Source organism: Leptosomus discolor, chromosome 2, assembly GCF_034619465.1.
Source record: "Leptosomus discolor isolate bLepDis1 chromosome 2, bLepDis1.hap2, whole genome shotgun sequence".
Classification (NCBI taxonomy): domain Eukaryota; kingdom Metazoa; phylum Chordata; class Aves; order Leptosomiformes; family Leptosomidae; genus Leptosomus; species Leptosomus discolor.
Window position 1 is genome coordinate 64,679,070 of NC_141392.1, and position 71,313 is coordinate 64,750,382.

The following is a 71,313-nucleotide window of genomic DNA, read 5'->3' on the forward strand; positions in this document are numbered from 1 at the left end:
CAGGCTGTTCAGGATGTCTCACTTCCCACAGGGCATTTCTCCTTAAAAATACCACTCTTTTCTGCCAGACCTTGCCGACAGCCTCTCATCAATTCTCTGTGAAGCTGAACCTGCCATTCAACTGAAGACTGGACTGAATTCTCTTTTTCTGTTGGCTTCTCAGCAGGCAATGGGGTCACTGCCTCGTGGTCAGCCCTCCCCAGGCAGCAGGTCTGGGCAGGAGGAGTGAACCCCAGAGCATCCTCCAGGGCCACACATCAGGGAGCATGGCTTTGCTCCCCAGCGAGCTGCCACGGGCATCTCTGACTTCTCCAGGACCATTACATATAAAGACATTTGGGAGATAGGAACAAGGGTGCAGCTATGGAGTTAGCTGAGTTTCCAGAGAGCAGGTGCTTGATCAGAGCTGTGGGTTATATGAGGTGTGGGCTGTTAGAGGAGGTCGGTTACACACCACATTGTAACAGAGGCATCTTGTCACAACTGAGTTTAATCTTTGAAAAGATTTCCTCTCCTTCTCAAGCCTAAAGAGCCACTCATTTTTTTTCCCAAAACATCTGAATAATTTATTTAAAAGTTGACATTACTTTTTGCACATACCCCATGAGGAAACAACACCTCTCTGGATGTGGCAAGAATTGTTAACAGCCCTGATAGCATCCCATACCACCTGACAGGTGGACATTTTACATGGAAAATATGTTACACATGAGAGCAGAGTTAGGCTGACTCATTTAACTCCACGCCAAAGGCACTGCCAAAACCAAACTCCCCTCTGGAACCAGAGTCCCCGTGGCATCCCTGACGCTCCAGCTTCTGAAGCTGACAGTGAGGCAGCTGTCAGACAAAGCAGCTAAGAGTGTCTTTTGTCAAATTTTCTTGTTAAGCAAACACTGATAAAGGGTGAGCATGCCTGCTCTACTTAAGGAAAAAACGTTTAGGAATTCTCCTTCCTGAAAATATTGCAATAGCTACCAACTTTCCACCTCTGCCTTCCCTCCCACACTATCTGCAGTCATTAGTGTATTAAAAATGACCAAGACAAAGCAGCAAGTAATGGAAAAGAGCACAAACAAGAAGCCTGCAGCACTGCCAAATTATACAACAGCGATTCCCACTGGGGATAGCTTTGGACAACTTGCCTCACTGAGGCCAGCAGGTCTGCTGAAAGTGCTCAGAGGCTCCCACACCAGGACCAGGACCAGGACGGGGCAGGCAGCTCCTGTAGGCAGCTCGCCGGCACCCACTATAGCTTTCCCTGCTGCTGGCCACTGCTTCCACCAAAGCTAGTAGGAATGGAGTGACTCCTGGCAGCTCTCAAAATCAAGCCTTTGACTCAATATAACTGAGATAGTTTCAGTTTTCCCACAAATAATTGTCATGGGAGACAGACTGTCTTGCCTTTCATTTGCTTGTAAAATAGCAAGTGCATTTATGCCGTGAAAAATCCTGAGTCCTACCATCACAGACTGCAAAGGGCTGCCATGGCTTCTTTTCCTCTCTGTTATTCCTCACCACAACGTGCTCACAATTTACAAGAATGAAGTGATGCTGCATGTGTGTGCTCGGTGCCCTAACTTTAGCTGACACGGCAAATACTTCAAATCCTCCCCTTCAGTGTGCCTTCTCTGCTAAAAACCTGTGTGTATGAACACCAGAGAGAGGAGAAAACAGAAAGCAGGAGACAGAGAGACCCTTTAAGCTAATGGGTAAGGAATGTGCATCGAGCTGATGTCTCCAACTATTTGTTAAAAGGCAAAAGCAATACTTCCGACAGACGGCCCTCCCCTCGCCTGCAATAGGCTCCCAAGAATAGCAACAGCCTGTGTCACTGCAAAGGGCAAAGCCTTCTGAAATAGCAACAAAGTTGTTCACAAACCACTTTGTGGTTTGCATTTGGTTTCAGCCAGCTTCAGCAACTTGTTGCCATGAGAAAAATAACCTTCGCTTTGCTCTCCGTCCGGGGAAGGACTGCTGCCCCGTGAAGTGCTCCTGTCCCAAGGTAAAAAGGGGTTGCAATGGTACTTGGGCAGAGCACGGAGGACCTCGGCCAGCAGAGCCAGACAACAAGAGCAGGGGAGGATGAGGAGAGCAGCCGGGGCAGCCGCCGCAGCAGCCGCCGCCACCTCCGCAAGCTCCCGGCTGCAGCAGGTAAAGTGGCAGGAGCTGAATGCCAGCTGTTGGCCAGCAGCAGCCTGCCCGCGGAGCTAATGCCTGGGGCAAACAGCCCTGCAAAGCCAAGGGACTCTCGGGGCACGATGTCTTGATTTCTAGAAGTGTGAGAGGGGAAAACGTCAGTAAGGAAGGGAAATGCTGGCTTGAATTTTGAATGAGGGTTTATGTGATACTTTTCCCCAAAGGCCTCAGTTCTACTCTTGTGTGTGCGCTGTCTGTGGTGTAAATCCTTTTCCTTTATAAAGATCAGTCACCCAAAAAAATCAGAGAACCCACTGTCGTCTAAGACAACAACGGTGCTCCGGTCCTTGCATGCTTGGGAGCAATTCAGCCCTTTCCACTGAAGCGGCGGGAGGCCAGGCAAGCATTGCACCTGCTTGTGCAGATGGAAAGTACAGGGTGGGGGGGACGGGGACTCCCTCCTGTTTTTTCTCTCATCCCATTTCAGGAAGAAACAGGGTTTCTTCGCTGACGCCATGAAAAATCACCTGTAGAACGTCTTCTGCAAAAGCTTTTTGAGTGCTGAAGCTGAATTTCATAGTTCTTCACCTTTGCTGTCCTAGCCATCCAGTTTTCTAAGTTACAGCATGGTTTTGCATCTTGAGTATTCTCTTTCACTGATGATAAGATGAAGGGGAAAATGATGCATAATCATGACATTTCTCACCCACAGGACAGCTGTACCCAAACAGGAAAGCACAGTTGTAAGGCAGAAATGATTGTGTCCCAAGCGGGTTTTTTTCACTTAAAAATGAATGAACTGACTAACCCCATGAATGTTCAGATACTGCAGGCACAAATGCTTTGTAGAGTGTAACAGTGATCAGTCCAGCAACATCTGCTGATACCTGGAAGCGGAGGTTAATCAAGAACAGAAAGTCAGTCGGTGTGCAGACAACGTTAGGGTATGGGGAGAACAATGCAGATCGTTACAGGATAGCCTTATCAAAGGGAAGCAAAGCAGTTACAATAAACAGACAGCACAGTTACTGCAGTACAAGGGCTATGGTTAGAAGAGTACATGCAAATTACACACTTGGCCTTACCCTCAGAAATTAAAGCAGTAACCTGAGGAATTTATAATTACCTAGCCAGGATTAAAAGAACTTGTTTATTCCTACCGGAAAATAACAAAGTAAAACCCAAATCCTATTTGAAGTAATGAAGGACCAGGCTGCCTTTGACATAATGAAAATACATGGCAGAGCACTAAGAGAGATGGAGAGATGGCCAGGCTGGGTTCTTCCAGTATCTGCGTCCCCTGTCTCTCCAACAGTGCCAGGACATTTTGTTCATGAAATTCTAATATTACTCACACAATACATTCATTGGACTTATGCGGCACAAAGTGTGCAATGCTTCCCAACATTGCAGGAATTTAGATGAGTGAAAATGTGTGATACATTCGCTTTCTTCTGCCCTCTTTTTTAGCTCCATTTACAAAATTTTATTTTTTTATTTTGCCTTTCACACTTGGGTCAGAGGAGTCACATTTGTCAAATGGTCATGATCCCACATGGCCCTGACACTATTTTTGGGCAAATTTAGTATTTTCTTAGTTTTTCCATCTCTGCTTGCAACATAACTTTGTCCCAAAGCCACCCTTTGTTTCATCTTTTAGGGTTTTGTTGGATAACTGTTTTAGACCCCATGCCAGACTTCTAGACAGAGAGTTAGATCAGATGTACCCTAGCTATATAGGGTACCTATAGGTATCTCCCTAATAGGAGAAATGAACCTATTGAGCAGCTATTGGATCTAAAGAAATCTCAGGTGTTAGACAACTGGATGAGACAGTGACTGACAGTGCAGCAAATATCATGATGTCATGAAAATGGGATAATCACCTTTTACGAGAAGCAAACCCATGATTAATTATGCAGCAATTCCCAACACATGCATTAAATATTTATCCAACAAACCGATGTGATCCACACGCTATACACTTTAGCAAAATTCTCCTTTAAAGACAATTTGGGGAATTTTAAACACTATTTCCCTGTAAAGGCAAACTTTTTGTATGTCAGACAGCACTTGGATGGAGAAGAAAGAAGTTGTTAAAGACAGCTTAAAATTTTCAGATACAGAAGCATAGTTTTATCACAGATTAAAGTAAATACCTTGTTCTATTGAAAATGGGAGATTCCATGCTGTGAATTCATATCTACATAATGCACTTGTGATTTTCTAACCTGTGCTTTTTAACCAAGGGTTGACAGAGCTTGATTTCTCCTTCTGAATGTCTAAATAGATCAAAGAATCCACAAGGATTTAAAGAACATATATTTGACCTTCCAGGAAAATATTTTCCTTCCCTCCCAAATTGAGACTTTTCTCACCTCAGATTAAATCAAAGTCAACAGAAGACATCACCATGTTAGAAGAGACTGTCAAGTCCCCTCCTATCAAAACAGATGTATTTGCACAGGTCACATGAAGAAGTAATCTCCCCCCCGCCTACATCTCAGTAGTTTTCTGTACACACACTGCACATTCTCTTGGGAGAAAGGAAAGAAAAACTACATCACAGAAATCTCAGTGTCTGGACTAATGTGGAGCATGGTACTGGCCAGGTGAGCTGGAAAGGGCTCCCACATACCTTTCCCACAGCTCTCCTGCACATGAAGCAGGGGAAGAGTGGTGTCTCCCAACTCAGCCTGCTTGCAGATTTTCCCTGGCACAGATCATTTATCCATAATGCCCATAAAATACATGCACAGACCAAATATTTTGCCTTTGGAAGGACTGTATTTTCTGAAACATGGGCTTAAAAATAAGGGGCACACTCTTACTACTTGGCCCCATTCAGTCTCATCAGTGGTATACTGTGCTATAGTGCAACCGTGCTTGGTCTCTTTTTCAGCAGCCAAGCATAAATATTTCCAGCAAATGTTCTTAAACCTAAGTTTGTTTGCCAAGGAGTGCTGCTTTTGACCTGAGCAACAGTTGTGAGAAACCATTTTGTTTACATGGGGAAACTAGAGAATAGACTTTCCAATCACTTGTCACATACCAGCCACACACTCGTTAGCCATGGTGTTTGAGCAGGCAGAAGGAGAAATTTCTCTGGAAGCCATCATTAAAATATTTTGTTCCCCTGGGCTGTACACTGCCACGTATTTTGCAGGCATCTCATGAAAATAAAGGGAATATACATTTTAAGAAGCTTTTTTTTTAGAAAAAGGAATGCCTAAGAACTGCCAGCAACATCATTAAAAGTGACACTTAAAAGGACTGTGAGTACAACTACTGCAACATGCTTTATCTGGAAATGTTAAAGTAAAACATATGCTGAAGTCGGAGGAATTTTGTCTGGAGGAAGACGATGAAGGAAAACTGAGCAGAGATTTCAGGGTTTAACTCAGCAGGCAGTTCTGAGCAGGCAAGTCTTAGGTGCACCAGTTACAACAAAACCTCATAGCGATATAAGGATGTTTCTCAGCAGAATAGTGCCTGTGAGGGACAAGAGACACCGAGTTAACTGCTGAATTTGTTGCTACTAATGCAGAAAGACAATGTGTCTCCCTCTGCATCACATCCAAATCTGCTTTTCATTCGGGGGCTGCTTTATTTACAGCCCTCCACTATTTCTATATGACTGTGGGCATGTGTCACTGGACACATGAACAAGGATACCAGCTGACCCAGTAATAACAAACCAAAGAAACATTAAGATGTTGGTCAAGCTGCTGTACTTAGAGAAGCAACAAATACACGGGTTTGAGTGCTTCCTTAGCAATCGTCCAGGCATCCAAGCTCCACACCCAGCTTGTACAGCCTCTCGGATTAAAAATGAAAAATCACCTTGGTTGCTCTGATCTGAGGACCACAGGCTGAGGAAAGCACAGTCTGGATTGTAAAGAACAGCGCTGATGGTGGAATCTGTCAAGATATTTCACTTGGCACTGTCATTTTGAATTAGAAACTGGAACATATAAAACTGACAGTTGCACATTTAAAGAACTAAAAGCCGTGCAGGACTCAGACCTTAAAGAATCAATAGGAGACACTGCCCATTCTGCTGTGTTTCTGCTGGAGAGCCTAAACTCAGTTTTTGTCCCTCTGTTCCTTAACATTTTTTCCCAATTGCCTTCAAGAGTTTGTGGGTGATAAAGGTGACGGGTGATTAACAAATGAGATATGTCAGTGGCTGAATGCAATTCAGATGGCTTGGCCTGCTGACTGCAAGTGAATGCGCTGTCTGAGGTTCCTCTCTGCTAACTTTAGACATCTGCATCTGAGCAAGCCGCACAGATTCCTTTTATAGGCAATGGAGAGAAATAGGCATCTGACCTATTTCAGACATCTAGAAGTGCCTATTTTTTGCAAGTGATTACGGAAGAAATCTAGAGATGCTGTAGATCTCTCACAGTTATGTAAGTTGAACCCATCCTATGTGTTTTAATACAGACAAATGTAAAGTGATTTGCATTCCTAGCTAGGATGCAAGAAGGCGGGCCATATTTAAAGGAAAGGCAATGCCTTGGACAGAACCCAGTCAGAAAACAAATTGGTTGTCCTGGAGGATAACCAGCAGAAGATGAGCTCCTGTCCACAGCCGTGACAATCCTTAGACGAGTAGAGGGGAAATGTCCACCAGGAGCAGGACCATTACGTCAGGTTCCTATCTGGCACTGTGCAACAACTGCAGGAGCACTGGGTCCAGCTCACAATTTATTGAAGAAGTTGATAATCTCGATAGAGTTCAGCGAACAGGGCTTTGAATACTTAAGGTACTGGTAAACTTGTAAAGCCTCACAGGCTAAGCAGCTTATCAAGGAGAGGTCTGTGGGATGACTCGATGACAGGCTATAATTTTGTGCTTAGTGAACACAGCTAAGTGCAGGCAAATGGAGAATAAGATCTGATGGCTGGGAGCTGAAGTTGCAGAAATGAAGTCTAGAAACAATTTGCAGATAATTTGAAGTGAAAGCAATTGACCATTGGGACAACTGATGACGTAAAGTCATTGGCTTTCAACCACTAGCAATTTTTAAATCAAAGCTGAATATTGTAAATGGCTTAGTTCAAATAAAACGTTATTTAAACATGTCTGAAGGGTAACGTTGTGCTGTTCATGAGTGTCAGACTGAATGACCGCAACGGTCTCCTTTGGCTTCATAATATATAAATTAAAGCAAAATCACAGGTTAAATCTACATGGCTCAACAACATAAAAACCAGAGATATGCAAGAAAGCACAAATATCAGCACCGAGTATTAGTTTGGGCACAGCACTGTGATCAAATTAGAAGTGTAGCTTCTGATATCCAAGCTCATTCATTCAGCCCAACACTGGGTTGTTAACAGCACTGATTTCCAGAGAGGATTCATTGAAAGGGTATATTTTCCAGATTTAGTAATATACAGCAAGCAGACAAGTCAAAAATATAAAAGGAAGGGAGAAAATAGCTTTTGCAATGATAAAACATATATTGCATGCATGCATTGGGGGGTGCAGCCATGTAGCACAAAGCAGCTTAACTGGAGTCAGTAGTACTTCTACTGAAGTGCTGTTCTGTGTTGAAGGAAGTACAGTAGGACCTTGCCCTAACCCATGCATTAACCTCTGTTTAAAATAAGTGCAATGATCTCAGATACTGCAGACATAAAGGAAGAAAAAGCTTAAGACATAATACAGACATGGACAACAACAATATTAAAGAAGATTGTTCCAACACTGAAGCATTTTGCAAATTTGTTTCTGACATTTTCTTCAAGGTGTCCCACCTCCATCACAATAAATCTACCATCAGCTCCCACCTTCTGAAAGACTTCTCACAGTACTCCCATTTCTCATATGTCCTTATGGCCTATCATAACAAAACCATGTGCTTTTTGCCTGTCTCTTGTCTCTCTCTGCCAGCCACCCGAGCCCAGAGGCAGAGTGGGCTGAGGCATGCTGAGTGCACTCAATAGCTCAGGGCTGCTGATGCTTGGCTGATGCTTGGCTAAAGGGAAGTGAACTGAGAGCCAGGTAGGAGAGCTAATAGGCAAAACTTATCTTAATAGACTTAATGGGCTTACACATCTCCCCTGACCCTGGAGGCACAGCTTATATTCAACAGTTACACTCTGCCACTCTCCAAAATAACCCGGCCTCCTGTGGAGTGGCTGCAGGGCGTGATGGTGGGCTCACGCATGAGCCAAACTGCCTCTGGGAATTGTTAGGAAAGCGCTATGTGGCTTGGGGCACAACCATTCCAGGGACCATTCCAGCAATTTAGTAGGATATGGGGCTATGTGCCAGGGTACGGGCCTGGGCTCTGGCACTGTTTATTTTAGTAGTACAGACGTACTGCTAGGGCTGCCCTCCTCCTCTCTTTTCACAACTTGCTCTAGAAACGTAATATCCTCTGTCAAATGGGATTGATCCTTGCCAACGTGCTCAAAAGTTATTGGCAAGGAACTCCAGGCAGTCAGCGTGATCAAAGAGCCTTAATGCCTTAGAAAAATAAGCTAAAAATAAACAAAGTCTATGTATCATTTTCAATTAGACCATAAACCACTTTCCAGCCAAGCTGGAAAGTACTTGTTCCGGAAGAATTAACTGACATACGGACTCTGTTATGGTGCAAAATCTACCTCTCCTCAGACACATCCTATCTGTCCAACTAACTGGAAAATCAGAAGTCAATTTACTCTTTTCCTAGTTGCATGGCAGCCAACATCATGATGAGAGGAAAATCATGCTGGGAGAAAGAACAAGACCAACAATAACAAACTGATATATTCCTCAAGGTTTAGGGTGCAAAAGGCTTCACAGTTAGTAGAATACGATCAGTCGAACTTATCTTGTAACAATAAACAATGAATCTCAGTTGTATAAAATGAGTTTGTTTTAAAGTGGACATTCAAAGGCATATAATCTCCATTTGGTTTATGTTTTCACCATCTGTTTTTTATTCCTGACATTGTGGCTGTCATAAACTATGCAAAATATTTGATCTTGATATTCCAAAGAATCTGAGATTAGTGATGAGCAAAACCCAGAAAGTTCACGAACTTGTACCTCACAGACTGGTTTCCATAGAATATCCCAGCTATCTGGATCATCCTGGTGCTCAGTGGGTAAGTTTCCATTCAGTGAAATAAAAACACCGGTACAAGGAGTCCTCATGGCACCCTCAGTTGAAGCAAAGGAATTAGTAAGTGACAACAGAAAAATTAACTTGTTACTTATTCAAGTCAAGGTTGAAGCAATTTGGCTGGGAAATTGCTGCTTTCTTTGTCCATGGTACACGAGTTGTGCGGACAAGACTTCCTCAATTCAGTACAGGAAAAACAATGAGAAGATCACAAGAAAGCAAAAATTGCTTTCTTACCAAAAGGTTGTATTGTCAGTGTAGCCTTTTGTAATGGTATTCTGAAGGAGAAGGTTTAATTATTTAGGGCCCGACCAAAATCTTATTGACTTCTGATCAGGAAGATAAGGAACCTAAAAGCATTAAAACTAAAGAGGGTTTTATATAAATTCAAAAAATATTTTTTTTCTTTTCAAAACCAGTCTTTTATGTCACCACAGCTGCTGGGTTTGTATGCACCTAACTGCTTTGCCTAAAAGTTACAAAAAGAATTTTTGGATATATCAAATTTGGTATATAAAATAGTTATTATTAGTTGTCAGAATGTTGCTGAAGTCACACTTTCAAGGTTTTTTTGTTTTTCTCTTATTTCAGGCTGTGGAACTTTTACTTTTCTATCTTCTGCCATTGCTGCTGTAAGTGGACTTCTGATGGGTTATGAGTTGGGCCTTATCTCGGGAGCTCTTCTTCAGATGAGCAGCATATTAGCACTCTCTTGCAAAGAGCAGGAAATCGTTGTAAGTTCCCTGCTTTTTGGGGCCTTATTTGCATCCCTTACTGGTGGATTCCTGATAGACCGATTTGGAAGGAGACTTGCTATTATTACTGCATCTTCTTTACTTGTGTTGGGCAGTCTGATTTTACTGCCCTATGAATCATATGGGATACTTATTGTGGGACGGATTGCCATAGGTATTTCCATATCATTGTCATCAATTGCAACGTGTGTGTATATTGCTGAGATAGCCCCACAGCACAGAAGAGGCCTCCTCGTATCATTAAACGAACTTATGATTGTAATAGGCATTCTCTTCGCCTATATTTCAAATTATGCATTTGCCAGCATATCTCATGGCTGGAAGTACATGTTTGGCCTTGTGATTCCATTAGGTGCTTTGCAGGCTATTGCCATGTATTTCCTTCCTCCAAGTCCTCGCTTTCTTGTCATGAAAAATAATGATGAAGCTGCAAGAAAAGTACTGGAGAGGTTGCGGGAAACATCAGATGCTACTAAAGAACTTACTCTGATCAAGTCTTCCCTGAAAGATGAACATCAGTATAGTTTCTTGGACCTGTTTCGTTCAAAAAACAACATGAGGGCCCGAATGCTGGTAGGACTCACTCTAGTCTTTTTTGTGCAAATAACTGGGCAACCCAACATTTTATTTTATGCATCAACTGTTCTGAAGTCAGTTGGGTTCCAGAGCAATGAAGCTGCCAGCTTGGCTTCTACTGGAGTTGGAGTGGTTAAAGTGGTCAGCACAGTCCCAGCCACAGTTTTTGTGGATCAAGTTGGAAGTAAAACTTTCCTGTGTATTGGCTCTTCTGTTATGGCAGTATCGTTGGTCACTATGGGATTAGTGAACCGTAACATACATGTGAATGTCACCAACGTCTGTAAAAGCCAATCTCCAGAGGATTTCTTTCTCCAGAGATCGGGAAACCTCACTGGTGTCACCAATGGGAGTCTCAAGGACCTCTTTGCTAGCATGGCTTCACCAGAAAGATTGTCATTTGATGCACAGAGAAGCCCAGATGTTACCAGGACAGGAGAACTGAACAGGACTGCCTTCGAAGGGTCTCACATGGAAAGTGGGGAGGTTCCCATTGTCCTGAAATGGCTTTCACTGGCCAGTCTGCTTGTTTATGTTGCTGCATTTTCCATAGGTCTTGGACCAAGTAAGTATTTCATTTTTCTAACTCTTTGTAATGATTTATTTACAAGTGGGTTAATTGCTGGGATGACATGCCCAGCTTGGCATCAGGCAGTTCCCAAGCTGAGCAAAACAGTGTTTTCTGCTAATACATGCTGGTATTGTCACAGACTGTCCTGGTGGGCCTGAGGTGTACATTTTAGGAAGAGGTCCTGCCCGTTAATTGCTCCTCTTCAGTGAAGTTAAGAACTGCTGTGAGCATTGTACAGCAAAATTATGGGACCCCTGGCTATCTTTTGTCTTCCTAGTCTATTGTGTCCTTACATTGGGAAGGTTAAGATGTAGGCATTTACTGCTGTTAACTCACCCAAGATAATCATAAGCTCTAGACCTCTGTATAGTATGACACCATCAAATCCATGAAATGCCAGCATGCCTGAGTCCCACTGAGGATCTTGCCCCCTGACTAATAGTCTTCAGATACAGGTAAGACATTCAAAGTGTCATAGCCCATGAGCAAACTGTAGTATCATCGCCACTACCTGTGCTGAAGAACACAGAGGCGCGTCACTGTACAACCAAGGTACTGTTGCAGCTGCCATCGTACTTGCATGGTTCCCACTCTCTCACGAGGAGAACATGTCTGCCATTCCCAGGGACTAGCAATTAAATCTCTCCATTTTGTTTTATTTTGTTTTGTTTCAATAGCACTTGCATATTATTGTACTTTGAAGGGGTTGATTTTTTAAGCCACACTGCAAAACCCATATCCACAGAGTCCATTATTTATTAACAGACTTCATGTGCTTTCGTGTCCTGGCTCAAACTTGCCTTGCAAACACACTGTACTCCTGCTGCACTATTATGATAAAAAGCTTGCCACAAGGATACAACGCAACAATTGCACTAACAGCAATTCCCCTGCAGTATTTGTTTATTTTAAACATTACTCACTGGGAGAGCAGCATGAGATAAGCATTCTTTGCCAGGCCAGCGAGCTTGACTGTTATTGCAGCATTATTCCCTCCCTTGCAGGCCATCTTGGAGCTGGATTCTTTTTTTGATGACATAGATTCAAAACCAGGGGTGCAGCCCTGAAAAGAAAATGTTACTTGACCTTTTACTCGGGTGTTTCAAACACACATTAAATGACCCTCAAGGCAGGGGCACACGTTCAGGCTTGGCCTCCTGTTGAATGCTGCTTTCCTGCTGACCTGGCTGTAAATGGGTTCCTGGTCATTTGAGTTGTCCTAACGTGAAGTTAATGATAACAACGTCTGCTTCCTTGAGGGCTACTAGAGCTGAGGTGTATTCGCCACGCTAATTCGTTAAGTCTATGAGACCCGTGCTTGTTTTCTGTCCTCTTTCTTAACTAAGACCACAAATGCTCTCAAACAGCAAATGGGAAAGAACAGGCACCATCTTAGCTCCAGCTTGTTAAAATCATGTGTGATAAAGCCACGGTGAGGCAATTTAAACTAACAAAGAGATGCGTTTGTGTAGCAAGTGAAGGCCAGGTCTAGGAGAGATACAGCTATTTCAAATTGAAGATAGGTACTTTCAAGACATTTCCATGCCTTTAAAAGTACACTGTTCAGTTAAAATTGGCAACATATAGAAAATGCAAGGGTCAGAGAATCAAGAGATTCTTGGAATCTGCAAAGGATCTATTGTGGTTAAACAGTCTGGATTGGAATGCGAGGTTATGATTTGTGTCTCATATGCAGCCTTCAACATCTGCTGCTTGGAGTCCAAACCTTAAATATATTTTAAAAGCTTAGCTTTCTTCTCCTCCGTGTGTTTTTCTTAGAGTAAAAAAAAAAACCCAAGCCCCTCTGCTTATATAAAGTAAACAGTTTTAACATGTTTATGTTATTGATCTCTAAATCTGGTCTGTGGTCTGGACAAGACCATTAGTTATCTACTCTGCAATGGGAGGGAGGCATTGAGGCTGCACTTGCTGGCTGCTGTAGCCAGGCGATGCCTGGGCGCCTGAGGACAGAAGCACTGTAACCCCCGCACCGCTATATTTTCAATGCAAAATCTCATACTCGTCACGATGTCTGCTCATCCTGCTGGCTAAGGTGAAGGTGGTGCTGGGGATGTGTCTATTTGCAATCCGAAGAACAAATCAGCCTCTTTTGGACAAAGAGCAGAGAGGATCTTGCTCTTTTCCCTCCACCCAAGTCCATTTCTCGAACAAATTCACTCACTTTATTTTGAGTCCACACTGCATTACGTTCTGTGGGGATAGAGGAGAGTCTATGTAGTGCCGTTAGGAAAATGCACACTCTTCATAGGGCAGATCACGGAATGGGACCTCTATAATCTTTTTTTTTAATTACTTTGTCCTTTTTTTTCCCTTCTGTTTTTGGGATTCTTTTCAAAGAGCTAGTTACATTCAAAATTTACATAGCAGACACTTACAAATGTTGTGTTTTTCCATGATTTCTTTTTGTCTCCAAATTACATGAAGTAGATGGACTTTTTAATGAACTAAACATATGCTAAATATATTTACTACCATTTATCAAAGCACCCAGGCAGCACAGCATTGATCACTCAAAAACAGGCAGTAAGAGATAAAAGCCATTTTTGCATTATAAAAGACTTCACAGACTAGCAAGCATCTGCTTAGTCACTTTTTTGATGCTGGGGTGCTCTGCGTTTATATCACCAACCCTTAGGCAAGATAAAAGGAGTATTTCTGCTGCTCTGTTTTGAATTAATTATGTTTGATGAACTGCATTTCAACTGCTTGTTCACACTCAATTTCACACAATTATGAGGACGTTTTGTAGGTACAACAAATCAGTGTTGCATCGCATCGTAGAACAGCACATGCCATCTCTCCAGGGGTGTTTGCACAGGTGTTTCATGGCAGTTATAAGCTAAGGGGACTTACTTGACACCCATCTTTGTCTTGAGCTACTTTTGTCTGCATATCAGAAATATGAAATGAGGATCAACTGTTCTCACCAGGGAAATATACCTGCAGAGCCCAAAAGAAAACTCTCTGGCTGCCACATGAAGGGTGAGGAGTGTGAGAGGCTCTTCATTGTTTTCAGCACGTTTGCAAGGGGAGGCATTCGACCCTGCGGTATTTGAAAGGGCGGGGTGGGGGGGACAGGAGAAATCTGAGTCTTACAGAAATGCTGCTATGCCTTGCACAGGGAGCAGTGAGTGCAGGCTAATGAGATGAATGCAGTGTGGAGGCAGATCATCAATTTGTCACCTAAGCTAAAAGCTCAATGTGACCCCGGAAATTAATTTAACACAAAGGACACACGGAGAAATTCTAGTCAAGGCCACGACCACGCATGACCACTTACTAAATGACACAGAGTTAACTGAAATAGTTGCAGAGCATTTCATTTGCCAGATGCTCTGTTCAAACCACATGAGGAGAAAAAAATAGTGGTCCTTTCTTATAAAGAGGTGTCACCTCCTTCACTCATCACTCTTGTGTCATACAACGTGCTAAGACGCAGGAACCAGAAAAGCCAGATTCCTGGAGTATCAGACTTGTTTTCCAAAATAAAGCTGTAAATGTGGGACCCTTGGGGTTGGATGTGCAAGAGAGTTCTCTTGGTTACCAACTGTAGGGAAGCTCCAGCCTTTTTTGAAAGAGTGGGTGCCCAGAGCCCTGCTTGCTTTCCTCATGGACCTAGTGAACAAAATTTAGATTCAGGTGTCAGTGGCACCTGTTACCAAAGATCTTCTCTGCCCTGATCATCTCTTTTTGCACCATTTAAGCTCAAAGACTAAATAGAGACAACTTCCCTCCATATTTTCCTATGTATCCCCTGAGTGAGGAGGTTTCACTGGGTGATCTCACCAATACGTAGTCAAAAGAAAGGCAGTAGCAGCATACACATTAATACAGGGATACAGTGTGGTCTGTAGGCAATTCTCTTTATTGGACTGTGCTGTTGGGGTGCTTTGAAAAATCAGAGGGGCTCCAACAAGTCCTAGGCTGAGAAGCAAGTAATGTAAACTCAGTCTGGACCCAACAGAGTATTTGTTTTCCCAGTCTGAATTTGTTCTAGCAAATAAAAAGCAAGTGAGCAAGACAAGACTTGGGCAGTACCTCTTTACGCATACTGTGGGAGTGGAGTTCGAGGAGATCCATGCACATCACAGGGATTTTTTGCTGTGGAGCGAGGAGCACTTTTATTGAGAGAAGGACCTCGAATGCACGCATTTGGACTGCATGCATGGCATTGGTGCCTCGCACAAAAGAGCTCCTGTCAGTCCTTTAAAGACGATTCTGTATAACTGCAAGGGTGTTTAGGCAGTTGGCCAACAAACTTAGCAACAATCTGCTGGTGCAAATCACATTTGCTCTGCCAACGTCACGGCAGTTCACGATGAGTGTGCGGATGTAAATCAACAAAAGCACATACAAGTGGGAATGAGGGGCAGTTTCATGATGTGAATCATCCTCAAAACCATTTAGATGCCTAAAGTCCAAAGGTATTTGTGTCTCTGCCAACCTGGGACTGAATATCTTCTATTACTGCACGTCCTAGAACAGCTGCCAGTTTTGTGCAGCTCTCCAAAGCAAAGGGCCAAACTCTCAGAGGTCTTCTCTTGGAGGACATCACAGGCATTTCTCAGAGCTGCAAGGATGACCCAGCCCCAAGCGTTAAGAACCCACTTGGCACACACACAGCTGTGGCCACAACACCCCCAAGGCAGATCAGTGTCTGCAGCTGGAGAAATGTCTTCTGCGTTTCAGGGCTTGGCACAAAAAGCACCACATATACCCATCCACATAGATATAAAATCTAAAAAATATTTTTAACATATTTTTGGCTGACAAGTAAGTGCATAACAGTGTCTTGAAAGAGGGATTTAGAACTTACTTCAAACCCTGCTTTTCCACATAGCTGTTACCATCCCATCGAAGCACAGCTCCCATGAGTGGGTGCTTGTAGGACTGTCAGTACTTTGGTATTGATTAAACTCTGTTAAATAGTGGAAATAAATACCCATGGGAAGCTTTCTCAGACTGGGATGTTATGCCCTCTGTTGCCATCTGCTAGCCTCAGCCATCAGGTGAATATTTCTGATTGGAAAACTGGAAAAAAATTGCATGAATGCCATTTACAGCAGTGTTTCATCTTAACTTCTAAAGTAGGTACAGTACCCACAAACCAAGGGACCAGCTAGCTGTGAGAGCACCTCGCCAGTGCCCAGGGCTGTGAAGTCCAGACCTGCAGCGGACGCAAACCACGTCTGAGGATGGTGTACCAGGGGACAGCAAGCATAGGACCCACAAAATGAGGGGCAGTTTTGGGGACAGTTGTCCCCCCCAGGGTGTCTCCCTGATGCACTCTCAGCTGCTGACTCACAGTCACCTCAGACTGCAGCTCCTGCTGCATTTGGGAACGCCTAACATTTCCCTGCTCTCCGTGTGTGGGTGCAGAGGCACATACAACTGCCTGGCTGACATTAGCAGCCAGATTAAAAGTTGTTGGGGCAGGCACAGGAGACGGACGGACAAATCCCCGCTTGTGTCCACACGGGTTAACAAACCAGCAGCTTGTGGCCACTACAGTCACTTTCTTCATCACAAAACCTGGTGTCACAGCCAAGGTTCAGAAGGGAAATGTCTTCCCTTCTGAGCTACCTGTTCCTAAAGACTTTTTCATCTTTGCTTTCCATTCAGCTTTAACCTGGATGCTTGGGCCCCACGTTTGAGCACCCATATGATCCTAGTGCAGGGAAGGGTGGCAGGCCACCAAGCCACCCTTTGGGTTACTAGTTTCACGCTGATGAAATGGTGAGGGACCTGGCAATGCAGCTTCATGTCCCCCAGCCTGGGTCCCCTCAAGAAGGGTAGTGACTGCGCTCTCCAGCAAGCCCTGCTGTGATGCACCATCTTGTTGCTGTGGGAGCCCTCTGTGGGGGTTGTTGGTCCTGTGAGGATCAAAACCCATGCAGGGAAGTCAGTGAAGGCAAGCCCCTAGTGAGCGCAAATCTTGGGAACAAATTTTTTCTGATGACAGTCTGGTTTGGGATGAGAGATGTCCATTTCTACTTTAAACCTGATCCATTTTGAGTATATCACTGTTAAATTTGTATCAGCTTGAACAGATGCCTTAAAACTGAGCTAATTTATACCTAAAATGGAACAGATGTTTCAACATGTTTGGAAATTTAACTGATGTGGGAGCCAGATTCCTCAGATAATCCACAAAGGGAAATATTCTCCTCACCTAAGGGTGACTTTCAGACCCCTGCTCTCTGACCTCTCCTTTGGCACAGCCCTCCTTTCCTCACTGGCTATTGAGGGAGTTTAGGGTGATTAGGAAGCTAAATTAGACTGCGTGACAGCATTCCACATATAACATGCTTTAATTTTTGGTCAGCCCTGAAGTGGTCAGGCAGTTGGACTATATGGTCATTGTAGGTCCCTTCCACCTGAACTATTCTATTCCTATTCTATTCTATTCTATTCTATTCTATTCTATTCTATTCTATTCTATTCTATTCTATTCTATTCTATCCTATCCTATCCTATCCTATCCTATCCTATCCTATTCCTATGTGAAAACACACTTGTGTTGTCTATATCTTATTGTGAGTTGTTGAAGTTATTGAAATGCAGTTTTAAAACCCTGTGAGGGACAGTGGGGAAGACTGAAGAAGGATCAGGTAAGAAGGATCAAATAGGATGGAAAAAAGCTCAAGGGTTCACAAGAAAAGCGAAATCCATGGAGGTGAGGAAAGAAACAAGTCCCTCTTTCAATCCATCACTGTCTTTCTTATGCAATCTTACATGGCCCGTGGCAGTCTTTCTTATGTATTTTATTGGGTTAAGCAAGCCAAAACCCAGAGCTGGAACATTCCCTTAAAGCCCAGAGAATTACACTGGAGACAAATTTAGTCCCCTTGACTTTGCTTCTGTGATTTTTAGATTAACTAGCTACCTGAGTCAAAGCATGATTCATTAGCACGTTAAATGCAGAACATTTTCTGTGTCTTTCACTTCAGTCACTAAATGCATTTGTAACAAATCCCAGAGCAGCTGGTTTCACATATGACACTGAACAGCCCAGGGACTCAATCACAGAGGTCGTATCTCTTGCCACCCTTATCATCCAGTTTGCATAGGACTGCTTTTTTTCTGCCCCAAAATGTTCCTGGACTTAAACTTGGCCACCAAATGCTCTATCAGAAACCAGAAAATCTTGTGGGAAAGAGAACTATCAATATGGAAATTCTGACCCTCCATGGATTTAGTTGGTTGTTTCTGTGTTTTGAAATGTAGCTGTATGGCCTTGCACTAGCTTGGAAAACACTGGTTAAAGATAGGTGTGTCTAGAATTCACATCAGTATCTTTGACATTAGAGCAATATTTCAGGCTTTTACAAAACATGTAGTTATAGTATTAATTTATAGTGCACATGGATTTCATGTTAACAGGCATTCATAATCAACATTGCCTTGCACGACATTTGTTTGCAACGTTTTATTTTTGAGCTTCTACATTTTGCAAAGCAGCTGAGGCCTGGCCTTAAATTTCACAGAAATGAGAAGTATCAATTTTACATTGTTTTGTGGTTTACTCTAGAAAAGGAGATAGTGGTGCAAATTAAATAAAGTGATCAAAAATAAGCAAGTGCTTAATGCTTTGTTGGATCTGAACCAGGATAATAAACCTTGGAAATGTGCGTGTTTCACTGAGGATCAGTACATAAAGTCCTATTTTAGTTAATTAAAAAAATTATCTTGGCTTCTTTATTTCATGTCAGGTTTCCTAGCACTGTTCATTTGTACTGAATCATCTTTTTATGCATGCATCCATGTGGTTTGAATATGACACTCCTAGTATTTATCTAGTTCATTATTCCTGTGCTATTCGAATGGTACCTCACGTAGCCTTTATTTCACACTGTGTCTGTACTACCAAGCTGCAGGAGAAAGAGAAGCCATGCCAAAATGAAAAATAAAGCAAGGATTGAGAATTGCCTGCTTCTCCCTATTTCCTTGCCCCAGACAAGGCTTATCTGAAGCCCCTTGTTAACACGTCAGCTAACCCAGGAATCGGTTTGCCTTTTCACAGGCTGATTAGCAGTAGCGAAGTGCAAGCCAATTTAAGGTATTTTTGGATAGTTGGTTACTGAAATATATGAATTCAAATTGCAGGAGCTGTTCTCTAAAATACCAGCCAAACAGGTTAATCTAATCTAACTTGATAGAACCTACAAGTTTGGGAGGCTTTTTTAGGTGTGAAAAAAGTCATAATAGGGAAAAAAATGCTTTTGCAGTAATGAGACATGGCAATGTCAGTGGGAGCTTCTTCTTAACGAATTTAGGACTCCATTTTGCAAAGAGCAGAATAGCTTTGTTCAGCCCCAAGACTGAACTTAAACTATATACCAAGGCGCACACCTGAAATCTGGGTTCTGTATTTTCACTGACATCTGTGTTCCTGCTCATAACTTTACTTTTTAAGTATGTGGATGAGGAAAGTCTTGGCAGATCAGGCCAAGGGCTTTGCTTTCTGAAAGACAGAGCCCTTGGTACTGTGAAAGAGGGAGTGACAACACCATATCCCAGACAATATTCCTGTGTCTCTGCAATGACGGTGGTTCGATCTGCTGTTTCTGTGCACAAAATTTGGCCTACCTAGAAAAGGTAGAGGACTACATGTGTTTTGGCGGACTATGCTCCACTTAAACAGCGATTTGAGTCAATATTCTGATCTTGGTGCTCTGGATTATATATCTCTACTAATAGTTGTATGCTAGTAAACCTATTGTCACAAATGCACTGCTTGAGAGGAATAGCTCCTGTGTTTAAAATTTGGCTTAGTTTTAACGTTTGACTCAGGTTAATAGCCATCAGCCAAAATGAAGCATTTTAGCTCCAGACCCACTTTATAAAAAATTCTAGAGAATTTCTGTGATACTAACTAGTAATTGGGCCTAACAATCCTCTTTTGTCCCATGGGGACATTACCTTCTGTAAAGTGGTGCACTGTCAAGTGAGTCCAGCATCTTGTACAACCTTCATATGATAATCAAGGCCTAACATTAGCCAAATACACCCTTCTTACTTTGTAGGTCAAGTGTTGCATTTAAGCACTCTTAAGCATTAAGAGTGAGCTTTGATAACCATATCAAAGACAATGAAAGATTTTACATTTGTTTCCTTGACCATGTTCTGGCAGAGAAGATCATTGTGACACTGAAATTTGTGAAAAAAGTTTATAGGGCATATGCCAAGCTTCATAAAATCTAATTTCCTTTGGGAGAGAGGGCTGGGAGGAATTTTTTAGAAGCAAGATGATCTTGGGCCAGCTTTGTGCAAACACTAGAACTGTCAGTAGGACTTCAAGTGCAAAGACAGCATTTTATTTCACTCTAAACCAAAACACATATTATAAAGCATGAGAAAATAATTATGCCAGAAACATAAAAAAGTGCAATCACGTAACTTATCACAGCTAAGGAAGGTGCAGACTAGCAGCCAAAGTACAGAGAGCATGGCCTGATGGTAAGTCAGTGCATGAAGTCAGGAGACTTTCTAGCCATAGCATCTGAGTTTCTGTGTCACACTAAGCTCTGGGAGGGAAGTCAGAAAGATTTTTCTCAAAGAGAAAGGGGACACAGGAAGGCACCCAGCTTCTGTTGCCTTTGAAAGTCAACCCAAAATGCAGCAAACTTTTATGAAAGAAGGAGAACTAAAAGACACTTTTTGGTAGACAGACCCAAACCCTTCACAACTTCTCTCTGGCTGCCTCCCTCCAGCAGCAACCAAAGCAAAGCATGAGCAGCAGTGACCAGTGAGGGCTTTTTTAAAAAGGATCACTGCAGGCCCCTCACTAAATAAGTTACTGTTGTACAAGGTTGCTTATCCTTTCCACTGGGAGTTTTCTAAAGCATATACACAAATCTCTATTTTGCAAAAGCAAAGGCTTAAGTTGCCCCCAATTGCTGTGTCCCAACACCTATTTTCTGCTGTGCAGCTAGTCAAGGACCAACATTAGCCCTTGCATACTGGAAAAACAGGTTCACTTACCCCACCCATCTGGGTAATTTCTCCTCTCCATAATTTTTAGAAGTGAAATATGTGATAATCTGAACTAATTCATGCACAACTTGCTCATGAATTAGAGCCTCTGGCTTCTGCAGTCATTCCTCTGCAAATGCCTCAGAGGATTATCCTGGATTCAATATTTTGAACAAATAAACACCTACAAACAGGAATACACATTTCAGGTTTTAATTAAAAGGCTTTTTTTTTTTTTTTTTTTTGGATGGCAGTATGTGATTTATTATAATAAGCACATTCTTCCTTGAAAGTTTGTTTTATTTTTTTCTTTTTCTCTCTCTTTTTTGCTTTTTGCTTGCCCTACAAGTTGTTCTGTCTTGATGAGACAGTTTGTGTCTACATAATAAAGGATGAGAGAGGGAGATGGTGGCTGTGAAATCCAGCTGCAAACAGAACTGTCATCTCATACATCAGTTCAAATCAACTTCTATTAGGGGACCTGAAAAGAGGTACAGGCTATTACATACCTGCCTACAGCAAAGCTATGATGCATCCTACTGATATATTTGCTTCTGAGTACTGTTATCGGCCAAGATAGGCCACAAATCACATTAACTAAGACAATTCTACCATCCCTAGATCCCTATACATCTATCTTGCCCAGTAATCCTTCAGATGGCAATCACTGTCTATAAGAAAGTTCTTCTTGTTTGTGACTACTCTTTCAAGCTGAAAATGGACTGTAATTGAAGATTACTGAAAATAAATTTAAGAATATATTGAACATCTTGCATGAAACAGGAAACTCCATATCAGACATTACATTTTTTTCAAGTTCATGAAGAAGAAAATTCCAATAGTAAAAAGAAAAAAAATGTTAAAATGCAAGCTCACAGTGGTGAGAAGGTTAAGGGAGGAAGAATGGCTGAGGAAAATCAGAGGTGAAGTACATCTCACTGTCCTCCTTCTCAAGTGGCCCAGAAAAAAGGGGAAGGAGGTAACGCGTTGGTCTCACAGTCTCTTCCCCCAAAACCCTCCTGCTGCTCTAACATAAACTGGAGGAGACACGTGTGAAAGGTGATTTCTGTCATCCACTGCATGGTTCCTTAAAAAAATACATGAGTGTTCAGCCTGTCTATTAGATAGTGATACAAATAGTACAAATACTGGACAACAATTTTTATGTACTCTGATACAGCCTCGGAGATGAAAGGATTAAATCCCACTTGTCCTAACACACGTTACTTCAAGGAGTCAGCCTAAAGGATTAACCATTAGAAACAGAAATGTAGTGTGCCAGAAGAAAAGAAAGATAATTTAAGATTTGGCACACCACCTCAGCTCCTTTTGGATCATCAGCAGTATCAGGTATCTTGCAACCAGTAGTCATAAAGCTGCTTAGACAAAAGTGCCTCGGAAGCCACAGAATGAGGTACATATTGCATACATACACGTTCACCCGCACAGATCAGGATGCAGCCAGAGGCATGACATTAGCTGAAGCTTCTCCTCACTCCCTTGTCTCTCAGCAATAGAGCAATTCCACTCCTTTTAATGTGCACACACAGGGTTTGACTTGACCCTTGGCAGGTTGGCACTCTGCTGGCTGCTTACATGCTCTCCAAAGCTATATAGATGCTCATTCGTTCCATATTTGCTAGTTATTAATTTTGAGCAGCCACTTCAGTCTCATATTATGGGGCAGAGCCAGAGAGACAAATGGCTCTCATTAAGCAGAGTCATTGATTTTTACCGCCAGCGATGATCATCTGCTTTGGCCTCTTGCACAAAACCATGGGCACTTTTTGTGCATCATATCTCTTTTATCTGCTTTGGAAAATGACAATCTCCCTGTCTCCATCTCTTCTTTCTAGTCTAAGCATCCCTTGTTTTTACCAGCCCCCCATATCTCCTTCATCGGAGCTGCTGCGAAAGCCTTTGCAGAGGTTGCATTGTGTGGGTGCTGGGAGCAGTGCCGGAACAGTACTGGTGTGTTACAGCAGCAGGTTCACCTCTGCCCCAAATCTCAGCTCTGCCCCAGTGCTCTGTACCCTCATGGGTACACACCTCATCACCACGCACACCGCGAAGGCTTGTGCCACCCCCTGCAACGTGCCCTTTGAAATTAAGGCAAACAAATGCTGGCCTTTTGTGAGAAGTAGTGGGCCATCTGGCTATTTGTGTTAATACCCAGCAGAGCCAGAAATCAGGTAAATGAAAAACCTGTGGGGTTTCATAAGCCTGGAAAAAAATCTGGTCTTGGCAGAGCCAGTCATTAGCCATGTCCTTTGGCTTCCTTTCATGGCAGCTTTTTGCAGTGGCTTGCTTGCATCTTTCCCCAATGCTGATCATTTGTTACTCATTCTTAGATGGCCTGCCTGCATTACTGGTGGGATAACCCCTTCTTTCTTTTCCCTTGGACCTCGTGTTGCTAACAACCCAGTCCTCCCTTTCAAAGTCTTACATACTTCTGCTCACTTCCCTCATAAGCTGTAAGTCCACTTAATCCCTTTCCAGAGTTTATACCTCAGAAACTTGAATTATTTCAAGTATTGCAACAGTCACTTTCTAAATCTCACCATAAAGAACTTGATCTCACACAACTCAGGTATAGGAAAGGAAAAAATGCTAAGCAGCAACTGAATACCAAGGGAACTTAATATTTCATTAATGAGAGCTGCTGAGTAGCTTCCAATTCCCTTCTGCCTCCTGGCAGGAATAAGGTCAAAACAAGGACATTTTTCATTCACGTACCTCACTTGAATGTTGAGTACCCTCAAGCTCAGAGTATTTCTCAGATATCTCAGATTTTTTTGCTTCTCTGATGCAAGTCTGTGAATTTTTTGAAATTATTTTTTTATTTACTGCATAGCTGTAAAGTAAGGAAGTAAGGAAGAAATCATGCGACGGTTTGAGACGCCCCTTTACTTACGGCCCAAATATAAAGCTCATTAAGTTGGCCGTGTTGGCTCAAACAAAAGGGCCACTCAATCAATCTGTTACCCCATCTCAAACAATAGCTAGTAGCAGATGCAGAGGGAAAATAAGTTAGAAAAGGCCCATGCAGCATGCACAGCATGTCCTTCTGCCTATCTGTAGTTTAGGGAACTTCAAGAAAAATGCTGGGGATTTATTTTACTATTGTGAACAATAGTTCTTGATTGACCTTTTTCCACACACACAGAGAAATAATGTTTTGACATCCAGCATTAATCATTTTAACCTACTAATATTTTTCACGTCTGAAGCATCTTGTGAAAGTGAGTTCCACACTTGAAATATGCATTGTCTGAAAAAGCACATCCTCCCACCTCACCTAACTGCTGCCCTTGGTAACTTCACCTGGATTCTCTTGGTTTGTGTCTTTAACGAAAACCTCTCCTCTCTTTGTCTCCACTTCAACTGTTTCCCTGCGTTATGTAAGCTGAAGAGTCCTCATCTGTTTAATTGCTCTTTGCAGAGCCCATTACACACCTTTCTCCATGGCTCATCTAGTTCTGAGTTGACCAAATCTGCATGCATCGTGACAAATACAGAGGCACAAGAGGCATGCTCAGTAGCACATTCAGCGTTCCATTCCTAATAATTGCCAAGCCTCTGTTTGCATCTACAGCCTCTGCCTTGTGAGAGTTGATACTGTCCCTGAATCGCTCACAGAGCTCCAGCACTTCGGGCCTGAGCAGTGCTGGCATGCTGGTGTGGGTACTGTGGCTAGTTCTCTCCCTACCTGTTACTTGGCATGTGCTGATAAGGAATTTTATGGGTCATTGTGGAATAATTGCTACAGGTGACTTCAAAATTAGACTTATATTAAAGGTACAGCATTGTTCACACATTAAGGAAAGGTACAGAACAGAGTGCAGTGGTACACAAGGAATCCGTTCCACAGAAGTTCCCCAGGTGACCTTGGGTGTTGGCAACATCAGTGGAGCTTGATGTGCTGACTCTAACAGAAACTGCACAGAGGGTGGAGCAGAGTGAAGACACCATGGTCAGGCTCTGTGGTACCACTGCTGGGATGGGAACCTGATGGTACCATGGAACTGATAAGCTGCATAGTTGCTACCCTGGGCCAACACTGCGTTATTTTTTGACAAAATACTGTCCTTTGGGTGAACTTTGCTCATTATAATACCATTATAATACCAAAACACACTTCCATCCCAAGAGCTACCCGCCTTCAAGGTGTGACCACCCCTCGCTGAGCTTGCGCTCTGAATTTTTCTAGTCTACACCTTTAAAAGTGAAGCGAGAGAATTTTACACCAATCATAACAAAGGTGTGTATGACTAGAGTCACTCAAGCTCCACCTGAAATGTAAAAAATAGCCTAAAAATTGCTTAAGAGAGAAGGATGTTAGGGAAGATACCATTGATGACAAGTCACAGACCATCTTAGACTTCTGGGATCAGTGAATGGGCCGAGCCTCTCTTCCCCCCCATAGGGATGCCTTTGGGTAAGACTTGAACACTCGGTCAAACCGAGGGCTCCTCAGGAAACTCAGAAATCTCTGTAGAGTTGCTTTTACAGCTCAGAGTGCTGTATAGCCAGGCTGTGTTATTCTTATTTGAAATTTGCACAAGCTTTGCAGACAGTGAATTTATCACCAGCAATCCAAAGAACTTGTGTATCTGTCGCTGCTCCACTAAACCGCACTATCATTAATCTGGCCCTGGGAGCTCTTGTGAACACGACCACACTCCTACATGCAGCCATGACAGTTTCATCAAGTGCCACTAGACTGACAGTGCAGGGACTCCGCAATCATGATAGTTCAATTATCAAGCTAGCCGTGTGAGCTGTCAAGCTAGACTGATATTGGATGCGACCGGGCTCACAGAGCAGCATTGGGCATCACTCAGGATCTAAGCCCAGCCGCCCCCAGCCTCTCTGGTATCTGAAGACAAGCTGGAACCCAAGAGCATTTATTTTCTGCCAAATTCCTTTGCCCTTTAATGCAACAGTCATTTTTTCAAAGCACTCGGTCCTTTGAGATCCTTTTGCAATTCTTTATAATCCTTCTCATTTTTATTACCCTGAATAATTTTGTACCTTCAGTAAGTTTGGCACATGCATTCACCTCCCCTTCCTGAGAGATCTGGAAATATACTGAGCACATCTAGTAATCTCCTTCCACTGTGAAAATTGGCCTTGTCCTTTGCTTCCTATTATAAACAGTTATTGATTAATATTTGTTTCCTATTATAAACAGTTATTGATCTCTTCTCTCCCATCACATTTCACCAAAGTTCTCTGAAACCAAAAAGCGCAGTGGCTCATTCATTTCAACCTCCATGTTCCTTAACTCTAAGAGACATGGCTCTCCTCAGCAAAAACAGATAACTCTTCCTCAAGACACTGTACACGTCCTCCTTTCCTTCTTCCAGCTGAGATTACTTAGCTTTATCCTAGCTCCAGCCAGCCACTCAGTACAGAATTCTACCAGGGTGATGCCTTTCTGCATCCCCATGGAATGTTTTCTTCTGTGCTGGCATGTGTCACCTCCTCTGTCCCTGGCTTCTCACCCTCTCAGTCAGCAGACTCTCAAAATACTTGGCTGCCTGTTGATGGTATTGCAAGTAACTTTTCAGCAATTATATTGCGTTTCCTTTGTTTGGACACAGCGTACACGTTTATGGGAGGCATATTTCTAACAGCTTTCTTCACTCAGTTGTTTATCTGTGCTGAGCTATTTCTTTTTATTTTATTTGGTTGTATCATGTATTTTAAGCCTCTAATCAGGTAATTTAAACATTTAACCACCGAAGCATTTACCCTGGTTGTCCTTTTAATTTCTTTATAGAAAGCAGGCTTATTCTAATATTGTTCTCCTTTTGAAACAAAATGTGGCAGGCTCTCGGCTCTTCCATTTCTACAAGAATATTGAATTGTAATGTTATAAGCAATATAACAGAGCACCTTTGTGGCAGTTACATTTTGAACTACCCTGCTCAGCACTGAAGCAAGATTTGCTTTTTTTCCCTTGTTAAGTACCAGGCAAAGTGCTAAAAGCAACCATCATCTATGGTATCTAAAACACAGTCCCAATACTGTGCTTCATTATGCAATTTATTCAGCCTTAATAGGAGCAGCTGAAATCTTCCACTATTATTCTGTTTTCTGCCTTTACAACCCCTGTGACTTTGTTTAGAGGTGAATGTCACCATCCTGGTCAAAGGGTTGTTTGTATACCTGAATCCTCCACTCTTCCTACTTTGGCAAGGAATGTCAGGGCATCAAGTTTCTCAGATATTTAATGAAACAGGTAAGTTTTCTGATCCAATCCAATATTTTCTTCTGCATTTTCAGTGGGTGTTCTTTTCTCTAGATTGTACCATAATAAAAGACCACTCAACCACACAATTTTTCTTAACTGCTGCCAACATACAATGCACTGCAGGTCAGCAAAGGTGAGTTATTACCTGCAGCCATTGCATGAACAAATCCTGCAGTTGCTGAATCTAGTACAGAGACTCATGCCGAGCCCTCAGCCTCATCTCTTACCCACATCTGACCTGGAGAGCACCAGCAGTTTTCCCACCCATTCCACAAACACCAGCCAAGGGTGGCTGGAGTAGACACTGGAAACTATTGATTGTGTGCAATGTGGTTACTACCACGGCATCCTTTTGAAATAACGTTAGATTACACAGCAGATGGAGAGTGGGGGAGGGGGCATTAAACAGATCATCTTTTCCAGGATAGACTGATTTCCCCTGTAAAATGCCACTGCTTAGGCTGGTGAAGGCAGAGCACACAGTTGACTTTCCAGTGACTTTGGGAGCGTGCAGGTTAAATTTCTGCAGCGCCGCGCGCACACAGCGCAAAAGGTAGCATCAGTCATTATGAACAGGAGCCTGAACCTAGTTACCGGCTCCCCAAGAGAAAGCCACATCCCCGCCATACCTGCAGCAGCTGCTGCATTTTGGCAAAGGTACAAATAGTAAAAACAATCCCAGAGAGGTGCTAAAAGCAAAGAATCGATCATTATCGCTGTCTCAGCTTGGGGAAAGGGATAAACAGACTGTAATAAGTGTCAGATTCCTACAACTGCTTTTTCTCCATGGGGAATAAGCCTATCCACTCCTCGCCAGCTAAGCAGAGGTCAGGGCCGTACCAGAGGAAGTAGCTACCATTAGCAGACATGAAGAACAGATCTGGTGTGTCGGTGGGATCTGTCTGAACTAAATAACCCGTTGAAATAAGAGCAGCTAACCTCTATTGTGGCTGATGCAGATCCTCAAGTATTTCAGTTCCTTAACAGGAAAATGGTATGTTTCAAACCTCCAGACAAATTGTAGTTAGCCTGAAAGGGCCAGTCTATCCCTGGAAAAATGCATGGTACTGGAGCTGCTGTAGCGCCACCTGCTTCAGCTGCGGCATGAGCTGTCCCCCAGTGCCCATAATGCTGCTGAAGCTCATCTAGCTCAGGGCTCGCCCTGGCAAGCAGCCGTGTCAGCACACGAGGCTTCATCCTCCTCGCTTGGTGCCTCTCTGAGCAGCCACTGCAAGTTGCTCAAACTCAAGAAGCTTCTAGGAGAAGAAAATACAGACCAAAGTACACATAGAAAAAGTTTATTGCTGGAGGTTGGTTTATGCCTGGTAGAAAGTGGGTTTGAATTCTTTCAAACTTTATTTTAATCCTGTCTAATGTGACTACGCATATCCCCTTTGCCAGTCTCGGTGTATAATGATTTTTCCAGCTGAGCTCAGCTGTCGGCTGCCAGGCCAACCTATGAAGACGGCAGGCTATGCACGCACCACTCAGAAGGGCTCCTTTGTGTCTCGCTTACTTGCTGCTTTGCATTTCGGCCAGCATGACATGTTGTATCGGCTGTGACTAATGATACTGGTTTCAACAGCCCTGATGCTGAGGAGGGGCAAAATACAATCATGAGATCCCCATGGATTGCCGGGGCCTGGTTTTCCTCGGGCACAGGACTAGCTGGCCTGTCAGGGAAAAACACCTGCCCGATGAGCCAGTTCTTGTCTTCTTTGCTCCCTGCTGTAGACACCCCACGGAACATGCCCAGGACATTTCTTTAGAGCAACGTTTGTCTTGTCAGCAGTGAGTATATTAAACTTTGCTGTGATCCAAGCCAGAAAAAAAAAGAGAAAAAGCCGCTCTACGGCTGCTGTTAGACACAGTGGCTGTGTCGTAAGCATGTGCCACTTGACTATGCATAACAGTGCTAGGCTGTTACGCAGTGTGGTCTTGATTCCCTGGAATAAAATCACCGCTCAGCTAGGTCACTCCCACTGTGGGAGTGAAGCTCTTTATATTTTTCCTTTAAAAAAGGAAAAAAAAAGTCTGGGCCATCTCCGGAAAACATTATTGAATTCAAATCTGTGATACAAAGAAATCTAGAGATTGCTTGAAGCTGCTCTGTTGATTCAAGGCTCAGGGTTTTTTTTTTCCCCTTTCGGTTGGTCCTTTCTAGCCTCCTCCCACAGCACTTTTTTCTTTTCTGCCTTTACCAGTACTGTCACATGGGAATCCTACAAGCATCCAAAGGGATATTGTAGCGTGACACACATTCGCATGTACAGGAGCCTATTTTTAAAATGTAACTTTAAGACTGCCTGGTACAAGTGTCCTGAGGAAACTCCCATCTGTCATTTTTCAGAAACAACACAGAGGAGCAGTTTATAATGGCCTTGTCCAAGGGTCTGAAGACACAGTTCATCCACATGTACCTCTCCGCTCTTGTGCCGGCCCTCTGCTAACCCACGACCTCTCAACACAGCAACCTCTTGCTAATGCATCTTGCTTATGAACAAAAGGAGGGTGGAGGGTTGGGTTTTTTTCTTGTTTTTCTTTTTGTTTTGATTTGTTTTCTAATAACCAGGAATGGTACAGAAATGTGGTGCCTTTTTTTTTTTCTCTTGCTATCAAAGTGGTTACACAGCCAGCTCTTCATGTCTGAACCTGTTTATGTGGGCATTTGTATCACCTGTAGTGTGGTGTGACATGAAGGAGGCAAAAATCAGGCCCTTTCTCTTCATTTATACCTCAGCAATCTCATTTATGTGGAGCAGAGAGCTGGAATACAAAACCCGCTTCAGTGTGGCGGGTTGATTTATAAGGTGGCATAAACACAGAGTGCCGCTCCAAGGCTGAAGATTACTTTGGTTTGCTGCCCCACTTCCATTAGCATTACGTCACTTGAGAGTTATTTAGTCAGAGCTCCCATTCACACACAGCTGTGCAGTCAGGTTCGCCGGTTCCCGGTGCTCTGGCACTGCCAGCCTCAGTGCCACCCGCTGCTTGCTTGGCTGTCAAGCAGCGATGATGCCCTGGGGTGATGCTGACTGCTGTGCACCCTGCTTGCTGAACATGGGTGGTCCTCCAGGGTTTGGGCCCACAGGAACGTAGCATCCCTGAAAATCTCCTTATTCTTTCAGGTGGCCTCACCTGAATTCACAGCAAGGAAAGCCACCCTTTTGAAGACAACATTTTTTTATTTTTTTTTTTAATTCTATTTCAGTGTCCTGGCTGATCCTGAGCGAAATTTTCCCTGGTGGGATCAGAGGACGGGCCATGGCTTTGACATCTAGCATGAACTGGGGTATAAATCTCCTCATCTCCTTGACATTTTTGACTGTAACTGGTAAGATTTCTCTATGTCCTTCCAAGCTGATATTCTCCTAGTGGGCAAAATGAATCTTTCCTACACAAACAACATTGCTAAAATTGCAGCCGTGATGCCCCAGGAGCCAAATTCAGATCTCTATTTATGTGCTGTTTGTTAGCATAACTAACTTCACCGTTTCTACCACATCTTTCTAAGTCTGTGCTAGTAATTACAGCCTCATGGTGTTGGCTGTCAGAGCACCTTGCACATAGACTGTGAACCAACCCCAGCTCTCAAATTAAAGCACCACTGCCTCAGGTGGAAAATAAATACTATTTAGGATTCAGTTCTGCATCTTCTGAAGTCAATGGAAGTTCTGCTCTAGATCAGATCACAGCTTTTCTGATCAAACATTTTTAAAGACAATCCCATAGATATCATTCCTTTTTACAGAAATGTCCTGGCTTTGAGAAAATTTCCTTTAGGTGTCTTTGTAAGGTAAGAATGTTTCATGTTTTAATGCGAGAAAGTAGACTGCCACATAGTAAATTATAATGTGATGATAAACAAGGGAAAAGGTTAAATGCTGATGTTGAAATTCGTTGATTGGCAAATATTTTTTTCTAATTTTATTTCATAAGAAGTTTTGCAAATTATAGTTTCCAGTTTTATTCTGAGGAAAATATGTGCTGAAAATCAAAATATATAAGCGAACAGAAATTCCAGGTTTCCTTTAACTCTACATTACTCTCCACAGGAGGCAGGCAATCTACCCACAAAAAGTTGAGGTGGTTTTCATCCTGCTAGATGCATTTTGAGACAGATTTGAAAATGAGTGTGATCTGTGACTAAAATGTGTTTCACATTGGTGGGTTTTTTCCTTTTTTAAAAAAAAAAAAAAAAAAAAAGAGATCGAGAGAGAGAGAGAAAACCCTGAGTACTATCTTGATTAAAACGAGGAGAAACATGCCAGGTCAAACTCATTGTGTCCCCACTAGCACTTTAGTTAGATCAAGGAATCCTCTTCAGAAGCAAATAATCCAGTTGCCCCCACTCACTACACTTTGGTTTCGCATCATAAAACTTATGGACAAAACCAAACCAGAAAATGCATAGTAAATGCACTCCAGCTGCCAACCCTTGCTCAGCCCTTGGACCAGACTAGAGCTATTCCTAAGGAAATGTCCCCCAAAACAGATAGTGCAGACCTCATGTCCTCAGCATCAATCATTTCACTTGATGGTCCCCTCCTGTTGTGCAGCATTAGTTGTTAATGCACACCTAGCTGTTATTCTGGTCTCAGTTTCAATGAATTTAAAGCTGCAGTAACTCTATTGGCTTAACTGGATCTAATCTGGATTTATGGAAGTGTAACTACAAGCAAATGTGTTCCTAGTCTACGGCAGAAAGGCAGAATTGGAAGCTCTGTCTTCAGATGAATACATGTGGAGGTCACAGCGGTCAGCAGCACCTGCACTTAGGCATCTGATAAAGAAGATACTGGCTGGATTAGCAGCTTCAGCTGCAATTTTTAGCTTAGGACACAATTGACAGATGTCTCAACTGTCTGTCACAGTTTTAGCAGGGAAAAGGGCCAAGGGGGCTGCAGCAGCCTGTTTGGTTTGTATATGCTTTACTTCCCAGGGGCTGAAGAATGCATCCCTCAGCCTGAGGACTCACCTGCCCCTGGACTGTAGGCTCAGAGAACCACTAGTCCTTGGCTGGCCTCATCACAAGTTCAGTCTTGCATCCCTTTCTAGCACAGGACCCAGGACTTGCAGTGGAAATGCTGGGAACTGACAGGTGGGGAGGATTAGCTGGAGGCAACTGAAACAGTGTGAAAAATGCTTGGTTTTGCTCCATGAAAGAATGTGCAACAAAACCAGACATGGGTGGAAATCTGAGGCACTTGTGACCCCCAGTGCCTTTGCACAAACCAGTAACAATGGCTACTCGCCGTTTTCATTCAGAGTGACCACAAGCAAAATAAATCAATAGGTTGATGCTAAAGGGGTCAATATGGGCTCATCAATTTTCTTTCATAAGGAGTATTTGAAAAAGCAAAACCACTCTTCTTTTTCAAATTATGGCCGGGCACAAGTAAGCGAGCCAAGTAAGTGAGCCAAGAATAACAGCTTAGCTTCCTTCTAACTTCTCCTGTGCATTAGGGGCTGTAGTCTATAAAAATACAGCAACATAAAAAAATATAATATTTGAAAGTTAAAAAAGACATGTTTTCTTCCTTTGTAGAGCTCATCGGCTTGTCCTGGGTGTGCTTCATTTACACAATAATGAGCCTAGCATCGCTGGCTTTTGTTATTGTGTTTATACCAGAGACCAAAGGATGCTCTTTGGAGCAAATATCCATGGAACTAGCTAAACAGTAAGTACTGAGTGTGTGACCACGTGCCCCAGGTGCCAGAGGGACAAAGCCTTTCAATGCTGCATGCTAAAAAAAAAAAGGAAACTGTGTTGGTTTTTTCCGGAAAAATCAGATTGTCTGAAGGCTTGAGCTTGCACGTGTTGATCTCAGTGGCCGAGCAAACATTTCATTGGTGCTGAAGGACTGGCCCTAAAGTGATGGTGGTTTCCAGCACCCCTGTGAGGAACCTGCAGCCAGGCCCAGCTCCCCAACACTTCTGCTGACCGGTGTTTCTGGAGAGAGGTGCAAATGTGTTCTCACATTTAGGGCTGTGTGTCTTGGCTTGCATGCAGAAAAAGGGAAGGAGAAAGGCCCTATCTCAAATACCTGAAGGCTCCATGTGAGTTTTGATAGCTCATCTTGATGGCCATTTTTTTGTGCATTTACTAAGTCCTGTGGCTCTGTAGACTCTATACCCAAAAAAGTTCTTCCAGCATGAGTTTTGTGTCCCCACCTCACCACATAAAAAGGGTAGAAGAGCAGTGAGAGGGAGAGAGTGCTGGTGAATGTGAATGCCATGTGCCTGTTCCTTTAATATGACCCATTCTGAGTGGGTTTGCGTCTTTTGACTCTACCTGTCTTCTCTCATCCCTTGGAAGTAGAGTGGCCCTTGGAATTACATACGTTCAACAAAAGTAGCACTTCAGTTTAGAGAACAGAATTGAACAGTCTGCTGATACACACGCTGTTTACTTACAATCTCCAAATGCAGGTGTCATTGTCCATAAATTAACTGGCATTTTTTACTATCCATTTGCTACTGCCCCCATTCTTTTCAGTTGTTTTTGGCCATTAAAAAATTATAGAAAAAACTAAGCAGCCTTGGTTTTTAAAATGCAGTGCTCTCCTGATCTGTTCAAATTGCTGCTCTATAGCAGCTACTTGTTTTTTCGTACTCATCTCAGAAGTTACCAGCATAATGAACGAAAGGATAAAGAAATGAGAAGGAAAACAATTTAGCAGACAAAATTTTTGTAGGGCTGATGGCTTGGGGTGAGAGTCAGGCCTCATCACATACTGCTACAGGTGAGGCAGCACCCCCAGGGTTCATCCGCACACCCAGGCTGGACGGGGCAACGCAGGCTCCTTCACCCGCTGCCTGCCCGCCTGCCCGCTGCTGGCACCCGCACACCCAGCGAAGGCGCCTTGAAGGCACAGGCGGGGAGGTTCGAACTCAAAATGACACGCGTACTTTTTGACGGTGGAAGTATTTAACATCTGAACGGCCTAGTGCGGACGGTCACGCTGTATTTAGGTTTTGTTGGGTTTTTTTTTAGATTACCAGAGAATATTTTTTCTAAAGGGTACGCTGCAACTCAGCCAGGCTTGAAGGAGGTTGTTTATGGGCTAATTAAGAGCAAATAACCCCGTACAGAGAGCCCCGAGCTGCCCGTGCTGTCAGCGGCCCCGGGTAGCGGCGGCTGCCCCACGGGCGGGTTTGGCCCAGCCTGCGCTGCCTCCCCCCGCCTCCGGACGGACAGACAGAGACGCCCTCCGGAGCCGGGCCGGGGAGCGCGGGAGAAAGCCGGAGGAGCCGCGGGGCCGGAGGAGCCGGGGTCGCCCCCACGCGGGCCGGCGGGGAAGCGCGGCGGCCACCGGCGCGGCCCCGCGGTGTTGCGGTGCCCCGGCGGGACGGGCTCGGCTGGGCCCCCTCGGCCGGGCCCGCCGCGCCGCCGCGCCCGCCGCGCCCGGCGCCTGCAGCGGGGAGAGCAGCCGGGCAGCTGTGCTCAGCGGCAAACCTGCGTGGGTTTTTTTACTTTGCTTCTCCAGGAAATACGTGAAGACCCCCTTGTGCTGGACGAGCCAGCGCCCAGAGAAACTGGTGCCGGTGGAACTTGCCAAGAGAGAGAAAGAGCAGCTCTACTAGACGTGGGGCAATCAAAGAACCCTTCACCAAAAGACTGATGGAAAAACAAACAAACAAACAAACAAAACAAACAGTTCAGCGATGCTCACACTCTGCTGGGACTCACGGTACCTTTATTATACACAAGATATTCTCTCTTTCATTTCTTAGTAGAGCTTCTTTCAGTGGCACTTTACAGCCAACATTAAAGATTGTTGTAGTTTGTAACTTACTGGAAATCAAGGCTCCATCTGTTCCAGACCACTTGCCTCCCCTGGAGTTACTCACTTCATCCCTCACTCCCCTGGGGTTACTCACCTCTTACATACGGGAGGTGAATGGAAATTGGAATATTGCGCACAATTCTAGTTATCCATATTCAACAAGAGTTCAGCCTGGGAGGGGTGCAAAGAACAAGTAGGGTGCGAAGGAGATGACTCACAGGAGGAGCCCACCAAAGTCTGTTGAGCCTAGCAAAAAGGTGCTGAAAAGGGTTAACATCTCTGTCAGTACGTGAGGGAAGACAATGCTATGGAGCAAAAATGGACAACTATGGAGTGTTAAGAATTATGTTAGTGCAGAACAACTGGGTTTGAACTGTTACCAATTAATTTAGGCTTCAGCTTAACAAGAATTGAAAAACGACCTTATTCCTCAGGATTTAATAATTTATAACACAGAGCATGCTCAGCTTATACGGGGAACTCCATTCAGTTTCCTGGGAGTGCCAGGATTCAGTGACCTAGGAAATACTCCTCAGAAAACATAGTCAAATTGTTTAATGGAGGCACATTTGTGTAATCAATTACTCTAGATTGAGGGTGGCCTTACAGAAGAGGAGGTAGGATTTCTTTGGCTTTCCAGTCCCAGGAAAGTTGGAAGCTGGAGGTACCAGAGTTGATGCCAAAATAATTTCATTTCTCGACACAGGTCACACTAGACTTTGACTTTTGGATTCAGAAAGTGAGAATTGTGTGATACAGGGCAGCACAAAGGGAGTTCAGAGACAGTAATCACTGCAAATCATAAATAACGTCAAATTCTTGGTTATTGCTTAGCAAGCGTATCCTGAAGTACTCAACCAGCCTCTACAAAGGATTATCTATATGGCTCACATAAAAGAACATAGGTCTTTTTTTCTTAGGTTAATAGATTTTGTTAGAGTGATCAGTAGTTAAATATTTATTAGCAGATAAATAAATGGTTCTTTGTTTAAAGAAAAAAGCACACTTTAAAAGCATGCTGGTTGTCTCGGCAGCCACACAGCAGCATTTCTTCCAGCATTTAATTGAGGAAGCAGGACTGACACTGTCAGCTGGAGTGCAGATACTACTTCCAACTAAGCACATGATCCCACTTTATTTGCTGTCTCATAGCATTAAAACCACCTGTGTCCTGCACTGAAGGAACAGTTACTGATCTAGGTAAAGTTTTACTTCTGAGCAGAGTGGATCAATTCGGATCAGATTCTCACATGGTCGCACTTCTAGATACTGACACTGTAAATTTATAGGAGCATGTCTATTCAGACAGTGAGTGTGTGTTCAAAACCTGAAAAGAAACTATTGAAACCAAGGACATGGTTTGCCAGAAGTCACTGGAAATTTGGCTACCTCAGGATGGGAACCTACTGACCAAATCTGTACCACAACTTCCCTGCATCGCGAGCTTTAAGGGAACCAGTATCAAAACTCTGTTGGACTTTTGGTACAAAGGTCAAGTAAGTAGTTATCACAATGCAGGATTTTTAACTATGCAGATCCCGTGTCTTCTAAAACAAGTGAAACTCTGAATTGCTCAGCCCCTGGCTAGCTGCTCAGCTTATAGCTGCCTTATTTTTTTCTGGCCTGATCCTGGAGCCAGCATTCCTCACAGTGACCTCATGGGTGCCCTGAGACCAGGCTGCTTTCGGGGGTGCCTATGATAGTATGCATAAGGCTCAGCAAGATGCAGGTTTTGGCACAAAGAACATACCAAAGATTAAGTAAAATCACCTCACAAAGGTCCATGTGAGCCCTTATGATGTAGTCTCTAAGCAACGAGAGACCAAGCACACCCAGAACACGTGGATGGACAGTGGGGCTGTGCACCCGAGATGTAGGTGACTCAGACCGAAGGCCCCATCAGAAGCAGTAAGCTCAAAAGCCTTTTGCTCTCATTCCCTATGGTGAATCGGCAGGGTCTCATCCCAAGCTAAAATTCCATCCTGGATCTCAGGTGCTTCCACCTTTCCCAGAGACATGGAAAAATTCAGTTTCTATTACTTTGAATTTTCCAATAAAAACTGAAGACCTGCTTAGAATTTTGTTTGAGGTCTACAGTTCCAGTACCGACCACAAGAGGCTAGGAGGTCCCTTTGCCCCTGTGAAGGAGAGAGCTCACAGCAGAGTCTCCTTGCGCTTCCCTGACCTCAGCAGTAACAGTTTACTCTGCGCTGCAGCAGCAGGAGTTGGCAAAGGTAAGTGTGTTCCTGTAACTTCTACAAATACGTCAGAAAAAGGACGCAAAATGCATTTGAGCTCAGCCACCTGAGTTTCATAGCAGTGTGAAATGGGGGGCTGGAGCAGTGGGAGAGAAGCCATGGATGAGGACGGCACACAAAATGCAAGGGGAGGTGAAGTCAGAGATTGACTCTGGTGGTGGGGAGAAAGGGGCGGCTGAAGTTTTTAAGCGTAGATGTTTCATGCATACAAGGTTGAATTTTTTACCTTAAATTTTCACACTTAACTTGGAGGTGTGAGGAATTCAAGAACCAAAGTGGCCAAAACCTAAAAGATTTGGTGTTTGTTTTGGTTGGTTGGTTGCATTTCTTTTAAATGTTTTATTTTGAATGCTCAGTTCCGCACCCTCTTTTCTGCACTTTTGGGATCAGCTCACATTGTGATACACAGCCTGAATTTCATTTTTTTTAACCATAGTATGCTCAAGCAAAGAATAGTTTTGAAAAATATCAATGCTTTCTTCCTAGAGAAAACAACACATTCTATTACTGAAATGCAAAGAGTAATAAAATATATGGGACACATGGTCGGTGCCGTGTGTTGTCAAATGAGTGTGTGTCAAGCCTGGAAGCCCGGAAAGCATTTGTTGAAGAAAAGTGAAAGATCTAGAACTCCTCAAGTGCCAGCAAAGGGCTGCAGGATCTGCTAATACCATAAAGCTTTTTTCCTTAGATCAACAGTGATACTTTCTTTTTATAAAACCTACAAATTCCATTATCAGTTCTGAACACTTGTAAAATGATCTTGTCAAAAAACAGAGTCTGAACACACCATTTTCAGGGTTTCTGCATGTTAGTACCTTCCTCGGTTTTTTAGCATTGATGTCACTGAAATCTTGCACCTGCTTCTGCTTTAGGCTGGGGGACAGTTATCAGTATCGTGCGTTCTACTAAACGAGCTTCAGAACAAGAAACATTAAGGTGGCTCTGGGTAGTCTTGCAAATACACTGCTGGTTTACCAACATCATTCTTATACTAAAAAGTGCCTGAGATTAAACCAAGTAATCTAATGTATTTTCAGTAAGACTGTATTGCAGGAAATTCATCCTTTTCCTGATCTGTGACTTCAGCAGGTAGTGGATTACCCGCATTTCCAATAGCACCCCCCTTTGCTCTTGTTGGTACTGTTTTCTGATTGTTGCCTCTCGATAGTAGACCTTTGCACATGCAGTCCAAGACCATACCAGCTTACAATTTCTATCACATCACATGTAGTGAAAGGGGCTTCTGCAAAATCTTTCTCAGCATCATGGCTTCCCAAACCAACCTCTGCTGTAATAAATTTTGTGAGCGTTCTTACAAAAATAAATTTAACTTGGAAAATACCATAGAAATTGTCTCCCCACCTTACAGGTTTTGGGTTCATTGCAAGCTCCTCTAAACTTCCCCCATGCACACCTATTTAGTGCAGAAACAGGTAAGTAAAAATACCTATTTTTCTGAAGAAGGCATAGTTTCAACACTGGTTTAACTGCAGAGACCCTGATAGCTTCAGATACCTCCAAAAGGTAATGATATTGTAGTCAAAGGCTTTTTAAATCATTATAGCTGTAGTCTTAACTGCAGTCCTACAGACTTAGCCTTATAAATGCAGCCCTAATTGTACTGCAAAGCCTGCACATCTGATGACACAGAACTGGCAGTCCCAACCTCATCAACTGAAAACACAAGGGAAAAAAAGGGATGCGTCTTACAAATCATATCCCTGGATCTCTGAAGCACTCTGAAGCACTCTGTCCCAGATCTAAAATTATTCAGGACTGGATTACAGAACAGAATATGCTTATTAAATTTGCAGGCAATACTAAACTGGGAGAGGCAGGGTTGGAATTCAGAGCTCTGCAAATCCCTGAGAAGGGTCTGAAAAAAGCAGGATACAATTCTGAAAGCGTTAAGTGCAAATTGCTCTGGTAACGCTAATTGCAAGTCAGAGAAAGATAAAACGGAGCTAGCAACTGCAGGAAAAGATCTAGTGCTATGACAACTCACAAGCGAGCAATGAGTCAGAGTTACCATTCTACTGCAAAAAGGAGCCCTTAGTAGGCTGTATATATAGAACCAAGGAATGTGAAAGAAACTTTTCATGGTGCTGCTGGTGCCACAGCTGAGCACTGTGCAGAGTTTTGCATGGGATCCACCTGGAGAATCCAGGGACAGATGGACAGTGCTCTAGAAGACACAGCCATTGAGGAAGAGCTGATTGATTGACAGTTAAGTTTAATCCAAAGCACCGCTCCTCACCCTGGAAGTGAGAGCCTGCACGCTGGGGCACGCTGTCTGGCCTAGGGTCCGCATCACGACTGCAGGAGTTAATAGCAAGTGCCCAGGCGGAGGCAGCTCAACACGCAAAGGAAACAAAGACCAACTCACGAAGATGGGGAGGGGGGCTGTGTGCGTACGTACACACGTAGAAACAAGCAGCAGCTTCTTCCAGGCCCTACTGATTGAGAGCAGTGATGGGAAATAGTGACATCCCTGAGTGTAAGCGAACGCTGCCGACTGCCCTTCGTCATCAGCGGTTCTAAAACGTTGTCACAAACAGTTTGAGGCTCCCTTGGAGCTAGGATAGGTGAGCACGCATTTCAAAGAGTCTTTTATTTGCTATTATTCTCTCTCAGTACTACCCTGCAAGTTTAGTAGCGTGCTTTTCGGCTCCCTTATGGATTGTTACAAAGGCTTCAAACCGCTAGCATGGATCCGAGCAGCACTTCAAAAGAAACAGTTCCCATTTTACTACATTGCAGCTTATTACTACCTTTCATTTTTGTTCTAACAGGCAGTTTTCTTCCTGTGTGACAGTGCTAACAAAAAAGCAAAATGTTCCTCTTTCTCCATAAATAAATTTAGGAGACATATGCTTCATAAAAGCTCCAGAATTTCACTGGTAGCACTCAAGTGCTTTGCAATTTGAACCAAAATAAAAAAGAGGCAAGCCTAATCTAAGGCAGCTAGTGTAGTTATAATGGCCAAATCCTCATTCATCCGTTTAGGACTGTGCTTTGTTCCTGGAAAACCCATTACAGTTTTGTTCATTGTTCAAATACCTTCTGCTTTTTCTTTTTTAAATTGCAATAATAATCACGCACAAGTGTTCCTAATGGCGGTTTGTCCATTGCTTTCCATGACTTTTCACAAAATCCTCATTAGTGTCAGGAGTGCGCAGGTCCACGTTACCTTCTACACAAACTGGAAAGCTTGTGTAAAGCAAGCAATCCCTTTCCCTGCTCTTTGTCATGAATTCCATGGCTGTTGAACTCAACTGAGTAATTTCATGGTCACAAGTCCTCTCTTTCCTACCTACACTGGGCTTAAAAGGGCTTTTATGAATATATTACTTAAGGCTTGTGGCAAACTCTTGCTTCTTTCTTATTGTTTTGAGGGGGTTGGCTGAGTATTTCCCATACTGTTCCTTCCTTCCCCTAATTTCCAAACGGAGTCACTATGGACAGGCCCAACTTCTATACCATCCCCTCAGACAGATTAAATACGTGATGCTAGGCATCTGCTTCTCCAGGATGTTCTTCCACCTTTCTTTCGCAGCTGTGACTTCTGGTACAGTAACAGCTCATGGTTTACTAATTTTAGCACCCACTAAGACTGTATATTACCTGCAGCACACAACAGTAGTATTACAATTGTCTTCAGTGAGATAGGGAAAAAAGACATAATGTACATTTATACATATTTATTGTATCTTTTTAAAAGTAGCATTTGCAGTTACTTTTAAGCATTCACCTCTCTTCCGCTTCAAATGTGCACTTACTGAGAGAAACATCTACTGGCTTCCAAGTCCAAGATTAATACCAATAATAATACATGCCAGAATCAAGCTTCTTTGCTTGTTGGCAGTTCCTGTCATGAAAACATTATACAGTAAGAAGAGTGTAGAAAAGGTCTGTGTTAATCATTCAGCAATAGGCTGGGGCTGGATTAGCATGACCACACCATCTTCTCGAGTTGAAGCACAACACCACTTTCCTGAAAACCGAAGCTCACATAGTAACTTTTTTCCTTTTGCATCCAGCAGGTGGACAAGGCAGTTGGTTTTTCTACAGTAGCTTCTTTAGTTGATAAGATTTCCTCATCATCTATAGGAAAACACTTGCTGTAGGCCTTTGTATTTAGAAATGTCTTCACGTAACAGCAAGAAAATACTTGAAGTCTGGCATGTAGTTAAGAGAACTGGGAACAAACCAAATTTCATCCTCGGATAAACATACGTAACTACCATAGACTTCAATCTAACCCACACACAAAGTTTTACACATACTACAAATAGAAACAGAAGGTATCAGCAAAAGACTATTCTTACATTGTTTCAAATTAATTTGCAACTATACAATTGTAACTGTAATAGAAAAAGGGAAAGGAATATAACGGAACAGGTATGAAGAGAAATATTTTCCAAACTTTTATTTGTGCACATTCATCAGGTGAAAAAGATAACTTTTACAGCTTCTTTGGTGCCCAATATTCAGCATACAAAAATGTAAAAGACTATTCACAAATAAAACACAAGCTCAAACTAAAAAAAAAAAAATGTTTTAAAGGTAGTGCACATCGTGACAGCTTTGCTTATGAATACACAGAAATTACTGCAAAAATAAATAGAATGTCTTTTTAAAAGCAGCAATTTCATATCTTGTAAACTTCCGTTTTTACAATACAGCACTGTTAAGAGTAAAATCCAAAAGCCATGAGCAAGTGAAAGAGTCTCTATTTCTCTGCTATGGTTGGTCCAGTTTTCCTTTTTGCTTTTAGTCCAATGTGCAGCAGTCTTTAAAGGTGCTTGGTTAGGGAACCAAACCATCAAGTGGCGAATTATAAAATTTATTTCCTGCTTTCAAACACGAATGGGTAAATCTGTTCCACAGCACTGGCAACAGCCTTTACGTTTGGCCCTGAGAGGTATTAAAAAAAAAAACCAACCACAACAAACAAACAAACAAAAACACAGTAGGAAGAGAAAATTCAGGTAATCAGAAATTAAAACAACAATAATATTTTAAAAATAACCTTAATATTTTTAGCTACCACAACTTTACACTGTGGACAAAAATAATTTCTCCCACATTCCTCCCAACTTAAGAAGGTGTTCCTCTGATTGCTTTTACTACAAGAAAAGACTCTCACATGAAATCTGCAAGATGTTCTACTCTGGTCAATGGCTAGACTACAAATAAATAATCCTGTCATTTAATTTCATAACAACTTGTGTGCTTTTTGATTTACTGGCTTAAACAGTCAGCCCAGAGAAGAAGGCAGAGGCTGAGTGGCAGAGGTAAAAGAAATACTTTTACTTACGCTAATCTTCTAGGAATCTGTATTACACGAAGCCTAGCCACATTTATCCCTTCTTTTAAAAACATACCAACAAAAACTACTGCTAAATAATGCTGGATTTAACTAAGTATGTTTCAATCAAGGTTATTTTGTTTGAAAATTACAGACTATTACTTTCTAGTCTGGATTTTGCAAACAGCTCCATCACCATCTCAGGACAAAACCTGCAAGCCAGGGAATGGTTACTGTCTCAGGACGAAGTGTATGAAGGTTGCCTAAAATGATCTACGAGCATTTGGGGAAAGAAAAGGAAGAATGAACTAGTGATGCTCTCTAATGGTACTAGACCATTTTATGCAATGAGCAATTAAGACTGCAAATAAGCAAGAACAAATTAATCCTGGATAGAAATTTGGTGATGCAGATAAATGAAAACAGCAATTTCTCACGTGCTTTGATGACTGTGAACTCAGGGGGGGGTTTTACCTCCCTTTAGACTTCAAAAGTTTCTTCCAAGCATAGAAAACTGTTCAAAATGGTTCCCAAAATTAATAAATAACATATTTACCCAAGTTAGAAATTACTTAAGTAATTCTGGAAATATTATTTTAATTTACACACTCAGTCCAAAAGAAAAGGGAATGGAATAGGATTCTTCCAAGCCTGGTGAAAGATACCTGCCTTCTGGGCAGATACTGCACCTTCCATAAATTTGTCTGCTATTGCAGAAATGCAAGTTCTAGAGAAAGCTTTCAGAAAGCAAGAGTATGAGTAGGCGAATAATTCTTGTTAAAAAATGCTGCTCCCTGTAGGGTTGAAGAGATGCAAAAACTGGATCATCATTGCAGGGACTACAAGAGAAGAAAACAAAACCAAACCCCAAAACCACCCCCTCATTGCTCATTTTGGAGGAAGAAAATTAATACTTCTTCCTATTACGTATCAGTACTTTTTATTTTATTTTCTCAATGTAACTCACTTGTCCCATTAAAAATACCTCACCTTCCTGTTTTTTTAATAACATTTCTAATTATGTATCTCGAATAAAATGATTTGAGTTAGTGGCATGACAAGTACTAGTACCACAGAAACATGAAGGGCCAAAAGGAACCTCATCTGAATGCACCTGAGAGAGAGTACAGTGAGATTAGACCAGACATTTTTTTCCCCTAGAAGAAAGGTCTAGGCAAAATAGAAGCCTTCAAAACCAACAGAGGTCTGAGATATTTCAAACTCACTGTAACAAGTAAACTAGAAGGAAGTAAAACTTTGATGTTTATCATATTTGCCTTCGTATTTGAAAGGACAATTCTGAAAAGAATTCTGAAAAGAAGTAAGAATCTTACAGAAAGGCTAAATCTCATTAGGAGACTGACAAGACACACTGAGAGCCTTTTATTACTGCAGTGATACTCAAGCTTCTTATTTATTTTAAATCAGTTTCTAGTTTTGGCTAGACCAGCTGCTCTGTTCAGAACATATACTGCAATCTTGAAATACTCTTTAGCCCTATATTTCCAGACTACCAAATCTGATGCAGTTTGTCTTCTTTAAAAAACACTTCTTCCAATATCTTGTGAGAAACATTCCCCATAAAGCCTAGGTACTTGTTAAGGAATTAAGGTCTGAAAACAAAAATCCCTACCCAACTTCTGAGCTAGTAGCTGAGCTCTAACAACCGCAAGATAGAATTCCCACTGAAGTGATACAAGGTGATGGGGTTTGGTTCTGGACCATTTTAACAGGTATTCTCTAAAAAACCTGACTTCTCATGTCTGGAAACTTGTGGTGGACACCTCACAAGCAAACATAACACAGAGTAGAAAATGAAAATTAGGAAGAAAGAGGAAAACACATGGCATGGCATTGCCAAAACCCAGAACAATCACATCTCTGATTACACGGGAAAAATCACCGATCCCTACGATTCAGGTGGTGGTTCTCTCTCAGTTGAGCTTTAACAGAAAAAAGCACAAGTCTGAAGAACTGCAAGTATCGGTCAACTTCAGTTGTGACAAAATGCTATGCCATCCTATATGTTTCCGTAAATCTCTAGTTTGGAAACATGTATTTATGAAAGGGATGTTACTGCTACATGCAGTGTAGTTTACAGCACTATGGACCAACAAAAAAAAAAGGAAGAAAATTTGAATATTTAAATAAACAAGAAATACCTGCATTCTCAAGTCCTATCTCACTTTCGTTTTTAGAAAAAACAGACTATGTACATTCAAAGCAATTTTTGAACCTACCAATATTAACACTTTCTCTACAACTCTTCTGGCACTTTCACTCAAAACCAAACTAGGTGCTAGCACTGGGAAACAAAATCCCTTCAACATATCTTTTGACTGGTTTAAACATCTTTCTAGCCCTAAAGTTAAATATTCCCAACAAGTTAAATATTTATTTTTGACATCAAAATACCTGTAACTGTGATACTGCCTGTGGAAAAAATCTGTAAGGTAGCTCTGAGAGTTTTTATTCTGTAACACACGGCAGGATGAAGTTCTGGTTCATAACTAGAAAACAAAATGAAAGGTAAAAAAGATACGATCTAGAACTGAAAAAGAAAAGCTTAAGAAGTACACCAAGACAATAATTCTTTAAAATTCTACCGTACCTCGCATGAGGTCTGTTATTCTTTGTAAATTCTGGCAATCTGATCTCAAAGGGCATGTTGCACACTGCTAAAACATTCACAACTTTAAAATCTGTGAAAATTACCTTTTCAAAAGAGAAGAAAAGAAGATATTAGAAATTCAGCTCACAGCAAGGCAAAGGTATGGGTTACAAAAAACAAGTTCAAAGAATATTAATTAGAATATTTTAATGAGATTTCAAAACGAAAACCTTGCAATTGATGCATTTCTGATAGGAATCTAAACAGTACTTAATGGACTCAAATCACTTACTTTATCCTTCTGTGGTGCAGTAACTGTTGAACAACTTCACAGTTGTATTATATCGTTATAGTACAGTTTAAGAAGGAGACACAGAAACAACTCGTATTGCTGTACTAAACGCCTCCAAACTGAAAATAAACTAAATTAAATAGCTCACAGAATATCAAAGTAAGCAGAGAAAAGCTTAAATTTAATTGTTACAAGACTCTTACGCAATTTGAAAACTTCTTTAATGCCTTGTTGCTATACACCATTTTAATTAAAGCTAAGAATAAGGAAAAAGGTGAAAATTGTTTTGTTCCAGATCTCTAGTGGCCGGTAGTGCAAATCGTTTTCCTACTCCGTTACTTTCTGAAACCCCGCTCGAAGTACTGGCTTTCAGTTATTCTTTACCACAGCCATCTCAGATGACAATAAAATAGACAACAGACAATGCCTAAACAATTGACTTCTGAGAAGTCAGCGTTGGCAATATCACTGAAGAAACTTTTGTTCATTTTCTGAGATTGCCTAACCTACCATTCCTCAGTCAAAGCTTTTTAGAAGGATACTACCAGCAGAAGCAACTTACCCTTATAAAAGGTCAACTATCAATACATATATTCCACTTAAACTGCTCACTTTATTATAAAGCTTGGTGCATCCACCCTGGAAGCACTGTTCACCTCACTGATGTAATGCTCCATTCCAACTTCCAAGGGGCTGAGCCTACTGCATGCATTCGTGACAGTGAGAGTGTCTAACTTCTGCCTGGGCCTGGTGCAGCACTACTGGCACAGCCCGTCACCACAGCCTTTATGCGCTACAATCAAAGGCAGCCTCTCCCTGCCAAAGGACAGCCACCGTGTCTATTTAATTGTCTACCCGTAAACTGAAACGGTGGGTAAACAGCACAATGGACTACCAGGAAGTTTTAGAGTACTAAAATGTGTCATTTGAAGTCATTCACGCTGCTGTTTTTCAACCTTTACTATGAAATACAAGTGGTGTTTCTGACTGGTAATGTCAACCCACACCCAGAAAAAAGGGGTTTCGTCTCTTAAGTATTTTCTTTGGCTTATTTCCTGCTGTGCAGAAGCACTTTTTTCCCCCTCTTTAATTAAAAAGGCTTAAACTTGTCCTTAACAAGATGGGTATGTATCTGCTATTCCATCAGATACGAGGGAAAATTATGTTCAAATGACAATTAGGTTTATATTTTTCAGCACTCCTTCCAAATAAATCTTTCAAGATATTGTAAATTCAATCCAAGAAACATCTGTGGGTGGTTCACTTATTAAACAAATTTTGTTGTTCATTAGCCAGTGAAGAAGCACTACTCTGAGCTGCCAAACAAAACACAAATCGACAAAATAAAACAGCTTCTCTTTAACCAGCACCTCGAAAACGTACGCCAACACAAAAGGGGCATCTAAGTGAAAACGCACTCACTGCTAAATTTATGCTCCCTCATTTTTGATTCTTTCTAGAAAATGGACTACCAGCATTGCTTGAGTCATACAAGTCTTTTGTCATTAGAATTACCTGAAAACCTAGTTTCTGTAGACTACGAGCTAATCGTCTGGCACCAAATTTAGCTTCTTCTTCACTATGAAGGAGAAAGAAAAGAATCTAGCATTAACAGAAATAGAGTACATATTTGTGTGCACACATACCACAACAGCTACTCAAGACTACAAAATGAACCATTATATCATGTAGCACATGAACCATGATCACATGGACAGTCTTCATTTTATCCTACTCTACGTATTATATTTTAACTATCTAGATATTCAAATGGAATCCTTTATGCCCTGTTTGAAGAATATCTTGGCACTTGGCTCCAGCTGAAGTGGGAGACTTATTTTGATCATACATGATACTAAAAATGTGATCATAGGTAGTCTGGAGTTAACATCCGGAACAATCATCTCCCATTTTGAGACAGAGATCAAACACATCAGGACATATGCAAATTTATTGTTATCCTTACCCCACAATGCAGACATACCTTAAAGGAATTCAGCTGCTAAGAGTTTAGCAAGTCTCAGATGTATCTGATCTGAAAGTCTGCTTTTGCTGCTTTCCAGTCCCTCAACTCTGTATGACTTGATTAAATTCACGTGGGCTTTTATGAAAGAGTAAGACCTATCCCTCAAAAAGGGTCATCCCTTCCCAAGTTCCCAGTTCTGCTGAAACCAGAGTCTTCTTAAAGAGTTCTCAAATTAAATCTCTAGGATCTTCTTCATAAACTAGTTTTCCCTTCTGCTCTCCCAGAAGGCTGAACTGATGTTGCTTAAGATTTCAACGCAGTCTGAGGCAGATGCTTCACATAGAAAACTTCCTCTCAAATGCGTAGCTTGGCAAGGATCTACATGTGATCCAGTGCGAGTGAATCTTACCAGTGGCAAGTACTGCCTCATGCCATCATCTTCATTTACAACATGGTATTTTAAAATGCACAAGAATTTACAGCTAGAGAAAGAATCTTCATGAACTCACCTTGTGGCTCCTGTGCAAATAACTTTTCCTGAGGACCAAATTGTGGCCGTAATCCTAGGTTTCCTAAGCTTCATTAATACTTTCTAAAAAAAAAAAAAAAAAAAAAAAAAAAAAAGAATTGGGAGTTAGTGTTAGTTCAATTTCATACTGGGAAAAAAAAAAAAATCAACTTCTTTATTTTTAATAGCCTTGAATTGTTCCTTCATCTTTCAGTAATTAAAAAAAAAAAAAAAAAAAAGACAACCCAACCCCTGACAAGTGCAAAATAAGCCTGGGATATCTCAGCCAGTGATTCAGTGTTCACAAAACAGATTAAAACAATTTCTCTGAATAAAAAGCTGAAAGCCACGAGCATTGTGCTAAATTTTTTCTTACTACAGTGACTCCCACTTTGTTGACTCCTTATCAGGACATATTTTCTTGACAAACCCATCAAATTTTGGGAGGCAAAATGGACCCCAAGGTGTAAGAGGTCTCATCACATACCTTATACCAAATATTCACCTCACTAGTTGCAGTCTTCTGAGACAATGTTTACCCACTCCCCTTACTGTACGTTTAGTGTATGACAGATTAAATGCCTACCAAGACAGAAATACAGAAATAAAACTATGCTTTTCTCTATCCACCATACACAGATATCAGACACAAGGGTGTTTAGCTTAAGGAACATTCATACAACCAGATAATTGAGGTATGTTGAATCTCTTACCCCAACATCACGCTTGTATATCACATTTGCTCCCTCTAATGCAATCTTCCTCAAGTTTAAATGACATCTTGTTCTAAAAACACACACTACATTTGTGATTAAAATGTCCAATGCAACATCACTGTCCGCATCCATTGGGGTGATTTGCAACTCAGTTTTCGCTCCAGCTCACCACGAAGATCACATCCTGAGAAACAAAAATGATAAAATTAAACATACCAGTAGAAAATTGCCTATTAATGCCACTGTATACATCTATCCTTTAAATGAGACAAGAAGTAGAAGTGACTACACTCTGACTCATTTAAGTTAACTGTGTGTGGGGAGAGGGGGGTGTCTGCATCCTGCGTGCTAGAAAATAGGTTACTTGTTTAAAGCCATGTTGTCAGACTTAACAAAAATAGTGTGTATACACACACATATATATATAATATTTAAACTTGACAGTTAAATATGTTACAACTCTTACCAACTATATTAGGACACAGTAAAGATTACTGAAACTTTTTCCATAGTGGATAATCTTTCCTCAGCTCATTTGAGGATGTCATTAGACACCTCAGGGAAATGCACTTCTCTGACTGCTGAAGTTGATAATTCTGAACAGCCTGACGTTTGTGTTGGAATGGATGAGCCTGCTGAGTAACTTTGAACTAAACACCGGTTACGCGAACTGCGGCCTGTCGACAGCCTGCTGCCACAGCTTTCCCATCTTCACCCAGCACTTTGGCCTACCTCTCCCCACATAATAGCATAATGCGACCTATACAAAATGCCCTGGCGGCAGCAACAGCCCGGGCTGAGCCGCAGTGGCCTCCCACCCGCTTCTGCACTGCCCACAGGAACCGCACAGAATGAACGTATTGTATGTGCGGAGCAACATCGAGTGTTTCGGAGGAAAAGCATGGGTAACTGTGAAGGCTCGGGATGGCTGCCCAGTGCACGCCCAGCAAACCTAAGGCAGCCAGGAAGCGTCCGGTCTGAAGGCGACGCTCCTAACGCCCACCCCAACCCGGGGAGGAGGATCATAAGACAGGGAGTTGGGCTACCGCTCAGTCCGGCCCGAGACTGCCCGACACCTCTTCTGTAAGCATACCAAAGCCAAGACAGCGGAAATCTTACATAAATCTCAGGTGAAGTATTTGGGGAAAGGAGAGGGGAAAAGAGCAAGAACATCGGGATACAGTGAAAAGGACTTACATAAAAATATTGTAGCTTATTGAAAAATTTTTCTTTGTAGAACGAAAAAAAATCTCAGTTTTACTCCAGAAGTAGCTTAAGCATAGCCTAAGAAATAGAGGCAATATTATCTTGATACATTCATCTAAAAATTTAGTATTTATTTCATCCAAATTGAACACAACAGAAAGCAAAGAGCAAAATAAAAGAAAAATAATCAAATATATGAGATGCTCTGTACGGTCATTGCCATAGAAGAAGCATGAGACTATGCATCAAGAACAACAATACCCTTAACAGACTGTAATGCATTTATATCACTTTAAATGTTTTGGCCCTACGTTCTATACCAGAAATCTTCAAGATACAAAATTAACGTTATGACCAGTATCCTCATCCGACTATGACTTCCTAAACATCACGCAGTAGCCTAATTGAGAATTCACTCAAGGTGCACCTTTGGACGAGAACTCACTGACAATACAGAAGTAATGATCTACACGGCAGAGGTGCATAATGCACTGGGTCAGCTGCTGTGAGGGTTGCTGCTTCTACTGTGCAGCTTGTTGCTGGCTACCCTGAAAGAATTATTCTGTAATTGTTGACTTGTCCAATATAAGAAAAGGCAAGATGGGGGAAAACAGAAAAGAGATGAAGAAAGCAACAGAAAACTAGAAAAAACAAAGGTTATGTGTGGGGGTGAGGGGGAAAACAGGCAAAGAAGAGAACAAACAGTAACTAATTAGTACTCCCGGATCCCTTTTTTTTTTTTTTTTTTAACTAAAAATTGTATGAATCCTCAAAGTTAGAAATGACTTATCCCATCTGGTTTTGATGGACTACTACAGATTGGGTTAGCAATTTATGGCACCAGATCCAAAGATAGCACATGTGCAGATTTCAAACGGCATGCAGGCAGGGCCAGCACAGAGCAAGGCGCTGGAACCTGTGGCATCTTCAGAGAGGCATTTTTTTTCCACCCTGGCTCCAACTCCTGGCTCTCACCAAGTTCACTTACTGGAACCCAGGAACAACTGCCGTAGAAGAAAACAAGATACCGCCAATCAGCATCGTCTCCCAATTATGAGCAAGTTTCTACCAGCACCCTCAATCTCTACATTCTGAAAGAATAACACCGTCACGCGTAACAGCCGTGAAAGGTTGCGAACCTCTAAGCAAACCTAACGCTGTACCATAACGTCCCCATAAAACTCTGATGGCTTGTCTTGAACAGATTCGGGGAGAAGAGCCACGTGCTCATTCAGAACAAAGGAAAAAGTAGTTGAAAGAGAGGAAAATTACAATTTAAAAGGAAAGAGATTCATTGTTAAAGGGGGATCTAGAGGAAAAAAGAACATTAATATGCTGTGGAGCTGACAGTAAGGATGTTTTCAGCAATTATGTTGTATCTTGGTTAAAAGTACTTGCATAGCTTTTAATGGGAGAAAAACTACACAACATTACAGTAGTGTGCTCCCATTTTAATTAGCCATGTTCTGAAAGTTCAAGACAACAGATATGTAGGGAGGAACTTTTTTATTTGAAATTTAATTTGAGCTGTAGCTAGTATTCTAGACTACGTTTTGTGACATTCATTTAAAAAGGGACATAGTATGTTATACAAGCAGTATCTGAACAAAGCATAAAAATACTGAAAACTGTCTTTATTCTACTTTAATGTTACTTGATCTAACAGAATCATTTAATTGTTATACTTTTCACTCAAATATTGAACATTTCAAATATTAATTGCCAAGTTTTTCTCAGTTGTATTGAGAAAACGCTTTTATTTGCTGCTGCTAAATACTACCCATGTTCTTTGGGAACCTGAATCTAAGCGCTGTTTGAATACACCCATTCCCATTTAGTACACAAATACAACATTAACCTTTTCCAAGGCATGGCTTGGTACCCAAACATACTGGGTAAACCAACATGTTTCTAGACTTGGATACTTCTGTCCAAGCAATGAGTGAACTCAACCTATTACAGCCTCTGCCTGCAGCATTCATTTAAATGTCTCATACCATACTGACAACAAAGAAAAAAAATCTAGAGAAAAGACATCCTGCTACCAAGAAAGAAAGAAAGAAAATAAATGGTTCTTACTTATACGTGCCCAGTAGCATGACTAGCTGGAACACACGAGTCCTAAACAACATTCTGATTCTACTCTTTCCCAGTTTTCTCCTGTCTTCCGTGATATTGGTACACACTACTGTATTCCTGCTCCATAGCTCTGACCAATTATGTTATTTCCCAAAACCTGAATTTCTGCATTTCTATCTTCTATCTGCAAAATGGGGAAAATAATGCTCCCATGCTTTTACAAACACATTCTGAGACCAAGCAACAGCCTTATGTATAAGCCTGTTACTATTCATGCAGTTACGCTTGCAGAACAGAGGGACTGAGTAGAAACCAAACATCTGGTTCTTTGCAGTTCTGGATTTGCAAATGCCCAAGTTGATTTTATTGAGCTCAGCTTAGGCTTTGTTGATTAATTTTGCCCAAAGGTTCTCTCATCCGGACTGTAGAATTTTGGCAGCTTAAATCTCATTTCTAAAACTGTTTTGCCAATTAATGCTACTTTAATAACAGGCTAAAATTGAAAATAAAATAATTTACTAGTCTATATGCAGCATTTCTTTTAAATTATGTACTTCATTCAGCTTTCTCCGGTGCAAGAAACTAGCCAACTTTGATCTCAAGTTCTCTTGCACTAGCTTTAACACAATCTACCCTGACAGAAAAAAAAAAAAAAAAAAAAGCTTAAACACATCTCTGCAGATGTTTGTACTATTTTATCAAGGAAATCTTAAAAGTTTGTTCTTTCTTTTCAACAGAGATTTCAGGGATACATCTGGAATTTTACCCTAAGAAGAAAAAAGAGGAAGGGAAAAAAAAAAAAGTAGATAGGTAAAGCATGATAATGAACATAAAAATAAAAACAACAAAACTCAAGGATATTTGACACTGCAAAGTAATGTATTCTACACTGAAACTAGAGAAACTTCCCAGAATAAGAAATGCTTTGGAGGAAGGAATGAGCACTCAAGTTTTTAAACAAAGCATTACCCATACATCCCCAGTTAGGACCACAGCCATACTATTTTAGATACTATATAAACACACATGAAGACAAACACCCTGCGCTGAAATCTTACAATCTAAAAAAAGCCAGAGCTCTCGGTCTTCAGAAACTTCCAAACCAACCACACCATCATCATCAAAGACAGAGGAAAGGCACTTGGGATGGGGTATATAAACAATGTATTATTTTAAGCTTTTGGCTACCTTTGATCCGAGAAACTCAGAGCTATAAAGGTAGATGGGGGGGATCTAACAATGGTTATGTTAATGTCAGAACAGTTTAATAAACACCTTTTTCACCAGCAGCCTAAGTAGAAGCAACTCCTACTGGTTATTTTTAACCCTCACGAACAGTTCCAACAGCCCAGCTGAAGGGGTATCTGTCACTACTGCACCAGTAGGCATTTGTCAAACTCCTGCTTGAAAAGCATTTTTGAAGAAGTTAACAGGAACCACCATATGAGGTTTCCATATGAGAACAGAGAACACACAACACACAAAATAAAGCCCATGAGGAACAAGGAGAGTCGATTACACCCTTCTACTGAAGGTGCATTTTCTAAGATTTGTGTTCAGCCCTTCAGGAAACAGGTCCATATGAAACTCTGGAGGTGACAGACCTCTCAGATCTGCTTGAATTCTCAGATACGATACAGTCACGGTGGCAGGCGAATGACTCCCCAGAACCAAGAGCAACATAGCTAGTACTGCCTGTATAGAAAATCCTCTGGTCCGAACAACTTCCCTGGTTACAGCCACAGAGCTTGTGGGGCATGCTTTTACTTTTTGTTGTCTCTAGTGGCAAGTTAAATCATCCCTAAAGCGAAAGGCCATCCTAAAGCTAACATTCTCACGTTTCAAGATTTGCATGGTCATGACTATTTCCTACAGAATGAAACAGATATATTTTGGAGAAGGAGAAAATTTCCAAATACACATAAAAAACAGTGTTAAAGTAGGGATTTGTCCAATTAGACCAATGCATAGAATGATGATACTAGATCACAGAATGACAGAATGTCAGGCGTTGGAAGGGACCTCGAAAGATCATCCAGTCCAACCCCCCCTGCCAGAGCAGGACCACCTAGAATAGATGATCTTAAAGGTCTTTTCCAACCAAAATGATTCTATGATTCTACACCACAAGCAAGTAGGATACAAATGCCCAATCCTGCTGTCAAATCTCTCTGATAAACTACTGCACCCCACGGACCCGGGGGTTTCCAACACAAATCCAGTTGCAGGAATAAAGCCAAAGATCTAGAACAAGACCAGAGAGCATATTTTTAAATATTTTGTAACAGGCCATTTTCCTCAAATCTTTCTCATCAAAAAGGTCCGTTCATATTCAAAGCGAAATTCACTTGCATCCAATTTTGTGCCATCTTTCTCTTATAACACCCAGTAATAGTCAAAGGCCAAGCATTAAGAACAATCCTTTAGATCTTTATGATATGTGGAAAATTGTCCTAAGTATGACAAAAAGCTGAACCGACAGGTTAGGTGGCTATTCCAACTTGATAAAACATTGTAAGAAAAATAAAAATCTCTTTTCCTGTTACAAAATATTTTACACACCACAGGTAAGCCTCTTGCCCCCCTCCCTGTCAAACATTTATCACTGGTGCGTCTCGACCGAGGAAACCAAGTACTTTCCCTATCCCCACGACTGGGAGTCTCACTCCAAGACCTACACGGACCAGTGTCGCAACACTCAGGTTAACAAATAATAATTTTTTTTGCCCCTTCAACCCCAGCCCCAAACTTCTCCGGCCAGCACAGCAGAAACAAAGCGCAGGCAGCAGGCGGCCTAGGCACGCCGGTCTCCGCCGCTCGGCAGCGCTGGCTGATGCCTGCGCTCCGGTACCGGGAGCGGCGCCGGCGGGGCAGCCGGTGCCCCTTGGGGAAGCCTCGTCGGTTGCCGGCGAAGGGGCCGCTTCCCCTGGGGGATGCTCTGCCCCCTTCCCCTCCCCGACACGGCGGCCCCAGCTCCGCACCCACCCACCCGCCCGCCCCGGGGGGGAACGGCACCGCGGCGGGAGGAGCCGGCAGGGCCGCGGCGGGGCGGGGGGAGGCCCCACGCCGCCTCCCTCACCTCGGCCGGGAAGGGACGGAGGAAGCCGGGGGCGGGGAGCGGGGGCCGAACGGATAGAGGCTGCAGGTCCCGCCGAGCCGCGGCCCCCCGAGGCGGCGGCGAGGAGGAGGAGAGGGAGGAGGAGGAGCGCGGCCCGTCGGCGGGCGGCAGCCGTTACCGTGCGGGCGGGCGGGCGGCGGCGGCGGCGGCAGTGGTCGGGGCGGGGCGGAGCGGGGTGCCGGTTGCGGGGTGCCGGTAGCTAGGCGCCCCGCCGCTGGCCCCCGGCGGCGTTCCGGGTCCTGGGCCGACTCCCCGCGACAATAAACATCCCCCAGCGCCGCGGGCATAGACGCGGCGCCGGCTAGAGCGGCCGCCGGAAGTCGCGGCGGCGGGAGGTGAGGAAAGGGGCCGCGCTAGCAGCGCACTTCCGCCTTCAGCTGCCGCCCCCTGAGGCGCGGAGGGCGGCGGCACCGCCCGGGGCCGGGAAGGCGGGTGGGCGGCTCCGGGCCGCCCCGCTGTGGCCTAGGCGGGCAGTTACCGCCCTGGCTCTCGCTCCCCGGCGCTGGGGCCCGCTGGAGCCCGCCAGTGCCCGCCGCCTGGTGTAGCGCTGGCACTAGCTGAGCGCCTCAGGCCGGGGCACGTCGTGAACGGCTCCTGAGCGGCCGGGGCGCTTCAGAGCTCCCCCGGGAGCCGCCGAGGCCGCGCAGTTTCGCAGTGGAGGGGGATTTCTTCGGTGAATCGTTTCCGGCTGCGCAGCAGGAGGGCTTGGCCGTGGGCCGCCCCGGGAGCGGCTGCCCGCAGGGCTGCTGCCGGCGGGCCCGTGGTGCGCGGCTTTTGGCCTGCTGGTCGGGGCTCGATCCCAGCCACACTGCCAGCAAACCGGCGGGAGAGGTGCTCCAGTTTGCAGATGTGAACGTGGCCCGTACCAGGCATTTCTGTGAGGCTACTCGCCCTTGAACCGCTTCAGTGCGGCACACGCCGCGGTCGCTGGCTTGGCTGCTCCTTGGGTGCACCCTGGCCAAACCTTGGTCCGGTCTTGGCCCAATCCAGCAATCATTAGTGAGGACTCACAGCAACCTGCTGCTACTATTGCTGCTGCATACATGTATGTTGCACTGCAGTGGGGTTCTGGCCACTGCCACTTAGAAATGCTTCAAAGATGTTTATTTTTTTAAAAAAATTAATTCTTTTTTTTTTTTAATTTGGTGCTAAAGGGACAGTCCACAGCAGTAAACTGTGGTATCTTGGTGTGTGAGCAGACTACTGACCTCAAGTGAGACAAAGATCTGAGCAGGTGGCTGAGAAGCCTCAAATATTCCCAAGTCCCCTGAGGACTGCGTGTCCCTCCGCAATGTTTTCGTGGTTTTAATGTTAAAATGATTAAAGTAAGACTGCTGCTTTGCACTCTTTCAATATGCAGCTTATTTAATCTTTGCAAAGTGGGCCTATGGTGCAGTCTTTGAGGAGAGACGGAAGGGGACACGAGGACACAGTGGGGGTGGTTGGGGTGGCACTGATTCTCTCTGTCCAGGACAGTCCTCCAAATTTGGCACTGTCCCACCTATGCTGTCTGTAGGGAGCAGAGCCTGTGATGAACAGCCTTTCAGCTACACTTGCATTGTCTCTTGGAAGAGCTCTTTGTTGTGCTTCATTTGGGAACCCAGGAACAAATGTGTGTGGCTGCAGTGTGGCCAATTAAGGACCTGCCACCCAGATTGAAGAATGAGATAAAGTTGTTTGGTCGACTTTAGGTTTGTGAAGACACGTCAATCCTTATATGAAAAGTATATATATGCACATGTATATGTATGTAGTGCAGAGTATTCACTGTATTGACAATTTTGTGAAATTGAGGTTCTGTAATTATGCACTTTCCATGTGTGAAATGATAGCAAACGGCTTTAATTAGGATAGAGGGAACAGTATGAAATGTAAATTTTTAAGTCTTCGGAATTGGGATGGTTTCCTCTGCTGGATTCAGTTTAATCCTTGAAAGGCCTTACTCGGTTCACTTGTCAAGAACAGTTATTTCAGATTCTCTCTTCAGATCAGCTGCGAGTACACCAGTGACAGTGCTGCGGGTTGCTGCCGGGTTTGCCCCCCTCTCGCAGCCTGGCTTCCCGCAGCGTGCGGCAGCGCTGCCGCCCTGCGGCTCCTCGCAGAAACGGATCCACCGCGTCTAGGTGAGGGTGGTCAAGCGAGGCGAGCGTTTGGAAACAGGGACTCTGAATTCAGAGCAACTGTTAGCACAGTTCGGTAACTGCACGGGATCTCCAGCATTTTTGTGGAGTGCCTTAAGGCTGTTTTAATTCTTTACAACGTTCAACATAAAGGCTCTGAGTCATTACAATTAAGACTGCTAATGTGGGGCAGGTTGTTATGTCTTCTCCCTGACAGTTCTTTCAAGGTTCTATATAGCTGTATCACAACAGATGCTGATTTTTTTTTTTTTTTTTCTGAATAGCCGATCGCATAGACAAGTTATGAAGAAAAGCTTTATAAACCCTGATTTTGCTTGAATTCTGACTGAATTAGCATATGCACAAAGGTCTACATAAATTCAAAACAAAATGTCTTCTAGCAAATACACATCCATTGTCTATCTCCGCATGGCTGCTCTTTTCAAGATATACATTTTCCTAGCAGGTGTTCCACAAAACAGGCGGTCATCACTAGACATTAAAAACATTTTTTTTTTTTTTTTACTGATGAAGAGATGAACCGTTACCATTTCAAAGGTTTGGCTGCTTTGTGAGCCTGACCTTCTCCCTTTTAGACTAGGATGTGCTCTGAAGATTGAATCTTTATATCTGCAAAATGTGCAAATATATGCAAGTAGTTATGAACACATTAACATGGAATGCAAATAAGGTGATCTGGCACCTACCTAATTTGACATGTAATTTTATCAGTTGTGCCCCTGCAGTTCTATTCCACACCTACATAGTTACAAAACTGGTTATCCTGTCTTTATGTTCTCCCCCTCCTGGTCTTCCTCCCTCCGTGCAACTCTTAACTCAGCTCTGTGGCTCCCTCCACTAGTATGCCTGAGATGCTAAAGATTGCTGAGATTTCAGATGACTGAAATCCTGAAAAGCAGGATTTCCCACCTGCCGGAACTGCGTCCTCGTCTGCCTCTTGCTGTTGCTTGTTCTAACTTACCAGATACTCTGCTAGCATCAAACAGGGAAGGCACAGAGGCCATTTCTGACGCTGTCGCTTCCTTACTGTGTGATTTCATTTTCCTATGACTTTGTTTCTCCATCCATTTGGGAAGTAAAGATGAGATGGAGGTGTGGGGAGGCTGTTTCCTGTGCTTGGACAGTCTGCAGAGCGGAATTGTGGGCTGCTTGGGACCATCAGTACTAGTGCAGTGAAAATAAGGATAACCGAACTTTAGGACACTGCACATACTTGTCCTGAATTGCAGCAGTAAGAGTGAACAAAGATGTAATTTCATGATGTTAGCTCTTAACTCTACGTGTCTCAAAAAATCTATTGTCAATCTGAAGCAAATGCTTGTTTATCTGGATTTCTGCATTTTTACAGGATTCATTTTCAGTCGAGTAAGATCCAGTGCAAGGTAGACTGTGGGAGAGTGTAAGGGCAAGAGAAGGAAGCTGGGCGGCTCCTTGAGGCAGCCCACAGTGAAAGCTAGAGGAAGAGTTTTATACAGCTGCATCGTAAGTACTGCGGGCGCTGTGCAGAAGACTGTGTTGTGAAATACTTGTGTTCGAAGAGGAGGTACAGAGGAGCAACTCGTATCTCGCACATTCCATAGAAATGACACTTTGTGGAATGGTCGTCAGCTACATGTGTATGATGCTGCAGGTTAATTATGAGACGTCTCCCAAGCTGACAGCCAGCAGGGAACAAGCTTAACCCTGTGGCAGGAGATCAGTCACGGAGGGAATCCTTCGCTCCAGGGCTTAGTTTATCAGGTGAAACTGTAAACTCAAATGTGCTTTCTCACACTTCTCTGATGATGTACAGAGTGATAGCTCGTGCCAGCACTGTTAGACTGTTACCTCCCTGCCATAAGTGGCACTTCAATCAGCTCCACAATATTCTGCCATTCTGCTTAATTTTATAATAGATACTGGTTTATATATTTGTATTTATATATAAAAATAAATATAGATACTATTAACATGGAGCTGCTTGCCAACAGCAAGAAAGGGATACTCTGAGGGCATATGTCAAATTTTGGCATCAAGGAACTCACAGGTAGAAAAAGTACTGCAGAACTTAGTAGAGTTGGGCAACAAATGAATAGGTGTTTTCAGTGTCGTAATTAGGACACAATGTTGTTTAAATCCTGTATTATGTTTGTTCTTGAGCTTGGCCTCTTGCTTCTAGTGACCTTTAGTCTTAATATATTAGTTATGAGATCCCAATAGCAAAGAGGGTCCCCACTAAGAATTTTTGGCCCACAAAAGAAGGTAGTGTGTTGATCTAGGAAACAAGTGAGAAGAGCGCCAGGCTGGAGTGAGACAAAAGCACCAAGTATCTTTCTCGCTCTGGCTTCTAAGGCTGCAGTGACACTGATAAATAAATCGGGGCCGAGACTTACTTTTCATAGTCCTTGGTTGTTAGCAGGGTCCTTGGCATGCCTTTGGCCTGTCTGACTAACTTTCTCCCAGAAAGTGTCCAACTGCGGTTTGGAAGCATGTGCCAGGGACTGTTCTCACCCTTTGGTGACAGTGGAATAAAACACGGGTATCTGTGGATGTGACCCTGGTCACAGCACTGGCTGTCGCAGCCAGAGAATGGTCCGTAGCCTGTTTTATCTATACAAGCAAGTGTAGATACAGATATAGATATAAGTACAGATATACGGCCTGAGAGAGAGGATCCTTCCCTGCACCCTCCTCATTGCTATCTTTATACTGAATTCAAAGAGCAGAGATCCCCGGTGATTTCAGCGTGCCTAGAACAGCTCGTAAGCCTGTGCACCAGAAGAGCTGGCACCCTAAGCTTCTGCCAAGCTTACGTGTGAACCTTCAGCCAGTCAGTTGTCAGCTCTGCGCCTCGTTTTCTTCCCGTCTGTATAATGATAGTGACCTCCTACAGAAAAACATTTGGCCATGAGGTGATGGCAAACGCTCCAAGGTAACTGCCACCTTCTGTTTAATTTCTGCATTGACTCTGAGGTGCCAGCGGTATAAAGGTCCCTATGTAAGAACAAAACAACATGTTATTGGTGGGGAAGAACTGTTCCCATTCTGGTCAGCTCGGCCATCAAAAAGCATCACAAAACCCAGGATGCTGAAGCAGAGGCCGCGCTGACACTGGGATTGCTTGTTGCACACAATGGTCTTTGCCTCATCCCTGATGGGGGAGGGAAGTGCCGCTGCAGCAGGCTGGGAAGCCATCCAGTGGGACAGTTATCTGTGTGAGCGCATCCCTGGGAATGCTCGCTGCTTGTGCCCGCTCCTCCTCCCCTGCTGCTGCCGTGCAGGATTTTGCGGATGTTCCTCCCTGAGAAGGCAGCTGCAGCTCTCAGCCTCCCAGTTTCTGTCTCCCCGGTGGTCTGGCTCTACCCGCCTGTGATGGAGCTGCTGATAGTTCGTCCCTTCCCCAGCCCATTCTTTCACAAGGACTGAGCAGTAGTAGTCAGAGGAAGAGGGATTATTCTATGCCTTTCCCCCCCCTCCCTTCCTCTTGTCTCTTGGCTGTGTAGCTGTACCCTTCCTTTTTTTTTCCCTTGGTGTTTCTGATCCCAGTTTCTTAAACAGCATGTAAACAATGAAGAGAAAACTCAAGCGTGTAAATGATCTGTATTTAAAGTCGGATATGGTCTGACAGTTTACATAGCAGCCTGTGATGTAAATAAGTCTTGGGTTTTTTCTCCTTGCTTAAGGAAAATGGCCTCGTAGAATTTAAATTGAAGGAAAGGCTTGCATTGGCTTTTATTCTCCTGCTTTTGTTATGATCTTTTCTGTGCAAAGAGGTTTGGATCTCTCCATTCCCCATGCGAGGACGGTGTAGCTGTGTGCTAGCATGCGCAGTGGCTTGAAAACGCATTTCATCTGTTTACAAGTTTCAGTTTAAGGGCAAAACCCTAAGGCAAGAAAATGCGTCATCTCAGGACTGTTGTAACCCTAGGGTATGTCCACGCCGCAGCTGGGAAATGCGATGACCGCATGCCTAGGCCTACTCAAAGTCATTTTTATACAGCTAGCTGAGATACACCAGTGTCTGAAGTGAACTGAAGAAAAATCAGTTACTTGCAGAACATTGCTGAGTTTGGAGTCTGCGGGCAGCAGTCCTTGCAAAGGTAACATGTGTTTTCTTCCCATCCCTCCTGGAGTATAAGTTTAAGGTCAGACCTATGACATCTTCTCAGGGCTGCGGAAATTCATCAAGCCGTAGACAAAAAAGCCGTTATTACTAGTTGTGCCACTTCCCATCGGTAAAGCACGCTGGGCTGAAGAGCATGAAACAGTCCATGCCTGAATAGTGAGGACAAAGTTGTATTTACCCTGTGGGTCTGCATTCGGCAGCACAGACTTAATATGGGAACAGTCAGTGCTGCACGGCTAGCAATGAGTAGGGACAACCGAGTCTCTGGCTGTTGGGAGAAATTCTGTATGGAGGTATTTCTGGGTGTATATATACAGGGAAATTGCAGAATGGTCTGTTGTTTGCTGCCACAAATTTCGATTTCACTGACCTTGAATTTAATTTCAATGTCATTGAAGTTTCTTTTAAAAACCTATCCCTTTCAGGAGACTGAATGATAATCTACATTCAGATATCCAGACAGAAGTTAGAAATACCCTGCACTTTTATCAGGTTATGCCCTCCACATGTACACCAGATATATGTGACTTTTGTTCTCTTTTAGACAGCTTATTACCTGCAGTTAGCTAATGTCTTTTGCATATTCATTTATTTTTTACTGCAAATAATAATGAATGGCAATGACAATGGGGTTTCGGGAAAGATTACCTTTTCAAAAATGTATGCAATTCATTCACAGGGAAGCATGTTTTTCCGGGCAGACACAACTGTGGGGTTACCAGTACAAATGCTTCAGACAAACCTGTACTTGTGATCCTGTCATTCATTATATCCGGGCCTCAACCCAGTTTTTCTACAGAAGAAACCACACAGATTTGCTATGTCTTTTAAGTTCTGAGGTGAGCTGGCAATTTCGACCTTGGAGGGAGTGTAAGGAATAAGCTGTCTAGTGTATGTTCTCCTTGTGCACCTTGCAGCTTGGGGGCACGACCATCACTGTGGCCTCTCTGCCCCAGTCAGTGCCCGGGACAGCAATGCATTGTGCAGGTGTCTGCAAAGTGGCTTTCTCGCTATGCTGGTGTTTCAGGCTGGCAGATTTCCATCCCAGCAAGAGGATAAGATAAGCCTAAAATGTATTTTCTGTGAGTGATGGAAAGATGCTTGCTCCTAAAGACCTTAAGGGCTGTGAAAACTGCTGCTAAGCAGTACAACATGAGCACCAAACCCAGGAGCCCGAGCACTGCGTGCAGCTCTGCAAATAAAGGGTTTTTCTGCTCTTTAGCTGAACTGAAAAATGGTTGTGAAGTAGTTGGGTGGAACTGGGTTTTCTTCCAAAAAAAAAAAAAAAAAAGTATTAAAATCAGATGGGGCTAAACTATTTATAGAGGTTCTTATCTTAAAACACATAGGTCCATAAGAAGGTTTCCTATGAACGTGTATCCTGTGATTGAAGCAGCGTTTGAAGCTTCATCTACAGCTGGCACTTTGCTCTGTATGCTCTGGTATCTGATAAGGGCTGAGTTCATGATGAAACCTTTCCTTTAGCTGCAGAATTTAAACACTTTTTCTTTTCTCTACTCAGCTGCCTGTTTTCACAAAAAAAAAAAAATCATATAAAATTATAGCAATTTAGTTATCTCTGAGACCTCTGTCAAATTCAGTTAAAATCAGGCAATGAGTTCAAACATTATTTGGAGAGAATGTATACAGACACTCACGCAGCTGCATCTACATCCGTGTAGATACTGAAAGATAAATCAAGTCAGCTTTGTTTCCACATGGAAAGGGGCTATATTTTGGTAAATATTAAAATGCATCACTTTGTATAGAAAAGCAAACAAAATATTTTCTTTAAAATCATTGACATAAATATTTAAACCGGTTCCCTGTTTTCCCGTGGCACATTTGCGAGTTCCTTTCAAAATCATCAATTGCTTCTGTCAGACTAAACATACATTTTCTATTTGCAAATATTTTTCTGTAAAATTGCACTGGGCATTGGGGAAGAATGGTTTCACTTGTTTTCCTGAGATACATGGTAGGACTCTTAATTCATCTAAGAATCTTGGGCCGTTGTAGCCAACTGCCAATGCTGTCAGGGCTGTGTGCCCTTCCACAAGGAGTCAATGGACCAAGGGCTCCCAGCCACATAAATACCTCTGGAAAATACATTCGTCATCTTGAAAATGGAGATAAAGTCCCTAATGGTTTTACAGTCAGAGTAAAGCTGTTATTTACCTTTCTGTGTACTGCTGGTTGCTTATTGCTTGTTGCTTTTCGTTTGTTGCCGAACTGTTGCTCGGAGGCAAGGACTGAGGAAGGTGGAGGACGCTTGAGGAGTGTTTTAGTCCCCAAGTGGCTTGTAATCTAGACTGCTAGATAAAGTGGATAGCAGTACAAGAAATAATGGTGTCTACAGCCTCCTTTTACCGTTCGGCTTACGTTGCAGCTTTTGGCACATGGTTGCAGCTGTGTTTCTCACATTTCGCAGGGAACTATTGCATTTCTCCGTTCTCTTTCTCCATGCTGTGTTTCGGGTGGCAGATGAACACTAAGCGTGGCTAACTCAAAATCCTAGGAAGGATGCTGAGTGCAGTTAGCAAGCATTGCAAAGCAGGCTGGCAAAGAAGCGCATGTGAGAATATTCAGAATTTAACTCTTAACTTTTGGGTATCTCAGATGCCTATCAATTTCTGCTTTCTAGAAAGAAAACAGCACCTTGCTATGAGTCTTGAGAAGGCATTAGTATGGATTTAAGTCAAGATTTTCAGTGTTTAAATCCAACAGCTAATTTCAATTCAGTGAGTAAATTCAGTGTTTAAAATGGTATTTGCGCATTTGCTGTTGTCAGTCATTTGCACTTAGCTTCAGATCGGAGGGCTCTGTTCTGTCCCCCTTTAAAAGAACAGCAGTTACCACTGAATTTCCCCGTGCCTGTGACAAAGAGATCAGCGCTTTCCACTGAGCGTACTCAGGTCGCTCGTCTCTTCAGCAGGAGCTGTGGCTGCCCAAGGTGGTGGGTTTGGCAGCGCAGTCGGACCAGCCCGTGTGTGTGTAACCGCGTGTCTCAGCTGGCGCAGCCCCACTCCCGACAGCGAAGTTGTGCATGGTTAGGCCAGCCGGGGAGGTCTGCTTTTAATTGTGCGGGATGGAGATAAGCTGTGAAAAAGTGAAATTAAACAGCCCTCCCTTTCCAAACCATTAGGGCGATACAGCAGGCCCTGGCCCTTTCTGTAACGAGGGCCGAGATGTTTGCGCAGCCCTCGGCTCACAGCGAGCTGCTTTAATTAGACGTAGCCCACGCATGAACCCGACTGGTGAATTTGGGTCGCCTGGAGGACGCGCTACCTCACCCAATTATCTTGGGGGGCAGGGGGTATGGGAAGAAACAGAATGCAGCCTGCCTGGCTGCCCGGGGTGGCTCAGCACCCGCGGGTGGAGGGTGCCTGAAGGGAGGCACCTCCCGGGAGGGTCCGTGGCCCCCGGGCCGACTGTGACCTTCCCCCAGCCCCCCGCAACCCGGCCGGGACGGAGGGCTTGGCGCTGCCCCTCGCCGGCGATGCCTGCTTTCGGCCAGAAAGTACCCAGGTATCAAACGGAACCGGGGGACGGTACTGAAAGAGCAAGTGAAGCGGAAATTTAAAGCCCCTCTGCTAATAATAACAATATAAATAACCGAAGACGTCTTGTAAACAGTGCGGTCATAACCCTGAAACATTAAACAGCGCGGTGGGATCTGGCGCATCAGCTGCCGGCGGCCGCTGCCGGCGCAGGGGGAGCGCCCCGCACCCGTGTTTATCTCAGCCTCATCTCTCACGGGCCCTCTGATCGATAGAGGGGAGAGGTTTAAGTCAAAAATTCCCGGCCCGGAGGACGGGGGCCAGAGGAGGACCCTCCGTCCGACTGTACTTCATCAATAGCCAACTGCTCCCGTCCCCGCCGTGCGGGGAGCGGCTCCCGCAGCGCCCGGGCGCCAGGCTGCGGGGCCGGGCCGGGCTCCCGCGGCGAGGACAGGTCCTGGGCCAGCCTCCCCCTCCCCCGGGGGGTTTGCTCCAAATCTTTAGCTCCGGGGAAAGAGCCCGCCCGTGGCCCGGGGCGGAGAGGCGGGTTCCCCGCAGGGCGCTGGGCGAGGGCGGCCAGAGGCCGGCGGAGGCGCGGACCTTTCCCCGCCGAGCCCGAAGGTCGGAAACGAACATTACACCGCTCTGTGTTCAGTGGAAAGGAAGGTTTATTCACAGAAATAGAGCAAAACCTGCTTGAAGAAAATATATCTATATATCTTTAGGGTGAATTACTTCATAGAGATGACTGTCAAAGTCAGTTTTCCTAGGCATCTACATATTTCACAGGTCTCAGACAAAAGATACACGCGTGGTAGGTTTTGTTTGATCTCTGTCTTTTCTCTAGTAGCGCTTGAACCAGCAAGGCTGTTGTTGCAGGACACTCGACTGTACACGCATTTAATAAAGTTAAATAGAGTCAGGATCTCTCGGGGTGGAGTCTTTCTTTGCTAGGGCATATTTTGGTCTCCTCTGCGCCGGGAGAGCGGCTCTCCCCAGGGCTCTGCCCGGGGCCCGGGGCAGCGGCGGGGCCGCGGCGTGTCCCTGCCCGCCCCGCCGCCCGCTCCCCGGCCGCGCCGGGACGCTGCTGGCCCGGCCGCCGGGGCTCAGGATGCCGTCGGGCCGCACAAGCGGTTTGTGTTCACCACTTCTTTCAGGTCACTCTCGGGTTTGCCGGCTACCATAAAAGGCCAAGTCTGTAGCCAGGAAAAGACACGGGTGGGAAGGAAGGGGGTTACAAACGGAAAAAATGCACATTTGCGACGCTTATTTCGCCAGCGGGTCCAGCTCGGGAGCGCCCCGGGGGATCGGGCCCGCCATCCACCGCCTGAGCCCGCCTCTGGCAGCGCTCGGCGGGGCTCGGGCCGGGGCAGTCGCCGCTGGCTTCGGCGAGGAACCTTTTGCCTTTGGCCGGCGGCTGATGCCGCTTCGCCTCCCAGCCGCGACGGGCTCACCCCGTCCGTCCCCGGGGCGGTGAAGCCCGTCTGATCCGCGGCGGGAGGGATGGAGGGATGGAGGGATGGGATGGAAGGAGGGAGGGAGGGAGGGAAGGAGGAGGGAGCCGCGCCGGCTCCGGCACATCCGCGTCCCCCCGGCACAGCCGCCGCGGGCACCCCGCCGCCTCTGCGCCGCCCCCCGCCTTTGGTCGGGACCGGCATGAGGGCTCTTCCCCGCGGGGCCGCCTCACCCGCCGCCGCCGCCGCCGCCGCCGCGCTGGCCCGGCGCAGGAGCCGCCCGCAGCCCCCGGCATCCCCCAGCCACTCTCCCTGGCCTTCCCCGCGGCTCGGGGGGCAAGTTTTTGTGTGCCTCTGTGCGGGTACGGGGAGGTTATATCTGGGTTGGGTGTTGGTTTTGTTTTACTCTTCTTTCCCCCCCCTATGTTGTGCTGAGGATTTTAGGTTTTTTTGCCAAAAAAATATCTCCCGGGCCCTTATCAGCTGACACAGCGAGTAATGTACTTTCTTCCAGCGTCCAGAGCTCAAAGGGCAGAGCCGGACCTCAGCGAAACATCCCCTTAGATCCTCTCTGCCATCCCTTTATCTGGCAGGGCCTGCACGTGAGGGCAACGTAAAGGATGGATATTTAAAAAGAGCCCAGGCAGATCTCGCCCACCCCTGGTTTACATCAGTTACACGTATTTTTAGAGATGGAAACTGGGTGTTTCTGGTGGCCGAGCATGGAGACCCTAGGCTGCTGGGGAAAACTTTCTATGGGTGGTGGGAGCAGCAGGAGGGAGTTGTGCAGACTCCGCTCTGGCATTTATTTCTTCTTTGGCAGTTTACATGGATAGGACCCAGCAAATCTGAGTGGCTGAGTGCAGAGCCCTAGGAGCTCTGTCTTTAAAAAGCTAGGGCTTGAGCGGACTAGTATGGCAGAAAGCACTAGGGTAGAGAGGAGGGATAAGAAAAAATTCTGGGTCCTTGGCTCGTGTCCTTCCTAAAACATACCTTTCTCTAACCCAAATTTCTATACCCGCAGACTTGCGGGTAGAAAGCTGCCATCAACCTGTGGAGGTTTCTCAGGCATTTCTGAGGCTGTAGAGCCTGACCTTGCCTATCTGTGGCCAGCACGGCCCCTGCCTGTCTTTTGGAGGGGATTGCCAGGAGCAGCGGGTGGGGCCCCGGAGGCTCAGCTCTCGGGCCACAGGGCGGCAGGGCAGCTGGGAGCCTGTCTGCTCACACAGAACCCCTTGCCACCCCACTGGCACCAGACTCTCTGTGAGAAGCACAGCGAAGGTTTCTCCCCGCGCATGCCCCGTCCCAGCTCCTCGCCTGCCTCTCCCCATGCACACGCACACAGAGTGCCTGGCCCCGGCGGGCTGTGACTTACCAGGTTGACTGGGTGGATGTAGCCGTTTTCGTACTTGTCATTGGCCAGGATCTGCCTCAGGTGAGCGATGTAGCTGGAGGCCAACCTCAAGGTGTCCAGTTTGGAAAGCTTGGTGTCTGGGGGCACCCAGGGCAGGGTGGTCTTAAGCCTGGAGAAGGCTTTGCTAAGGACCCTCATCCTCGCCCTCTCCCTGGCGTTGGCAGCATTTCTCTGGACCTGCTTTCCCTCCTGGCTCACTCCATTTAAAGGGCTCTTCTTGGGGGGAGCTTTTTTCCTCTTGCCCGAGGCCCCTCTCCCCTTCTGAGGGGAGCCATTCTCGCCATTGGATCCCTCCTCGTTGCTCTCGGTGGACGCCCCAAACTCTTTGTTAGTATCCATTTTCAGGCCATCGCACTCCAGCATCTCCACCTCCTGCAGATCTTCCACATCACTGAGGGACCCAGTGGACATGGTCTGGAAGATGCCGAAGGACCGGCGGGAAGGGGGGAGGGGGGGGGGAGGAAGGGCAGCTCCTCAAATCTACTTCAAGGCGGCGGAGGAGAGAAGGGGTGCCAGTATTTTCCTCCCCTTCCCTCCCCCCCACCGGCGCTAAGGCACGATACCAGTCCAGAGAGGATCCCCGCCCTCCCGCCCCCAACCCCGCTTTGCCCGTGTTTGAGGGAGGGAGGGAGTGTGTGTGAGAGAGGGGGAGAGAGAGAGGGAGAGAGAGAGAGAGAAAGCCGAGGAATTTAGTGAGGACACTAGTAATTTATCTGGGGGATAAGAGAGGCGGATCCAGCCCAGGGGAGGGGCCCTGCCCACTGAGCACACCACATCCCCAATCACAGACCTTTGCACAGGACAGGGAACGAGGTATCCCGGCAAGCCTTTGCTGAGAGCTCGGAACTGGGATTCAAACCTTCACAACTGGAGCAGAGCAACTCTCTCTCTCTCTCCACCCGCTCTGTCTTTCTATCCTCCCCCTTCCTCCTCCTCCTTTCTCCTTCCCCACTTCCCTTTCCAGCCCAGGGTTGCTCTCCCCCTCCCTGCCTTCTAGATGACCCAGGCAGCTGGTGTCATGATTCTTGATGAAAGCCAAAATGGGTCATGAGCAGAGAGAGCAGCAGATCCACCAGCCAAGCCTTCCAGGGAGCTTTGTAATGCGTGCCGTCAAAACGCTGTCCTGTAACCTAATCTGGGGGAGATTTGTGGATGATTATATTTGCAAATGCATCCTGTCCAGCTACTAGTGTATTCCAGGAAAGGAGCACTCCACCGCCCGGCCGGCAGCATGGACCTTGCTGTCACAGCCCAGGGGCTGGAGGCAGGAGGATCTGACTTCTTCCAGCTTTCCCGGGTGACCTCTGACAAGTCCCAGTCCCCTCTCAGTCTTTGAGTCCCCCCAGCTGTAAGCATGTCGGAGGCCGCCCAGTCTGCAGGTGTCCCGGGCGGCTGAGATCCTGGTGGTCTGCGGAGCCACGCCGAGCCGAGGGAGAGCACCGCGCTGCCGGGGAGGGTCAGCGTGGCTGCCGATGGGGCAGCAAGGGTGTGCGCTCAAGTGGGGAAAATGGTAGAGATCGTATGGGAAACCGCCCTTTTCTCGGCGTGTTGTAGCAGAGCAGATGTTGGTGGTTCATTCTGCTGTACCCGTGGAACGTTTAGTCTGCTGATTCGTTCATGCTCAAAAGTCAGGGAGTTTTGCCTGACTAAAGAGACAAGATAAGGCCCCTTCTTTGGGAGCGGAGGGAGCGAGGGCATTAGGCCGTACTCTGCAACCACTGAAGCCAAACATTCCCAATTGTTTTACCACTAGTGTGAATGTGCGAGGTGCTGTATAGTTTGAATGAGCAGACGTATGCTACAGTTATGATCTTTATGCACGTGTGTATTCAGTCTCTGCAGAGCAGGCATTTGAACACAATTAACCTTGGCCTAACTCTTCTTCCTCTTGGTGTAAAATCTCCTCCTAAACCCAGATGTGAAGCCCAAAGAGACCAGTGAAGCATGAACTTGCTCTTGTAGCTTCTTCCATCCTCACATATTCCCTGAAACCTCACAGGTCCCCCAGCAGCCTGGGTCTTGAGCACACAATCTGCACAAGGGGCCTTTCTGGACACAGTGACTGATCTGATTGTAGGAACAACTCCACTTATTCAGCTGCTTACCTGAGGATTCACATAGCTCTGGACAAAAAATGTACAGCCTGAGATGTCACCATGGCATGCAGTGGCTTCAGAGTTAATTCAAGGTCACTGGAGCCACAGAAAAATCTCTTACTGATCTGTATGAGCTTCACATCGGATTTTCTGCATGCACTAAACAAAACCCAAAGAAACAAACAAAAATTGTGGAAGGCCAAATAGGTATGTCTACCAAGCATGATGTACTGTCTGCGGATTAAAGTTCCGGTAGAAGGCAGAGTGTCATTTTTGATAACTAGCAAGGAAGTCTTTCCTATCCCTTGATCCATCTTGGTTCCTTGGCTCATGTAAGCTGGAAGAAAAAGGGCAGATCTAAACTTTAAACGAGCTCTTTACTTTTTGGCTGGAAGATAACACCTTCCCACTCACAATAGGATAAGTGCATTAAGATACCATATCTCCAAGCCCTGGGCTCTTGGGAATTCACTAACTTCTAACGTCATGTTATGTTAACTGTGCCGTTTGTGTTTTCTCTGTGTATAAACTAAACAGATTGTCAACATATCAGTCCTAATTAACAAATTAACTTTGCTTTTTCTTTTTTTTTCTTTTTTTTTTTTTTTTTATAACATCCTTGTTGCAGATCCAAAATATTACTAATCACCGGTATAGAGATTTATGACCCTCCTTATTTTCTAGGCCTAATTGTTGTTTGTGCAGGTGGAGATTTAAATGGCCATATCCATTGCAGAGATTTATAGTCCAAGTGATTGATGTTAGAAAAAAGCTACAAGACTCTTACTGGAGCAAGGATGACAGAAAACCAAGTTGAAGGTGCTTGTGTCTCTAAAAACGAATGACCAGAAAGAACAAAATCCCATCAAAATTTCAGCATCAGAAGATCCCAGAAGAACAAAACAACAAAAAAAGTATATATTCATATCCTTTCTATCACTCGTTTTTAACTTTACTTCAGTAATTTATAAAAATTTGTTGTAAAAAGCAAAAGGAATGATTTGACTTCTTAAAAATGCCTTTAGTATGCTGCTAAATGTGCGTTCTGAATATCAAGGTATGTGTGCATGTGTGTTATGAGGCTTTAGAATTGCCACACGTTTGTAGCTTTTACTGACTTAAACATTTTTGAGTCCTCAGAGCCAGTAAAATTGATCTAATACAGACCACACACTTTTGCGGAGACACAGGGCACATTTTTATATTCATTTTGTGCAGATAATTGTGCGTGTGTGATATATACTCACATACATGTAGTATAATGTACTTTGAGCCCTTTACGCATACAGACTATTACACACTCTTTTAAGAACATAATTGTCCCT

At 44.0% G+C, this 71,313-nt stretch overlaps 3 protein-coding genes across 3 annotated transcripts; 1 reads left to right on the forward strand and 2 right to left on the reverse strand.

The window, feature by feature from the left end:
• The first annotated feature begins 2,018 nt into the window (after window positions 1-2,018).
• Window positions 2,019-35,007, forward strand: SLC2A12 (solute carrier family 2 member 12). The gene is made up of 5 exons (XM_086461221.1): window positions 2,019-2,151; window positions 9,855-11,159; window positions 30,632-30,754; window positions 32,969-33,101; window positions 34,911-35,007. Exons 1-5 carry the CDS (start codon window positions 2,019-2,021, stop codon window positions 35,005-35,007), a joined length of 1,791 nt encoding a protein of 596 aa, XP_086317347.1.
• A 6,150-nt stretch (window positions 35,008-41,157) lies between these two features.
• Window positions 41,158-51,027, reverse strand: TBPL1 (TATA-box binding protein like 1). The gene is made up of 7 exons (XM_009950676.2): window positions 50,998-51,027; window positions 48,873-49,059; window positions 48,161-48,243; window positions 47,201-47,264; window positions 45,394-45,497; window positions 45,198-45,292; window positions 41,158-42,388 (listed from the first exon to the last, which is right to left on the reverse strand). Exons 2-7 carry the CDS (start codon window positions 49,005-49,007, stop codon window positions 42,318-42,320), a joined length of 552 nt encoding a protein of 183 aa, XP_009948978.1. The 5' UTR covers window positions 49,008-49,059; window positions 50,998-51,027; the 3' UTR covers window positions 41,158-42,317.
• A 15,103-nt stretch (window positions 51,028-66,130) lies between these two features.
• Window positions 66,131-68,303, reverse strand: TCF21 (transcription factor 21). Its single transcript, XM_086461222.1, has 2 exons — window positions 67,854-68,303; window positions 66,131-66,220 (listed from the first exon to the last, which is right to left on the reverse strand). The coding sequence occupies exons 1-2, from the start codon at window positions 68,301-68,303 to the stop codon at window positions 66,131-66,133; spliced, it is 540 nt and encodes a 179-aa protein (XP_086317348.1).
• Window positions 68,304-71,313: the final 3,010 nt, after the last annotated feature.

Coding starts and splice junctions, on each gene's coding strand:
- SLC2A12 (XM_086461221.1), top strand. CDS start 2,019: ATGGTACTTGGGCAGAGCACGGAGGACCTCGGCCAGCAGAGCCAGACA. Junction 2,152..9,854: donor CAAGCTCCCGGCTGCAGCAG/GTAAAGTGGCAG, acceptor CTCTTATTTCAG/GCTGTGGAACTTTTACTTTT. Junction 30,755..32,968: donor GACATTTTTGACTGTAACTG/GTAAGATTTCTC, acceptor CTTCCTTTGTAG/AGCTCATCGGCTTGTCCTGG.
- TBPL1 (XM_009950676.2), bottom strand. CDS start 49,007: ATGGATGCGGACAGTGATGTTGCATTGGACATTTTAATCACAAATGTA. Junction 47,265..48,160: donor ATTTGCACAGGAGCCACAAG/GTGAGTTCATGA, acceptor TCTCCTTCATAG/TGAAGAAGAAGCTAAATTTG. Junction 45,293..45,393: donor AATAACAGACCTCATGCGAG/GTACGGTAGAAT, acceptor TTTGTTTTCTAG/TTATGAACCAGAACTTCATC.
- TCF21 (XM_086461222.1), bottom strand. CDS start 68,303: ATGTCCACTGGGTCCCTCAGTGATGTGGAAGATCTGCAGGAGGTGGAG. Junction 66,221..67,853: donor ACATCCACCCAGTCAACCTG/GTAAGTCACAGC, acceptor TCCTGGCTACAG/ACTTGGCCTTTTATGGTAGC.